A 68,914-nucleotide genomic window follows, 5' to 3' on the forward strand; every position below is an offset into this window, starting at 1 on the left:
CTCAGGGAAGCCCGCGTGTCCCCAGTGCTTGAGGATCAGGAGCAGTTTGTGAATCCAAGTCCTTGTACCCTTACCTCCTCCAGACTCCTGCGGATGTCACCCAGCATGGAAAGGACATCTTGAGTGGGCACCACCCCTGGGAGGAGAATCACTGTCATCAGCACGGCCATTACCCCTGTGGCCTCTGCATGGATCCCTAGACCTAGAGCCCGTCTTGGGACAAGGCCCGAGCCACTTCAACCCAACTTCCTGGCTGTAGTTGTACCCAGATCCCCAGGGCGCATGCGCGTGCCATATGTGCACACACGCACCAGAAGCGCAGGAACGCGCACACCGCACACATGCGTACAGCTCTCCTATGCGCGCCTTCCATCATATTGCCTTAGTGGATGACCAGGTACCAGGTGTGGCACGGGATGGCCACCTCTGCAGCTCCTCCACGCCCCTCTTTCCCACGCACCGCTAAGTCCCCACCTGTGCTGGAACCACACCTGGTTCCCTGCGCCCTGCTCCTGGTCCTTCCTCCGCCTTTGCCCCAGAGCCCAAGCCCGTCAGGCACCTGGGGCCTCAGCCAGGAAGCCCTGCAGTCGCGGAGATCCAGTTCCAAGGCCCGGTCTGCGCGCCCCCTGGCGAGGTCTGCGAAGCTCGGCGCAGGCCCCCGCCCGGCCGCCCTCGCTCACCCTGCTCGCCCACCAGCGCCATCAGAAGGTGCTGCTCCTTCTCGCTGGGCTTGCTCAGGGAGATGTGCCAGTCCCCGTGGCGGCCGCTGCGGTGGCGGGGTAGCACCTCCTCCACCAGGGCCAGGAGCTGGAGCCCTCGGTGCCGCCGGAACACCTCCTACGGGGTCAGAGCGCCCGGTGCTCAGCGGACGGCGGAGCCTCCGCGCCAGGGCCGGCCCCCACCCCACCCTTTGCTCAGCGGCCTCAGGCTGAGAAGGCCCCTCGGGCTCCTCTGATCAGCTCTGGGGACCGGCTGTGAGTCAGCCTGGCTGCCCGGTGGGATGGGGCTCCCGCCACTCTGGTCTCTGTAGGTGAAGAAGGCACGGGCGCCTCTGGACTCCCAGGGGAGCTGGGCGGACAGGTGACGGTCCGCAGCCTGGGTTCCTAGAGCACAAAGGAGCATGGGAAGCTGCGCCTGGTGCCTGTGTGGAAGTCTGGGGTTGGGGAGGGTACAGAGCAGGGCAGGGGATGTGACCAGGCCACGACACAGCCCCTGGAAGAGGGGGACTCAGTCTCGTCTGGCCGCCAGTGCAGAAGTTCGCCCAACAGCCACCCAAAATCCCCTCTGTCACTGCAGAGATCTGGCCCTACTGTGGCCAATGACAAAAGCCATGTGCGTGCTCTTATTATGGTGGTGTCCAGCAGGCCCCAGGAACTGGGCCAGGATGGAATGTGCTGGACCTTCGGACTCCTTCCGGTCCTGTTCAGATGCTCCTGACCACATATCTGCATCATGACGTCTTTCCAAATGGAAACAAGAGTCCGGTCCTAGACAGGCACGCAGTGGAGGGGCCCAGAGCCTGCCCCCCGGAGCACAGCCACCAAGTCACAGCTGGGAAGAGACCTTGCTTTGGTCCTAGGGCCCAGGACTCCCCAAACTCCCCTCCAGCAGCCCTCCCCTTCCTGGTCGGGCAAAGCTGCTAGATCCCCTGTTCCCAGCCTCCACTGTTCCCAGCCTCTGGAGAAGACGCCTCCCTCCGGCCGCTTGGCCCTCCCTTGGGTGCCGTGCTACAGAGCACACAGCCAGGACCACGGGGAGGCAAGAGCCAGGCACTTGGCCACCCTGAAGTGGCCCTGCCACTCCTGGTCTCTTTCCTGCTATAGCCCAAGCTGTTCCCTGCTTGTCCTTCCAACCTTAAGGTCACTGAAGGTGACGAAAGTGCTGGATCTCAACGTTGGCCAACTCAGTGACCTCACAGGCAACAACTCAGTTCTAAACATGGGGACCCAGAGCCAGCTCCCCAGGACTAAGAAAGCCCTCAGGTGCAGTTGCTGTCATCCCAGTGGCTTGGGAGGCTGAGGCAGGAGGATCGCAAGTTGGAGGCCAGCCTCAGCCACTTAGCAAGGCCCTAAGCAACTCAGTGAGACCCTGTCTCTAAATAAAATATAAAAAGGGCTGGGGAGGTGGCTCAGGGGTTAGACCCCTTAGAAAGTTTAAAATGCAATCTCGTTTCCTTTCCCCCTCTCCTCTCTCCTTCCCTCCCTCCTGTCCCCAGTCTGGTGTTGGGTTGCTGTTTTGTTTCGGGTTGAGGGTGCTGGGTCATCCTTGGGTCGGGCTGGCCAGCCTTCCCTGCCCCTCTGCCCGGGTCCTCCCTCCGGTCCTCCCGGCAGGCCCAGCCGCGCTCCGCACTCACACAGTCTATGTTCTCGGTCATGTTCAGAATGATGTAGTTCTTCCCGGCCAGGTTGCTCCAGTCCTTGCAGATGACCTGCAGCGGGAAACGACAAGGGTGGCCGGATAAGGGAGGCGGTGGGGACTGAGCCAAGGTCTCTGCGCCTTCCGGGAAGCTGGAAGATGCGGCTGCTGCGGGTCTGGGGAGCCAGGTGGGACGGATGACCTCAACAAGGTGACATGCTGAGGGTCCTGCCAAGACCACAGACCCGGTGTCTTCAGGGACCAAGCAGAGAGAAGGCCAGGCAGGACACCCAGAGCGGGGAACTGTCCAGGGGGCCAGGCTGTGAGCAACCTGTCAGGGACTCTCGGGCAGGCTGCTTTGTCCTGTTCTGGGGGTCACGGGCACATCCTGTTGGGGTGTGGGTGTCCCCAGAAGCCCCCGTGGAGACAGTGCAGGAAGGTTCAGAGGAGACACGATCGGGTCCTGAGAGCCTCAACCCGGTCAGTGCCTGGCTCCCTGGGGGATCCGCTGGGGGCACCTGGAGGCAGGTGGTGTGGTGAGGAGGTGGCACTGGGGCCTGGCTCTGGGGACACGTGTGCCTCTGGGAGTGGAGTCTCTCTCTGCCTCCTGGTCCCCAGGGGAGCTGCTTCCCTGCACCACACTCTTCCTCCATGATGTTCAGCCTCCCCTCAGGCCCGAGGAACGGAGCCGGCCGTCTGTGGACTGAGCCCTCTGCCACCGTGAGCCCCAAATCCACTCCTCCTCCTCTACAGCTGTGCTGGTGGGTCCTTTAGTCAGAGCGGCGACAAAGCTAAGACAGACCCCTTTCCTTCCCTTGGGGTCTGCGGGCATGAGCACGGTGTGTGTGCGCATGCGCGTTTGGCTGTTGGAAAGGCGTGTCAATCACCTGCTGAGCTTCTCGTCCCAGCAATAGAGAAGGCTGGGGTGGCAGCGGTGGCCCCTGAACTGATGCAAACCAGGAGGGGCCACTGAGCTTCTCCAGAGGTCTTTGCGCTCAAGTGCGGCTGGGCCGTGAGGTGCGCGACCTTCTGACCACTTTCTTGGGGCTCCTTGTGATGTCCCCGTCCCGCCCCGTCCCGCCCCGCCCTGGGGAGGCCTGGACGAGGGTGCCCCCCTCACCTGTGTGGAATCCCAGGGGGTCCTGGAGGGAGCGGCGGCCACCGGGCCCTCCTGCGGCTGCTGGCTGGGAACGTCGTGCCCCAGGGTGGCAGAGGGAGAGGTTGGCTCCGCGTCTTGGGAGGCGGGTGGGAACGAGGCTGAGGTCCTGGGGTCAAGGCGCCCCCCGCCTGGGGCTCCGGTGGGAGGGGATGCAGCCAGGGATGGCAGGTCCCCTGGCCTGGTCGCCAGCCCGGGGGCTCCTACAGTGGCCTCTTGGCTGGGTTCTGGAGGGACCTCAAACTCCACCCCGAGTCCGGCAGCTGGTAGCATGGTGGCCCCCGCCTCCTGGCTGGGCAAGTCCCGATCCCCCAGGGTCACGGTGCTGGGGGTGACAGACGGCGGGGACGGGCTGGGCTCGGCACTGCTCTCGGCCTCCACGCCTGAAGACGCCTGGTCCCCAGAGTCCTCGGGCCTGTGTCTGCTGGGCCCTGGACTCTGGCTGCTGCTGCTGGGAGGAAAGTCGCCAGCCTGCGTGGTGGCCTCTTCCTGGGAGCCGCTCACAGGCAGCTCCTCCTCCTCCTCCTCCTCCTTCTCCACCTCCTCCTTCTCCCGCTCCTCCTGCTCCTCCTCCTCCTGCTCCTCCTCCTCCTCCTCCTCTTCCTCCTCCTCCTCCAGGGGCACGTGCCAGGGAGGCTCCACCAGATTCATTTTAGGCAAGGGCGAGGGGAGGTTTGGGAGCTCCTGAGCCTGCTCGGCGTCTTCCAGGGGACCCGACTTCTCGCTCAAGTCTGGGAAGACGTAGTCTAAAGACAGAAGGAAAGGTTCGCGCGCTTGTTCAGCTGCTGACTGGGCCGCACTTAGTGGTGGCAAGGACTACAATCCACTGACGGGACAGGGAGGCATCGGACTCTTGGCCACGTGGGGGAGAGTAGGAAATGAGGTCAGGGAGGAGGCGGGTCAGCCTGTAGAGGAACTCGGGATTTGGTACCTGGGATTGAACCCAGGGGCGCTTCACCACTGAGCCGCATCCTCAGCCCTTTTATTTTTTATTTAGAGACAGGGCCCCGCTGAGTAGCCAAGGCTGGCCTCCACCTTGCGATCCTCCTGCCTCAGCCTCCCAGCCCGCTGGGATGACAGGTGTGCGCCACCGCACCCGGCTGATTCTGATTTTCATTGGTGGTTATCCTGAAGAGGCCTGGGGTTCATTGCAAAGCCAGGTAGCCTGATCTCTAGAAGGTGTCCTGACTGCTCTGCTTCAAAATCCGATTCCTAGAAATAGCAGGGCACCCAAAATCCCTTCTCCCACCAACAGTGACTGGAGGACCTAGAGAGCTGTAGAAGCCTCTGGCCTCAGTCCCTGGCCTCTCTGGTCCTCCTCACATCTTTTCTACATGACAGGAAGAGAGAAGCGTTTAAGTACAAAGGCCATGATCCGCGTGTCTCAGGTCCTCACACCTCGCTGGGGATCCACCAAGAAGATCCCAGAGCAGCTCAGTGGCAAGGACGTCAGAGAACCTCTCCTGGCAGGTCACTGTGAGTGTCTTGTTGGAATCCCCAGGTGAAGAAAACACGTGTCATAAAAATAACGAAGAAAATGTACATCAAACCATTAATGGCTATCATTGAAATGTGCCGTATACAACACTCCAACCTTTCACCATATGTATTCCTGTGTTCATTAAATTTGGGGTACAGATGTGTATTATTTTTATTATCCTAAAGGAAACCATGAAGAGCCAGGTCCCTCCAGGCATGGTGATGCATACCTGTCATCCCAGTGGCTCGGGAGGCTGAGGCAGGAGGATCACAAGTTGGAGGCCAGCCTCAGCCACTTAGCAAGACCCCATCTCTAAGTAAAATATAAAAAGGGCTGGGGAGGTGGCTCAGTGATGAAGCACCCCTGGGCTCAATCCCAGGTACAGAGAGAGAGAGAGAGAGAGAGAGAGAGAGAGAGAGGAGGCATACACCTATAAGCCCAACAACTTGTGAGGCTGAGGCAGGAGGATGGAAAGTTCGAGGCCAGCCTCAGCAACTTAGGGAAGCTGTCATAAACCTGTCTTAAAATAAATAAAAAAAAAAAAAAAGGATGGGGATGTAACTCAGGGGTAACGGCCCCAGTAGCAGTACCCACCCCCAAAGCGTAAGAGGGAAAAGGAACCCTTAGCAGGCAAGTTGGAGATGAAGGAGGAGGAAATTGGCACCGGGAGAAGAGAAACAGAGGAGAGAGGTGGAGACGCGGAGCCTGAGAGAGGGCGAGATCCAGAGGGAGAAGGAAGACAGGGGACACGCCAGGTCCACCCAGCTCTTTAAGATTCCCGAGTAGGTTCCAGAGGCTGCAGGCAGGGGACGTGGACACCAGAGCAGCTCCTGGGATGTGTGGCCAAACCCCCAGCGCCTGCCCGTGACCGAGGCACACCTGCAGCCCCAAGCTGGACAAGCATGCTGCGCAGACGCCCAGGGACGGCTAAAGCCAGTTCGAGGCCAGACTCAGCCACTTAGCCGAGGGGCTGCAGAGACAGCGCCCCTCCAGGCAGAGGCTCCGGTTGGGCTCGGCGTGGAAGGGCAAGGGATGCCCGGGCAGTGGGTGAACCCACGAAGCCCCGGGCCACCCCGATTGCAGGCGGCCGCCCTGGTCCCGGGGCTCAGCGTCTGGGAACCGCACGGTGCGGTTACCGCGCCCCCTGGCGGCTGAGACTGGAAACGCTCCCTTCCCCACCGTTCTGACCTTCAAACCCCCAGAGGCTGGGACTTTACTGGTTACGTGGGGTCATGTGATCGGAGACCCTCGCCCCCTTTTTAACTAAGGGGGCTCAGAAAGGGGAGCATGCTGGCTCTCAGTCTTACTGCTATGGCTTTGACTTAGGGTCAGAGTCACATCCTGGTCATTTAGTCCAACACTGCCCCTTGGCTTGGGACTGCCAGGGAGAAGCACTAGCACCATCTTTTCCTGCTCCATCTGCATCTCTGTGGCCACCGCCAAGATGGCTGAGGCTGGGCCTGAGTCGCAGAGTGGTTGCTTCAGACTTCTATTGGCAGCCGTTGGAAATCTGGGTCCCCTCACCTCAGGAAAGGGCCTGGCCTCCGTGCACAGAGGGTGTGTACCCAGCCCTCGACGGTGTGATGGCTGTTATGAAGGCCACCTAGTGCTGGGCATGGCGGGCGCACGCCTGAAATTCCAGGGGCTCGGGAGGCTAAGGCAGGAGGATCGCAAGTTGGAGGCCAGCCTCAACAACTTAGCAGACTGTGTCTCAAAATACTAAATAAAGAGAGCTGAGGACATAGCTCAACGGTAAAGTGCCCCAGGGTTCAAGTCACAGTACCGAAAAAAAAAAAAAAAAAAAAAAAAAAAAAAGGCAAGAATTGTTCCAGATCAATAACAAAAATCTCACTATTATCTTGCACCAATAAAAAAAATTTTTAAAGGATTTGTCTTGGCCTCTTTAGAGAGGCATGTCTGTGTTGTGAGCTTTTTTTCTTATTCCTCCCTATTTTCTTAAACCTAACTGTGATGGTTTACAATGTAAGCCTATTTCTTTGATCTAGTAAGAAAGGACCGCCTGCTAAGCATTCCTCTAAAGGAGAAAAAAAAAATCTACATATTCCCTTAGGAGCCTCTAATCGAGCTGATTTTATCACCTTTTTCCTTTGTCACTGTGACAAAAAAAGACCTAACGAGAACAATTAGAGGAGGCAGTTTATTCTGGCTCTCAGCTTCCGAGGTGCAGTCCATGGTTGCCGACTCCACAGTTCTGGGCCTGAGATGAGGCAGAACATCATGGTGGAAGGGCTGGTGGAGGGAAGCTGCTCAGGATGTGGCACCAGGAAGCAGAGAGAGCTCTGCTCACCCTCTGTGAAAACTTGGGATTTTCTATGGTTTTGTTTTGTTGGTACTGGGAATTGAGCCTGGGGGTTACTCAACCACTGAGCCACCTCCCCAGCCCTTTTTATATGTTTTTTAGAGACAGGGTCTCACTGAGTTGCTGAGGGCCTCGAAAGGTGCTGAGGCTGGCCTCCACCTTGCGATCCTCCTTCCTCAGCCTCCCAGGTTGCTGGGATGACAGGTGTGTGTCACTGTACCCAGCAATCCTTCACGGTTTTGAGAGTGGCTACAAGAGAGTAAGTACACAACCAATGTTTGCTGAATGCATCAATGAAGACTGAACAATATTTGCTAACTTGAAGGTAACGGATGCAGAAAGCAGAGCGGGTTTTCTTGGTACAGGTGGCTTATTTTAGTCCAGTGTGGCAGATATCAATGGCTCAGACAGACCCAGCACGGCTCTGTGGAGCTTCAGATCTCGCCAGACGGCTTGCTCCTCTAGGCTTTTTTCTTTCTTTCTTTTCATCTCACTATGGTACTTTTTAAAAAATTTTCTTTTCTGGTGCCAAGGGTTGAACCCAGGGGCTCTTAACCCCTGAGCCCCATCCCCAGCCCTTTTTACATTTTATTTAGAGACAGGGTCTCACTGAGTTGCTTAGGCCTTGCTAAGTGGCTGAGGCTGGCCTCCACCTTGCGATCCTCCTGACTCAGCCTCCCAAGCTGCTGGGATGACAGGCGTATGCAACTGTGCCCAGCAATGCTGGCTTTTGTTCCCTAATTATATCATGTTCCATTTTTTCCCCTCATTCTGGTTGTGTACAGGGTCTCCTTGCCCAAGTTATCAAGGGCGTAACGGCCTTCCTTCCTGTCTTCCAGGGTAGCCATCAACTCAGAGATGACCTTTGGCATCAGTTGAAATATTAATGACCTGACTCGTCTGGTCAAGACGGGGAATTGGAAGAGGCACCGTGGGGCCAGAGACCTTGAATGGTCACTTTAAACGTCCTTTTAGGTTAATGTCAAATTGCTCAAAATTGTCCCCTGAGTGCAACTCCGGGGCCAGTTATTCAACCAAGCGTTAATGCAAAAACACTTGAAAGTCAGAATAGATTTGTAGGAAGCAGAGGAGCACGGGAAGACCTCTGCAGTATATTTAAAACTACTTCTTAATGGCCAAACTCAGTTGTCATCAAAGAGATACAAATTAAGGGATGCAGCTCAGTGGTGCAGCGCTTGCCTGGCATGTGTGAGGCCCTGGGTTCCATTCCCAGCACTGAAAAAGAACAAAAAAAAAGAAGTAAAAATTTAAAAATATATGCTCAGCCAGGTGCCGTGGTGCACACCTGTAATCCCAGCAGCTTGGGAGGCTGAGGCAGGAGGATCAGGAGTTGGAGGCCAGCCTCTGCAACTTAGCGAGTCCCTCAGCAACTCAGCGAGACCCTGTCTCTAAATAAAATAGAAAAGGGCTGGGGAGGTGGCTCAGGGGTTGAGCAGCCCTGGGTTCAATCCCTGGGACCAGGAAAAAAAAAAAAAAAAATGTCAAGCATTCAGAAAATAGAATTTCACCTCTGCCCCAAGGCAGCAATTTAAAAGGGCTCAGGATGGTGTGGTTTTTAAGGATTCCTATCAGAGCACAGATCACATAATGGAAGCCTGAATCAATCCAGCCTCCACACTCCAAGAAATGACAAAATGGCAAGTCCCTCTAGCCCTGGATATGTCCTCCCTAACTCTGAGGTTGCAGACATGCGTTTGTGGGCTTGGGACGACGCTGTTAAGTGAACCGGTGAGATGTGTATACTGCCGTCATCGTTTTTGGTAAAAGTCTGTTTTATAGGTATTTCCCATAAGGGAAAAGAAACCCACAAAGATACACACACGCACATCCCCCAATAACGTTAACATTCGCTGACTCTGGGCGATGGGATTATGGGTGATTTTTATTTTCTTCTCTTATTTGCATAAAAAAAAATTTGGTACTGAGAACTGAACCCAGGGGTGCTTAACCCCTGAGCCACATCCCCAGCCCTTTTTCTATTTTATTTAGAGACAGGGTCTCGCTGAGTTGCTTAGGGCCTTGCTAAGTGCTGAGGCTGGCCTCCACCTTGCCATCCTCCTGCCTCAGCCTCCCATTCTGCTGGGATGCACTACCATGCCTGGTTGCATTTGCAATTTTTTTATCAGCTGCTGTGTGTTACTAGCATAAAACAAAAACTGCAGGCCTTTCTTTTTCCCCAGTGTCTAGGTGGAAGTGCTTCCTTTTATGCTCCTGTCACCTGGTTCTGCAGGTATCAGCCCACCCCTCTCAGTGACTGTCCCCAGTAAGTGTACAACGACCCATATAGCTGCAAATCATTCCTCAGCAGATACAATCGACAAGGGTCTGCTGTGCAGAATCCACTTCAGGTCCCAGCAGACAGCTGTCTTGATGATCTGGTTTCTCGAAACTTCATTACAGAGCATGATAATTAAATAGTCTAGCACGAACCATTTCATATAGAGGAAGGGGTAGCTGATCGTGAAATAGAAATCTCAGATTTGGGACTTAGCTCTGGCTCTTATTAACTGTGTGATTTAGTGCCACCTTAAAAATCTCTCTAACCCAGTTTCCAGGATTTAATTCATTGGGCTGCCATGAACTTAAAATAAAGAAACTACATCAAAATGATGTGCAAGCCGGTTACAGTAGCACACGCCTGTCATCCCAGTGGCTCAGGAGGCTGAGGCAGGAGGATCGCAAGTTGGAGGCCAGCCTCAGCCACTTAGTGAGGCCCTAAGCAACTCAGTGAGACCCTGTCTCTAAATATAATATAAAAAGGGTTGGGGACGTGGCTCAGGGGTTAAGCAGCCCTGAATTGAATAAATATGCGGAGGAGGAGGAGGAGAAGGGGAGGAAGAAGAACAAGAAAGAAAAAGCAGCTGTCACTGTTGACCAAGCAGAAACTCCACCAGCTCTTCCCATGGACCCCAGGGATCATCGCTGTGGAGCGGAAGAATGTCATGAGCTGTTCATTTACCAACAACAAATTAGAAGTGAGCAGTGTCACAAGGGCCTCGTGACAGTCAGATAGACCGGGCTGCCTCTTGCACGTACCATTCCCTTGGCAGGAAGCCACCGAGGTATGACTGCCCAGGAGATGCTGACCCCTAAGCTGTGTGAGCCTGGCAAAGGCCTTACCCTCCCCTGGCCTCCATCTCAGTTTGTCAAGCAAAGATAAAAAGTGCTGCCTTGTTGATCTCCCAGGGAGGTCGTCAGAACAAAATGAGCTCAGCGAAGAGAAAGTTCTATGATAGCACAGCAATGAGCCGGGAACAGGAACTTTGGGGCGGGGGGCCTTGTAGGCAGTTCCTAGGTCATTAGGGTCAGGCCCAAACAAAAGGGGCCTCCTGATCTTGGACTGGAAGCTCCAGAATTGTGAGGTAACTAAACCTTTTCTCTTTATAAGCAACTGCCTCAGGTATTTTGTTATAGTAAAGGAAAGCTGATGAATACATTTTTTTCCAGTGAAGATTCAATAAGAACTTATACCTCCTAACATAGTGCCTGGCACGTGTTAGCTCACGGTAGATGTCATACTTAGTGACAGGGAGTGGATCTGAGATGGATCCATCTGTCGCATGGTTTCCAGTAGTTACTGTTCTTGCTGAAAGTTGATTTTGATGTTTGGACGTCACTCTGTGTCAGGATGGTACTTTGACAAACTCACTCTGCTCGCTGCCTGGACTCCCCAGCTCACCTGCCCAACAGAACCCGCTCCAGTGGTGCGCTCGTCTGGTGGGGCTGAAGGCCACACCCCTTGAGCTAGGCCTTGGGTACACCTGCAGCCACTGAGCAGCAGGGAATGGAGAAGAGCTTCCAGGCAGAAGGGATGACAGGAAGAGGCCTGAGCCGCCGCTAGATGCTGCTGTCCTAAAGTCAGCTCTTGACTGATCAGCTCATCTCTGCTAAGCCGGAAGGATAACAGGCTGATCGGATGAACGAGTCAGACCCGTGCTGGGGAGGGAAAGGAGAAGGCCAGGGAGGAAGGCCAGGAGGCAGACTGTCTTGAGGACCTTCTGCTGTGTGGAACCTTCGCCTTCATTCTGTGGGGGCTGGGGTTCAGCCAGGTGTGTGTTGGTATAAAAAGTGGGAGCTGGCCAGGCGAGGTGGCGTACACCTGTCCTCCCAGCAGCTCGGGAGGCTGAGGCGGGAGGATTGGGAGTTCAAAGCCAGCCTCAGCAATGGCGAGGCCCTAAGCCACTCAGTGAGATCCTGTCTCCAAATAAAACACAAAATCAGGCTGGGGGTGGGGCTCAGGGGCCCTGGGTTCAAGCCCCAGTATCCCCACCACCTGCAAGAAAAAAAAAAGGGACCTGGATAAGCCCATGGGAGACCCACAGGTGCAAAGCGAGGGAAGGCTTCAGAGCGCCCCCCTGTGGCCTCAGCAGGAAGTCCAAGGCACAACTGCCTGTCTTAGGCTAGACATTCAGACCCAAGAGAGAATTGCTTAATACAAGGAAAAAGAGCCATTCCCTTTTAAATGGTGGGAGGAAAGGTATAGGAATGAATGAATTCCATGTGGCAATAAGTCACCTAAATGGGAGAATGCAATGAGATCCTATCTTACACCATTTGTCAAAATAAATTATGGCTAGATTAAATAAATAAGGAAAGAAGGAAAAAGAAAGAGAAAGGGAAGGAAGAGAAGAGAAGAAAAGAGAAAAGAAAAGAACAGGTGGGGGGAGAAAGGAGCATATATTTCAGGGAAGGAAAGGCTTCCCTAAACATAAAGCAAAGAAAAACATGCAAAAATGTTTTAAAATGTTTTGAAAGGAAGATAGTGTCAACCTTAAAAGAAAAGTGTGTCAAATGTTACCACAATAAAAATGGAAGCAACTGCCACACGCCTCTCATCCCAGGGGCTCCGGAGGCTGAGGCAGGAGGACTGCAAGTTGGAGGCCAGCCTCGGTCACTTAGTGAGGCCCTAAGCAACTGAGTGAGACCCTGTCTCTAAATAAAATAGAAAAAGGGCTGGGGATGTGGCTTAGTGGTCAAGTGCCCCTGGGTTCAATGTCAAAAAAAAAAAAAAAAAAAGGAGAAAGCAGTTGACAAACGGTTTCTATATATGCCAAAGAAAAGTGAGCGTTCTTTTTATGTGAAGATGTGTACAATAAAAAATTTAGAAAAAAAGAAGAGTAAAAATAGCAGCCGTTGACAGAGCAAGCCCTCGCTGCAGGCCAAGCACCGTGCCAGGGCTGACCGTGCGCTCATGCACGGGAGTGCAGCACCCTGGGGTCGGGACTGCCCTTACACCCATTTCAGAGACGACCCAGCTGAGGCTGGGGCTGCAGTTCTTGCCGAAAATCATGCTGCCGCTAGGTGGCAGTGCTGGGACTCGGGAAGCGGCCGGCCTCCAAAGCCTGTTCTCTTAATTACGCAAGGCTTCATTCAAATCAAAGACCCCGAGACGGTCATTGTATGCCTGTATCTACATATGTCTGCACCTAGAATATATATACATTATACAAAGATTATATATCATATGTAATATTGATTATCTATTACGGACATACAGAATAGTCAGAATATATATTTGGAAGATGTGTATAGGAAGCTCCAAATATATATATTCCATAGAGACTGTATACTCTTTTTCTTTTTTGGTGGGGGTAGTGGGGATTAAACCCAGGGTTCAGTCCCCAGTCCCTTTTATATTTTATTTTGAGACAGGGAGCAAAGGTGTAGTGGCACATGCCCGTCATCCCAGAGACTCGGGAGGCTGAGGCAGGAGGATAACAAGTTGGAGGCCAGCCTCAGCAACTTAGCGAGGCCCTGAGCAACTCAGCGAGACCCTGTCTCTAAATAAAATATAAAAAGGGCTGGGTAGGTGGCTCAGTGGGTAAGCAGCCCTGGGTTCAATCCCTGTACCAAAAAAAAAAGGGTTGGGGGTGCACAGAATAGGGCCTCACTAAATACACGTGCTTAGGATGAAAGAGGCACAAGCTCGCAGGTCTTGGCCTTGAAGTCCAGGTGGACGGCGGGCGGTAACACTGGGGCTGGAGGACGTGAGCCCGGCAGGGGCGGGTCCCAGCGGGGCGGCCTGGGGGACGCTCTGCGCATGCGCTACCTGCGGCGGGTCCCAGGTCCAGGCTGGAGTCGTTGAGCGCCTCCTCCTCCCAGAAGTACTGCGGCGGCTGCAGGATCCGGGACTCCTCGCTCTCCTCACTGGGGAAGCCGGAGCCAGGGGCGCCCAGGCCAGCTCCCAGGCCCATGGACTCACTGGGCTCCTCGGCGTCCAGCGGCTCCAGGCCCGTGGGCAGCAGGAGGTCCAGCAGGGAGGTGGAGGTGAGGCCCTCGGGGCCAGGCTCATCGGTCCCAGCTGCACACGCACCCAGGGACACTCCTGTGCAGACATAAAAGCCAGACGTTAGGACAGGGCAAGGGCGGCCCTGGGCTCTCGGCCCCTGAGCCACAATCCCAGCCGTTTTTATATTTTATTTAGAGACAGGGTCTCGCTGAGTTGCTTAGCCCTTCACTTTTGCTGAGGCTGGCCTCCAACTCGCGATCCTCCGGTCCCAGCCTCCTGAGCCGTTGGGATTAGACACTGTCTCCAACCACAAAGAAGAAGTCAAGGGCAGGGACTTGGATGACACCTCTTAACACGCAGGGGCTGCAAGGGGAATCTAAGAGGCCACCTTCATTTCAAAAAAGTCACAACTGCTCAGACCTCCATGTGGCGGGGGCTAAGGGAAGATAGAGGGAGATGGTTAGGGGACAGTGAGGACTCAATAGACTCGGCACCCTCTGGGCATGAGCTTATTCAGAGAGTGTCTCTGAGCTGGGTGCCGTGGTACACACCTGTCATCCCAGCAGGTCCAGAGGTCGAGGCAGGAGGATTGCAAGGTGGAGGCCAGCCTCAACCACTTAGCCCTAAGCGACTCAGCGAGATCCTGTCTCTAAATAAAATATAAAAATGGCTGGGGATGGGGCTCAGGGGTTGAGCACCCCTGGGATCAATGTCTGGAACCAAAAGGAAAATATCCCTATTTGTCAATTAATGATTACTTGCTATTGGTCTCCAGGAAAGTTGCTTAAGACCCTCAGGTGAGGTCTCAGTTTCCTCACCTGAAAGATGAGGAAGACAGGTGAAAGGACCTCCACCCACATTCCTTAACAAGACTAATATGTAGCGATGCCAAGGGAGTCTGCGTGTCTACCTCCTGCTCTGCCCTGGATGTACACTGTGACCTCGCTTGACTGAGTGCATGGAAAATTTTTGTGATGATCATAATAAAAATCAGATCTCAGCCAGACGCAGTGGCACACGCCTGTCATCCCAGTGGTTCAGGAGGCTGAGGAAGGAGGATCACAAGTCGGAGGCCGGCCTCAGTCACTGAGTAAGCACCTAGGCAACTCGGGGAGACCCTGTCTCTAAATAAAATAGAAAAAGGTGGTAAAGCTCCCTTGGGTTCAATCCCTGGCACAAAAAATAAAAAATAAATCTACTATTATTGGGGTCATGTGCTAAATGCTTTGCAAATGGTATCTGCATTGTAACCTCTACAGCCGCCTCATGGGGTCCTAAGCTGGTTGCAAGCTAAGACGGTGACAGGCCCCAAAAGACAGAGCACTTGAGACTGTTCTATCAGAAACAAGGCGTGTCGCGGGCAGGGGTCTCTGCGGCTGCGCGCTTGTCAGATAACAGGGCACCAAGAAGGTGGCCTGACCGGAGCCGATGGAGGAAAGAGCATTCAGGAGGGGACAGGGGACAGAGAGCTTGGTGCTGGGAAAGCCGCTTTCTACGCGGTCTGCTCTGCTGAGCGACCTTGGAACACCGCCCCCAGGCTTCAGGGCCTCAGCTGTCACTAAGGGCTGCGTCCCACCCCGAGAGAAGCACAGAATGAGGGGGTGCCCAGGAGGGGTGTGAGAACTGTCCTGCGAAGCACCGAGGCTTCTACACATGGGGGTCATTATCCTGTGTAAAGAGCAGAGACCTGGGAAGGGCCTGTGCACCCAGGCGCACGCCTGTCCTCCCAGAGACTCGGGAGGCTGAGGCAGGAGGATCGAAAGTTGGAGGCCAGCCTCAGCAACTTAGCAAGGCCCTAACTAACTCAGCGAGACCCTGTCTCTAAATAAAAAATATAAAGGGCTGGGGAGGTGGCTCAGTGAGTAAGCACCCCTGGGTTCAATTTTCAGTACTGAAATAATAATTAATAATAGTAATAATAATAATAATTCATGGGCCTAACTCTGAGCTTTAGAAGGTCAACTCATAACTACAGGGCGGGCCCACGGTGAGGCTGGGCAGGTGGGACTCGATGGAGCCGCTGGCTGGGAGGAACCCCCACAGGAGAGAGCTCTCTGCTTCCTGCTCTCCTGGACTCCACACTGGAGGTCAAGGCGCGGCCTGCAGGCGGCCTGGCTCCAGGAAGCTGAAGCCCCCACCTGTGTCCGCATAACCGACGCACCTGCCGAAACACTATGGTGATCAATGTGGGGGTCACCTTCCTTGAAGTTCCCTTCTGTTCCCAGGAACGGACGGTAGGATGGTTTAGATGTGAGGGGTCCCCCAAAAGTTCATGTGTGAGACAGTGCGAGAATGTTCAGAGGAGAAGTGATTCAATTGAGAGGTGTAAACGAATCAGTGGGTTAATCCACTGATACGGGTTAACTGGGTGGTGACCGTAGGCAGGCAGGAAGTAGGTCACTAGGAACTTGCCTTTGGGGTGTGTATTTTGCCTCTGCTGGGGAGAGTCCTCCCTGCTTCCTGGTGGCGCGTCCTGAGCTGCTTTCCTCCCCCACACCCTTCCGCCATGACGTTCAGCCTCACCTCAGGCCCAGAACTATGGAGTCAGCTGACTACAGAATGAACCTCTGAAACCATGAGACCCCCAAAAACGTTCCCTCTCCTAAGCTGTTTTTGTCACATCTTTTGATCACAGTGATGAAAAAGCTGAGTAAAACAGATGAATTAAGGATCTCGGATTCTTTCTAGCCCAGAGCTTTCCACGACCCTTCCACTCAAATTTGCTCAACGTCATTGGAAGAACCTAAGATATCCACCCATCCTATCCATGTATCCATCCACCCACCCATCCATCCATCATTCATTCATCTATCCGTCCATCCGTGTGTCTATCCATCCATCAATCACTCATTCACCCATCAGCCATCCATCTGTCCATCCACCCACCTATCAATCTATCCACCTATCCATCCACCCACCCATCCATCATCCATCCATCCATCCATCCATCCATCTACCTATCCATCCACCCATCCATCCATCCATCCATCCATCCATCCACCTATTCATCCACCCACCCATCCATCATCCATCCATCCATCCATCCATCCATCCATCTACCTATCCATCCATCCACCCATCCATCCATCCATCCACACACCCATCCATCCACCCACTCGTCCATCATCCATCCATCTATCCGTCTATCCATCCATCCATCCATCCATCCATCTACCTATTCATCCATCCATCCAGCCGTCTATCCATCCACCCATCCACCCATCCACCCATCCAGAGCCCTAAAAGCCACAGAGTCACAGCACTGTACTCACATGCTCAGGACACTGAAAAAGAGAAGAAAAGATGCTGGGGATGTTCCCTAGTTTCAATGCAACCAGGGAACGCTCCATCGACTGGTTTCTTCCGCTCAAAGGGGCGTGCCTCCTACATGCCCACATTTTCCACAAAAGCAAAGCAGTCAAGATCGCAGAAGCAGAGGCACGCAGACTTGGAGGCGGCTTCGGAAATATTACAATCCTCCAGGACGTTACAGGAGTTGTTTTAGCGGCACCCCCCAAAAATTCCTCCCTGCGCTCGCGCCTCCTCCAGACCTCCCTCCAGAGCAGCGGTTGCATGAATCACCTGCGGCTCTTGATTCCGTATGCATGTGCCAGGCTGCTGGTCCGCAGACCGCACTTTGAGTAACAAAGCTCAGAGAAATCTAAAATGCAAATCAGGCCCCCACCATCCCGTCACCAAGACAACGCAGCCAGATGCTTTAAAGTGGCAGAGACTGACACCCGGTACCTCCCTCCACTCTGCTGTGTCCCCCCCCCCCTCCCTGCTCATACTCTGTGGGGCAGGCAAACTGAGCTTCTAGCAATTTCCAGGACCAGACAGTCTCTGGTGCCCTCTGGGGCTTGGTACATGCTATTCCTCCTGCCTGAGCTTCAGCTGCCCCCCATCCTTCTTCCTCCTGCCCCCAGACTCAGCTCCTGAGCGTCCTTCTCTGGCTGCTGCTCTCGGTGAGGTACCGCTCCTTTCCACGCAGCATGCTGAACAGTTGTCTCAACAAATCCTAACAATCCATCAGATGACTTCCCTTGTTCGTGGTGAGCCTGTGGACAATCTGTCCCTTGGCACTTCGACCTTGGAATTCCAGTTCCTGGCACACAATAGAGCTAAGTAAATAAATAAGAAATAGGTCCAGCCCGGCATGGTGGCCATGTCTGTCATCCCAGTAGCTCGGGAGGCTGAGGCAGGAGGATCGCAAATTGGAGGCCAGCCTCAGCAACTTAGCGAGGCACTAAGCAACTCAGTGAGACCCTGTCTCTAAATAAAACAGAAATTGGGGCTCAGTGGTTAAGTACTCCTGAATTCAGTCTCCAGCACTGGAAAAAAAATTAATTGAAAACAATGAAGGATCAAACATGAGTTGCCTCCTCAAATCTCCGAGTTGTCTCTCTCAGATCTCAACTGAAGCATGGTAGAGAAGAAGCTGCTTCCATTTAGGCTTTGGTGTGGCTACCCAGAAGCACCTGCAACTCCCGAAAATTGGCCCTGCCCTGACCAGGTAAGTGTGACCAGAGGAACCCTGTTTACTACGACTCAGGTGAGATCCTCCATTCTCTGACCCTCTCTCTGCCAGTCAAGCAGACAAGTCACAGACTCTCTGTAACATCTCTCCCTTCCTCTCTTTGTCTTCCTCTCTGAATGGTCTGTGATAGGAATTATTATTATTATTTATTTTTTTGCAGTATTGGCAGTTAAACCCAGGGATGCTCTACCACTGAGCTCCATCCCCAGCCCTCTTTTATTTGGGGTCAGGATCTTGCTAAGTTGCTGAGGCTGGCCTCAAACTTGTGATCCTCCTGTCTCAGCCTCCCAAGTCACTGGAATTACCAGCATGCACCACAGCATCTAGGTAGTGTGGTAGGAATTAACAAGGTACTTTGAAAACATGCTGAAAAAAAGGAACCTGGTATTTTCCTGGTCTTTTATCCCTTCTCCAGTAAACAGTTCCATTGTCTTGAAGTTATTTTTTCCTACAATGACTGTTTTGTCTGTATATAGACCTTGATATTTTCAAAAGCGTTGACAATGGGTAATTATTTAGGTGCTTACTAGAGGATACTTCTTTTCAAACTTGTGTACCATGAGATGACAATAGCAACTAAGAACTAGCCATTCTGTCTGTGATTACTTTTGTGCTTAATAATTAATCTGTCTTGCCCGGCACAGTGACACACGCCTGTGATCCCAGCAGTTTGGGAGGCTGAGGCAGGAGGATCGCAAGGTGGAGGCCAGCCTCAGCAACTGAGTGAGGCCCTAAGCAACTCAGCGAGACCCTGTGTCTAAATAAAATAGAAAAAGGGCTGGGATGTGGCTCTGGGGTTCAGTGCCCCTGGGTTCAGTCCCTGGTATCAAAATAATAATAATAATTAATCTGCCTTCATTGAAACCCCATCTGACTTAAAATTTCAGAATTACACTTTTTGCATGACTGGGTTTTTTCCCTTCTAGCACCTATAGCACTCCATCATTGCCAACAGAGAGGGCGAGAGAAGAAAGCACTTGTGCAGAAACAGAGGATTAGCCTCCAAGAAAATCTGACCCAAACTCAGAAAAAGAGGCCGATAAGACAAGCTGACAACTTAGAGGCGGAAAAAACAATATGTTGTGTCTCGCTTCTCCAAATGAGCTCCCCGCCACCTTCTGATCCAAACCCTGTCTGATTTCCACCCGTCGGCGACACCCCCAGCTCTCCATGATTGGCAGCTTTGAAATCCAGAATTTCCCAAATCCTTGGCACACGCCAGCCTGGGAGGTACCCGGCAGCATCTGTCATACGGCCCCCACAGCCTCGAGTGTCAGCCACAACAGAGATGGTCTGGCACTTACAGCCCGCCCCACACGCACACCTACACTCCTGTGTGTGCGCGCGCCTCTCCGAAACCACGCTGGAGGGTCCCTGGAGGGATTCCACACGAAGGTGTGCAAGAAAGAGGCTCACGGCTAGAACACGCGTGCCCAGCAAGCACGGAGGTAAAGCCATTAAACCCATCCATCATGAAGAGGCCACACGGGACAGGAGGAGGAAGGCAGATTTTTATTTTTATTTTTTGGTCCCAGGGATTGAACCCAGGGGCGCTTAACCACTGAGCCCTATCCCCAGCCTTTTTTATATTTTATTTAGAGACAGGGTCTCGCTGAGTTGCTGTGGGTCTCGCTAAGTGGCTGAGGCTGGCTTTGAACTCGCCATCCTCCTGCCTCAGCCTCCCCAGCCGCTGGGATGACAGGTGTCTGCCACCACGCCCAGAGAAGGGCAGCTTTTAGTCACTAATCCACAGCTAGTTGCTATGGATTGGAGCAGTTAGAGCCAGGCTTAGGTCCCAACAGACTTTGTTGGCCAGCCCTGTATGATTGTCACACAAAGAAACAGCAGACTTTCTTCCAAAGAGGATTTAAGGTGGGCAGGATTTAAGGATTAAGGGAGGTTTGAGGTTGTCTGACACAGACAGCAATGGACATTTTATTTTCTGTGTGGAGAAAAGGTACCTTCACTGAACAGAGCCTTCCCCAGGGTGCGCATAGGGGCATAAGAGGCCTCTTTGTCCTCCTGGCCATCTTGGCTGGGGTTCTGTCATTGGGAGTCCCTAGGTAATGGCCTGTCTCATTGTCACATCAAGCAAAGACTGTTCCTGCCCTCATGCATACACCGCGGCACATAGCTCTTTCAATCACACACATCTGTACCTGATGTGCTGTTTCTTTGTGGGTTCCCTGGGTGCGAACTGTCTGGTAGCCAGTGTCCTGTGCCTATGGCGAGGTTCCCAAGCACACATTATACTAATGTTTTCCTTTTTTTTTTTTGGTACTAGGGAGTGAATCCAGGGGCTCTTAAACGCTGAGCTACATCCCCAGTCTCTTTAAATATTTTATTTAGAGACAGGGCCTCCCTAAGTTGCTTAGGGCCTTGCTAACTTGCTGAGGCTGGCCTCCCACTACCATCCTCCTGCCTCAGCCTCCAGAACCACTGGGATTACAGGGCGTGCCACTGCGCCTGGCACTAATGTGTTATTCTCATGTGCCCACTGGACCTGAAATTACCCAGGGCTATCGCATGAGCCCTGGCCCCACGCACACACTCATTCCAGTACCTCTGCACCACCAACATTCACACCTTAACGTGGGCTCAGAACGCGGTCCCCCTCGCCTGTGCTGAGGCAAGGAGAAGCTGTTCAGCCCCGTCCTTATCTGACCCACCTTTGTAGACCGCTCTTCTCCCTCTCCCCATCTCTGTAGCGACAGCGGGCCTCCTGAGCTGTCACGCCGCTGCTGCCCAGCCCCTTACACACACATCCACACCCCTCAGCCCCATGTCTGCCTCCTGGTGGCACAAACGTACCCATTTCCCGCCTCCCTGTCACGCACCCCGCCACACACACACATCCCTGCGCCCCTGTGAAGCTGCTGAATGGGAACCACGCATCGGAGTCTCACACACATCCCTTGAGTGGCAGCTGCGTAGGAGCTATCCAGCGATGTCACTGTCACAGAAACCTGCCCGCGGCGAGCGTATCCACCCCCATTTTTGGGGGGGAGATCCTAATAAAGTCACCCCGCACGGTCGAGCGGGGACACACATCCACTACGACGCACGCTGCTTCCAGCCCCCGGCCGCGCAGCCGTGGGCAGCTCCCTCCCACCTCCAGGCATCCCCGGCCCCCGCGCCCGAGGCCCCGGGGACCGTTCCGGGCGGCCTCTGCACCCCGGGCGGCTGTCACCCGACGCGCGTGCACACGCCCCTGCGCCCGGCGGGGCCGCAGCCCGCGCACCTGTCACCTGGCCGGCGCGGGCTGCGGCGCGAGTCCCGGATTCCCGCGCGGCCGCGCCACCCGCGGGCGCTCCTCCTGCCAGGGTCCGGGCAGGGGCGGGACCGGGCCCCGTGCGTGTCACCGCGCGCCGCACGCACGCCCCCGCCGGGCCGCGTCTCGGGGGTCGGCTCGGCGCGCTGGCCGGCGCCCGCCGTGGCCGCCCACGGCCTCCCCCGGGCGCGGGGCGCGGCAGCCCGGCCGGGACACGCGCGCCTTTGTTGGCGGCCCGGGGAGCTGTCCAGCACGGCGCGCCCGCCGCCCGCCCGCCGGCCCCGGCCGCCGCGCACTCACCCCCGGCCAGCAGCAGCAGCAGCGGCGGCAGCAGCAGCGGCGGCAGCCGGGCGGCCCGCAGCAGCCGGCCCATGGTGCAGCCGTCGCCGCCCGCAGCCGCAGCGGCGCGGCGCCCGGGCCCGCGTCAGGGACCGCGCTGGCGGCGGCGGCGGCGCGCGCATCGCCCCATTGGCCCGCGCGGCTGTCACTCAGGCCCGGCCCCGCCCGGCCGCGTGCCGCGGGCGCGCCCCCCGCGGAGACGAGGCGGGCGCGCGGGCGGACGCCCCCTCCGCAGCGCCCCCGCGCCTGGCGGGCCAATCAGCGCCCGGGAGGCTTCGCGGGGCGGGGCCGAGCCGCCCGGAGTCCGGGCCTCGCACCTCGCGCCTGACAGCTGGGCGGGCACCGAGGTCCTGTCACCCACCGGCCCCCGGGGAAGGGTCAGCTGCGTCCAGAGACGCCGAGACTGATGACGACGTGGAGGTGACTGCTCATTCCAGGCTGTCGGAGACGCGGGGTCTGCAAAGGCTTCTCAGGGTGCTTGGGTTGGAGGGCCCAGAAGGTCAAGGAGCGAGCAAAGGACCGGACTTAGAACCCAGAGGTCTAGTTTGCTTCTTTTTCTGGGGAGAGGGGCGCCGAGGATTGAACCCAGGATCACTCGACCCTTGAGCCACTTCCCCAGCCCAATTTTGTATTTAGAGACAGGGTCTCATCGAGTTGCTTAGAGCCTCACTTTTGTTGAGCCTGGCCTCCAATTCGTGATCCTCCTGCCTCAGTCTCCGGAGCCCCTGGGATGACAGGAGTGCACCACCGCGCCCGGCGTCTAGTTTGCTTCTTTACTTCCAATGGGCTCCCAGATCTTGAGCATCTCTCTTCTCACCTGTAGACCCAGGTAAGAAGAGAGATGCTCTGAGTCGCATCTGTCTGTGGGAGCTGCTTCTTCGCTAACTCGTTTTCTGGCAAGAATTGCGGTGGTAAATAAAATAGATACTGTCCTTGTCTTCACAGTTCAGGGTAGTGAGAAGACAGACTGGAAAAACCCAGCGCCATGTGACATATAATTACCATTGTAAGTAAGGTGTGTTAAGACATAAAGGGCTATTCTGAGACAGCGTAGAGGGGGAATTGAACTTGAGCATCATTGACAAGGATGAGAGCGCCTTAGGTGGGGGGTTGCATTTGGGAGGGAACATTCTAGACAGAAAAGCCCTTTGGTGATTCTCAAGTTAGAAAGGAGCCCAGTCTCTTTTGAAGAACAGAGAAAAGAATCCACTCTTTTAGACTTACTGCAGCCTAAAAATCTCCAGCCACCATTATTTTGTGGAACTTTACTTTATATATAGTAAGTTAGGAGAACTTTTTTTTTTTTTTTTGGTACCCTGGTTTGAACTCAGGAGCGCTTAACCCCTAAGACACACTCCCAGCCCTTTTTATATTTTATTTAGAGACAGGGTCTCACTGAGTTGCTTTGGGCCCTGCTAAATTGCTGAGGCTGGCCTCCACCTCGCTATCCTCCTGCCTCAGCCTCCGTAGCCACTGGGATGACAGGTGTGCACCACACCTGACTGGCCACTTCTTTAAAATAACAAATTATCATGTTGAATATGTTTTTGCAAACTATGTTCTCAACCCGCTTTGGGTATATTATTGGAGAGAATCTCACAGGACTCTTCTGGGCTAAATCCTAGTAGAAATAGGATTTACGGGGAGGGGTCTAGAGAAGAAGTGGGTTTCAAAAAAAGGTACCTGAGCATAATGTAGCACCACAGGAGAGCAGGTGACGTGTATTTTCTGAGTATCACGAGTAGGAGGGGGACAGGAGGCAGAGATGACATCTGGGTTATTCTGTACTAAGTAGACCCTCAGATTATACACGAGTGGTCTAAAGACATAATGAAAAGCAGTAACTTTTATAAAATGACAATTTTTGGGGTGAAGACTCGCTTGTTTAATCACATAACTCTATCACTTCATTGAACCTGTGGGAGACTTCACCTCCATGGCCCATGTTATTTGATGGATACTGGGTAGGTAGGTGAAGATCTGGTAATACAAGATCTTGGATGTCAGGATGAGAAGTCTGGACTTTACCCATAAGAAATTCATGTTTTGAGCTGGGCCACCTGTCATCCCAGCAGCTCAGGAGGCTGGGGCAGGAAGATCCCAAATTGGAGGCCAGCCTCAGCAACTCAGCAAAGTGCTAAGCAACTCTAAATAAAATAGAAAAAGGGCTGAGGATGTGGCTCAGGGGTTCAGCATGCCTGGGTTCAATCTCTAGTACCGAAAAAGAAAAAATAAATAAAATAAAAAGAAGAAAAAAAGAATTGAGGCCCACAGTTATAGGTTTTATTCACCTTTATTAAAAATCTGAACTACAGAAAGAAAGTATGATGTACAAAACAATGGAAAAAAATGACAAAGGAGGAAAATCTGGTTAATTAACAGATTGGACAGAAGGGTGTTCGGCCACCTAGCACACCCCAGGCCCCTACAAGGGCCAACCCTGGTGGCGACACAAGGTACCACAGGTACCTGAGCACTTGGGAAAGAAACACCCGTAAAAATGTCCACTCAGGTGAGTGAAGCAGAAAGTGAAGGCCGAGGAATAAATACGAGCTTTCCAAGTCCAGAGACCTCGGATGAAGCCAGACGCCCCGCTGCAAACCCCGGGCCTAATGTACTGAGTCCCTCCGGGGTTTGGTGTCAGGCCCACAAAGCACAGAGTGACCGAGCGTTCCGTCTGATTTCCCAGAACAGAGGAGCAGGGCGTCTCTGCGGGTGGCCCAGGGCCTCAGAACTGCTGCAAGATCAATTTCCGCTTCAGATCGTGGCTGAACTTATTCATCCTGAAAAGCTCGCTGTCATAAAATGCAGAGAGGTTGTGGATGTTGATCTGTCTGGCCTACAGGGGAGAAAGGTCAAGTGTGTGAGTGAGGGGAACGCGGGGGTCGCTGGGATGCTTCAAGTCTGAGCGCCAGCTGGGCTGGGTGGAGCCTGGAATCCCAGAGGCTTGGGAGGCTGAGGCAGGAGGATTGCAAGTTGGAGGCCAGCCTCCACAATTTAGGGAGACCATGATTCTAAATAAAAAAATAAAAGGGCTGGGGATGTGGCTTAATCACTATTAAGCACCCCTGGGTTCAATCCTCAGCACCAAAATAAATAAATAAATAAATAAATAAATAAATCTGAGCCCTGCCAGTTGCAGTGTGAACCTGTACAAGTGACTCAATCCTTTGTCACCTGTCTCCGTGACACACCTCATGTGCCTGTTACCAAGAGGAGGCACGCAGACCTGTGCTGGGCAAAGCAGGAGATAAATGCGTGTCACCCAAGGCCCAGCCACTTGTCAATCATCCTGATTGACAGCTCCCCAGGTGGCAAGCCCCAGTCCCTACCTCGCAAGAGAGCCCATACCTTGTCCACCAAGTCCTTCTCAGGCACTTCAATAGTGTCCTGCTGGGCACCAAAGCGGTTGCGTTGATACGTCACCTGCTCTGCCACCAACTGCTTCAGTATGAAGAGCAACAGTTCGTTGTTATCCCGCCGGAATGAAAGATAGCGGGCAAAGGTCTGCAGGAGGAAAGCAAAGGTCAGACCCCATCCATCTGTCACTTCTGTCCCGCGTCCTTCACCGCTGCAGCCAGGTGAGGCGCCCGGCCACCCCGAGGTGGGACGCCCAACCTGCCAGTCCCGTGCTCTGGTCTTTGGAGACAATCTTGCTCAGTTTCTTAGGGTCTCACTAAGTTGCTGAGGCTGGCCTCGACCTTACCATCCTCCTGCCTCAGCCTCCCCAGGCACTATGGTTACAGGGCAGCCCAGAGGCCCCAGCGGCGCATGTGCGGCCTGCTTTACAAAGCTGGGTGGGCGTGCCGGGGCGGGACCACGCCCACCTTCCGCATGCTGCGCATGACGCTGAACTTCTGCGTGTCGATGAAGCTCTCCAGCATCACGCGGATGGCCATGTTGACGTCGTCCTCGATCACGTAGTCCCGCAGGTGGATGCGCGCGTGGGCCTCCGCCATGCGGATCATGGACTCTATGTGCCGCACCGTGATGGGGATGCTGCCTGTCGCCTGCAGGGGAAGGGGACCAGGCCTCCCTCAGGCACCAGGACCAAGAAGAGGCACGCTTGGAGGCCACACCGCCAGGGCAGGTATCTAAGCACGGGGGACAGCTGGACATGACCAAGCTGCCCGATGAACTCACGTGCCAACGTCCAGCGCATGTTGACGCTCATGGCTTGTCATTAATGTTTAGTACCCGGGATTGAACTCGGGGGTCCTTAACCACTGAGCCACACCCCCAGCCCTTTTTCTATTTTATTTAGAGACAGGGTCTCGCTCAGTTGCTGAGGGTCTCACTAAGTGGCTGAGGCTGGCTTCCACCTTGCCATCCTCCTGCCTCAGCCTCCCGAGCTGCTGGGATGACAGGCCTACACACAGCAGGATTCTGTATTCTAAATGAAATCAGAATGACTTCTGGACGTGAAAAAAGACTCAGGGGATTAGGCTGGACCACAACCCACGCCCATGGCCTTGAAAATCTTGCTGTGTTATGGATGAACCCAAAGCAGTTCAGTCCGTGTGTCTTCTGTGGGTGAGACTGACATGAAGCCAACGCGGGACTTAATCAGTGGCCCCCGAGCCGGGACAGACGTACAAATGTGTGCTTAAATCTCTTTTGTCACAAATGGTTTAAGTACAGAAGCATTTTATTATTTATGGATCGCCATATTAAAGCTGGAACCCCAGGGCCTTAGTACATGCTAGACAATTTCTCCGCCACTGCAGGTCACTGTGGCGTTCAACAGTATTCCTAGCAGCTTGGGAGGCTGAGGCAGGAGGATCGCAAGGTGGAGGCCAGCCTCAGCTACTTAGCGAGACCCTGAGCAACTGAGCGAGACCCTGTCTCTAAATAAAATATAAAAAGGGCTGGGGAGGTGGCTCAGTGGGTAAGTGTCCTTGGGACCAAAACAAGAACAACAAAACCAACCAACCAACCTCCTCTACCACTGAGCTACCCCGGGCTGCCTGACCACCTCCTGTGCCCAGGTACAAGCTGGCCCAGTGCTTCCTCTTCTGCAGCCCCAGCCGAGCCCCCTCCTCTCACCATGGACTCCTTCCGCAGGTCGCTGTACATCTTGGCCACCTTGTCCTGGTCCATCTGGTTCAGCTTCGGGTGGACCTTCTCCTTGGCGTAGATGATGTACTTCTTCAGGACCTCCTGGGGCAGGGGCTCCACGCCGTATGTGTTGGGCACGGCCGGCTCTGAGGCGCTGCCGTTGGTCGCTCCCTCCTCCTTGTTGCTGGGGTGGTGCCTCACGTGGCTGCCCACCACAAAGCGGGCCAGCATCTCATCCTAAGGCACCAGGGGCAGGCCATGAGCGCCGGTGGGTGGAGAACCTTCTGCCCATCACTTCTTCTGGGTACCCAGGATTGAACCCAGGGGTGCTGAACACTGAGCCACCTCTGCAGCCCTTTTTAGATTTTATTTAGAGACAGGGTCTCAGAGTTGCTGAGGCTGGCCTCCACCTTGCGATCCTCCTGCCTCAGCCTCCCGAGTTGCTGGGATGATAGGCGCCACCATACCTATCCCCGGATATATTTTTACATTATCTCCATGCCAGGCAGTTTCCAGGGCCCAGAACACAAAGGCAACCTGACAAAGCCCTCACAGAGCTCAGTGCCTAGTGAGGAGAGAGAAGCTAAACACGTGATAAAAAAATTAACTGCAAATGGGGCACGGTGGCATACGCCTATGGTCCCAGCTACGCAGAAGCGTTCAGGACATGGAGGCTGGCCTGGCCAACACTTCAAGTCTCCTTGTCAAAACTAAAATAGATGATGCTGGTGTCCGCCTGTCATCCCAGCAACTTGGGGAGGCTGAGGCAGGAGGATCGCAAGGTGGAGGCCAGCCTCAGCCACTTAGCAAGGCCCTGAGCAACTCAGTGAGACGCTGTCTCTAAATACAATATAAAAAGGGCCGGGATGTGGCTCAGGGGTTAAGCAGCCCTGGACCAAAAAAGAAAAAGAAAATCACATGTACAAAAGAAAACTAGGTCACAGAGAAAGTGCTCTCTGAAAGGCATGTGAGAGTCACAGGGCAGAGTGGGAAGAAAATCCCAGGAGGAAAGAGCACATTCAATCCTGGTCTGGTCAGGAGCACAGAAAGCAGGTGGTTGCAGGGAAGAAAGGATGGAGGAGGTGGCTGGAGAGACAGACGGTCAGGGAGGACCCAGGGCAGCCTGCGGGGCCTGGCTGGGGCAGGGAGGACCGTGGAGTCCCCTCTGAGGACCGGTGTGATCTGATTGGTGGTTCCAATGGCAGGCTGGTCTCTGGGCAGGAGAGGGAAAGGCGCGGACCTACCCAGAAGCCGCAGCCCCCGGGTCAGAGCGACCAATGGGGAAGGACAGGGCAGGAGAGGGCAGGAGGGGGCAGGAGGGGGCAGGAGGGGGCAGGAGGGGGCAGGAGGGGGCAGGACGGGGCAGGAGGGGGCAGGACGGGGCAGGAGGGGGCAGGAGGGGGCAGGACGGGGCAGGAGGGGGCAGGAGGGGGGCAGGAGGGGGCAGGAGGGGGCAGGACGGGGCAGGACGGGGCAGGAGGGGGGCAGGACGGGGCAGGAGGGGGCAGGAGGGGGCAGGACGGGGCAGGAGGGGGCAGGAGGGGGCAGGACGGGGCAGGAGGGGGCAGGAGGGGGCAGGACGGGGCAGGACGGGGCAGGAGGGGGCAGGAGGGGGCAGGAGGGGGCAGGAGGGGGCAGGACGGGGCAGGAGGGGGCAGGAGGGGGCAGGAGGGGGCAGGAGGGGGATCCAGGACGAGTTCTGGCCCACAGGCCACGCCCGGGCTGCCCCACCCCTGGGCAGGCACGCAGTGTGGCCACAGCGCCACGCAATGCCCCCGGAGCGACGGCACGGAAGCGGGGGACGTGGGCTGTACCTGCACCGGGTCCACGGTGTCCCTGACCACGCACAGGACGTCGAAGCGGGAGATGATGGGCTCCGTGAGGTCCACGTTCTCCGAGAAGGTCAGCGAGGGGTCGTAGCGCCCCCCTGGAACGCCAGGGAACGGCCGTCAGGCTGCGGGCGCCGCCATCCTGAGCCACGGCGGAGCGGCGTAGGATCACCCGAGGGGGAAGGACGCAGATGGCTGCCCGGTGCCTGCCATCTGTCCCGGGCAGGAGACGGCGTAGGGATTCCCCGGAGCAGTGCCCCAAATAGCCCACAGTGACTCAGGAAGGACGCAGCAGAGCAGGACGGGAGAGACGGGTGGGGTGCGGAGGCCCACGCCGGTCAGCCCAGCGGCTCGGGAGGCTGAGGCAGGAGGATGCAATTTGGAGGCCAGCCTCAGCCCCTCGTGTCTGAGCCCGGCAGCCGCGGTGCCTGGCGTACCTATGGGGTTGGCGGCGGCGATGACGGTGCAGCGGGCCTGCAGGGAGGTGACGATGCCCGCCTTGGAGATGGAGATGCTCTGCTGCTCCATGGCCTCGTGGATGCTGGTCCTGTCCTGGTCGTTCATCTGCGGGGAGTCGCAGGCCCCAGGTCGCGACCCCTCGCCCCAGGGACACGCTCCCAAGTCCCCCCCGATGCAACGGCCCGGGGACCCACCTTGTCGAACTCGTCGATGAGACACACGCCTCGGTCCGCCAGGACCAGGGCCCCGGCCTCCAAGGTCCACTCCCTGCTGACCGGATGCCGCTGGACGTAGGCCGTGAGGCCCACGGCAGAGGCTCCCTGGCCGGTGGTGAAGATGGCCCGGCTGGACACCTTCTCGATGTACTTGAGGAACTGAGACTTGGCTGTGCCGGGGTCCCCACACAAGAGCACGTTGATGTCACCTCGCACCTTGTGTTTCCCGCCTGGAGGAGGAGACGGGGTTGGACGGGCGCGTGAGGGTCACGGGACAGGCCTCGACCGCCCCCGCAGCCTGCTCATCCGCAGGTCTTTCCAGATACTGTTTTTGGTGACCTGGGGAGGGGACAAGGGCCTCACAGAAGCTAGGCAAGTGCTCCACCTTGAGCCACCTCCCCAGCCCTTTCTATATTTTATTTAGAGACAGGGTCTCGCTGAGTTGTTTAGGGCCTCGCTAAGTGGCTGAGGCTGGCCTCCACCTTGCGATCCTCCTGCCTCAGCCTCCTGAGTTGCTGAGATGACACGCGTGTGCCCTCATGCAAACCTGAGCTATCCCACAGGAAGGGGAAAAATGGGAAATGACTTCAATCTTCCCCGGAAGAGGGAACGCTCAATCAACCATCTGGACTCATAAAACAATGAACTTGCTTTGTCTGCATGGATAGGCCAGACATGCTGCAGAACGGGAGAAGGGCCAGTGGATCTATTAGAGGGCACCAGGCGAGCAGAGGGAATCTGTGTGTGCAAACATAAACGTGTGCACATGTGCTCACCCTGGGCATGCTGGGTGAGCTTAGCGAGCGGCCACATGGGTCCGGGACAGGCACACCTCTCTGATCAAAGCAATGATCCAATGGCGGAGACCCGGGTGGAAAAGGACAGAGCAGGTACAATCCCAGGGTGACTCCTCACACACATACACACTCGTATGTTCGTTTTGGGATTCAATCTTGCTTTTTAGGGGGGGAAAAAAAAGCCACCCAGAAACACAAAAAACATTTTAAAAAGAAGAGAAAAGAAAGAAGTCAAGGGCAGAGGCCCACGCCTATCATACCACTGGCTTGGGAGGCTGAGGCAGGAGGATCTCAAATTGGAGGCCAGCCTCAGCAACTCAGCAAGGTCCTAAGCAACCTAGTGAGACCCTGTCTCTAAATAAAATATAAAAAATGCTGGGGAGGTGGCTCAGTGGCTAAGCACCCCTGGGCTCGATCACAGAAGTGGGCACCACTGAATGAAGGACAGATAGCAGGCACCTCACAGCCAGGGCTGTGGGTCAGCCTCTACCCACGCCAACAGGCCACATCCTGCCTAGCCGTGTTTAACACAGCCTTTCTCTCCAGAATCGCGGACTGTGAAAACACAAGAGCGCTGTCTCGTTCATCACACGGAACGTTGGTTCCCAAAGGAGAGGGTTATTAAAATCCCCGCTAGGTCAACGGGGCGTGGAACCTGGGGGTGCTCACCTGGGTTCTTGGGCTCCCCTCCGAACAGAGCCAGAGCCAGGCCTCTCTTGATGTCCTCGTGGCCGTAGATGGAAGGGGCGATGCTGGCAAAGATCTGGGGAAAGGGAGACGGCGCCATGGCAACAGGAACCCAGGACAGACTAGGGTCGCCCATCTGCTCTGCCTCCGAATGGCGGGGTGCCCGGTTCAAAGCACCAGCCCCGGCGGCCAAAATCCCATCAGCCCTGCCCTGGCTCCGGCCCTGGTCTTTAGCTGGTTTTTTCCCTAAGAGGCACAGAAATTGAAAGCTCAGAAAAACTTTGATCTCACCCCTTCATTCCATCCTACCTCGGAAAGGATTTTCCCAAGGTCACAGAGCAAGAGAGGAGAGGAGACAGGAGCAGGGCTTGGGAGTCAGAGGACCGCGGGGCAGGAGCCCAGGGGGCCTGTCACGGTGCCGGGGTCACCCCGAGCCTCAGTACCCGTGAAAGGAAAAGAGCCATCACCTTGATGTGGAAACGGAGCTGGTAAAGCCCAGCTCACAGCAGGGTGAGCTCAGGATCAGACAGTTCCCACCATGCCCAGCTCCTGGCCAGGCCAGGCCAGGATGCTAAACATGGCACAGCTGGGAGATGGGTCACCAGGAGGCCATGTGCTGACAATCAGCAAGTCACTGGGACGTGTCCCCTGATGAGATGCAAAGTCTGGATAAGTTTTAGAGACAGAACTAGAGACAGTAAAGACGTTGCTTGTTTGTCAGAGGCTAACTACCGGCATCCCTCGTAAGGTTCACTTTTTGTTTTTGTTTTGTTTATTTGGGGTACCAGGGTGCTTCACCAACTGAACCACATCCCCAGCCTTAATATTTTATCTTTTTTTTTTTTTGAGGCAGGGTCTTGCTTAGGACCTAAGTTGCTGAGGCTGGCCTCCAAGTTCAGATCCTCCTGCCTCAGCCTCCCAAACCACTGGGATTACAGGTGTGTCCCACCACGCCTAACCATGCGGTTTTATTCTCCACCTGGACAGCCCCCTGCACTGCCGGGTTCTGCAACAGCACGACCACATCCCCAGACCTCCTTCCTTTGGGGACACACTAAGGAACTCAAACAGTCGCGAGGCCCCTGGCAGGGAGGATGGGGGTGGTTTTGATACTAAAGCTGGACTATCAGCCCTGAAAGAGAGGGAAGGCCCATCCCAACTGGTCTGGATCTTGCCACGTCCTCTGTGCATGACCAAATTCATGCAGATTAGCTGGGCTTGGTGCACGCCTGTAATCCCAGCGGCTCAGGAGGCTGAGGCAGGAGGATCGCAAGTTGGAGGCCAGCCTCAGCAACTCAGCAAGGTCCTGAGCGACTCAGTGAGACCCTGTCTCCAAATAAAATACAAAAAAGGGCTGGGGATGTGGCTCAGGGGTGAAGCGTCCCTGAGTTCAATGTCTGGTACGCCCCCCCCAAATTAAAACCCTGTGCCAGGCCCTGTGCCTAATCAAGTGCCCCCCTAGAACTCACAAGAGCCAAATAAGCTCATGACCTGTTGTAAGAGGCGGGAGGAGAGGCAGAGCTGGAACAAGCACCCTGGAGACCCTGCACTTTCCCACGCAATGACTATCACTGTGGGCACCGTAGTTCACTCCTTGAGCCTCAGTTTACTCGTCAAGGAAACGGGCACAGCAGAAACCAACAGCAGAGGATTTCTGTGGCTGGTATCTGGAAATGAGGCCACGTGGCTATTCAGCGATTCTCATTACACCCTCCCTCGGTGAGGGGGATGCCACGCATGGTCCTGCCCGCACGGAGACGGCCAGTCCTTGAGATCTCACCCAGCCCGTGTCTCCTCCCAGGATGAGGTAATGTCTCTGCAGGACAGAGCAGCCGGCCAGCTCTCTGCTTGCTATGCAGGACAGATGCCCCAAGCCCTGTCTCTCTTCCACAAAGCAACCACTGCAGCCAGATGGCCGCCCCGCGGGACTGGAGGGCACCGAAGCCAACCTGCAAACACCCACGCTGCCCATCGGGCCCTGTGCTGCTGGCCAAGGCCTCACAGGTCGATCTCTGGGAATTAAATCCCAGATCTGCCAGGGAAGAGCATCACTGTCCACGAATCATCTCATCTAATCCTAATGGGATTCTGGTTTCCTTCCAGTCGAAAAACGAGGGTCACTGCCGAGCTGCCCTGTGACTTGGGAGGCCGAGGCAGGAGGACCACAAGTTGGAGGCCAGCCTCCACAATTTAGCGAGGGCCTGAGCAACTCAGCGAGACCCTGTCTCTAAATAAAATATAAAAAGGGCTGGGGAGGTGGCTCAGTGGGTAAGCAGCCCTGGGTTCATCCTTGGTACTTTTTAAAAAAAAGGGTGTGTAGCCCTCGAGTTCGATCCCCAGGACTTCCCCAAAGATCTGCCCCACATGCACACAAAATTCAAGAAGCGGATCAGAAGGAGAGAGGAAGAAGGAAACAGGAAAGAGGAGCGAGCCTGAGAACCGGGGGCTGCGTGGGGCGGGAAGGAACGTGACCAGAAAAGCGACGCACAGGCTTCAGGAGACTCCCCGAGACAATGCCAAGTGTCTCTGTCTCTGCTGAGATGCTAACAGGGCTGCACCCAAGGGGAACCCGGGCATATGGAAGTTCTACTGCCGATCCCCCCGCTTGATGCCAAAGCTCCTGAAGGCGCTCTGATCCCAACCCGGCCCTACGCAGCGACTCTTTTCCACCCTGCCCCACGTCCACCTGCCTTCTCCCCAATCTGCTGGTCCTTGGAGAGGCTGGTGATCATCTTCACGTCCTCATCCGTCAGCTCCCCGACGGCCACCTTGTTGTCCTTCTTGGCCACGTGGTTCGCCAGGATGACAGTGGCAAAGACGGGGAAGCCGTGGGCGGTGTTGAGGGAGCCATCGTAGTTGTTGTGGTAGATGCCGGTCAGCTCCTGGGGACCACAGGAGACAGGACCAACTCACCAGACTGAAACCTCTGAAGCCAAGAGCCAAAGTAAACCTTCCTTCCTTATAAGTCGATTACCTCAGTTCTTTTGTCACAGCAACGGAAAGCTGACAAACCCATAAAACCATCAGGAACAGGAAAAGTTCTCTGCCCCAAGGATTCAGGAACTCATCTCAGTCCAAGCATCCCTCCTACCAATGACCGCTGACCCCAGGAGGCAGGCGGCTCACACAACTCCCTCTGGACCTGGCTCCCTCCCAGGGCACACCGGGCCACTCACTATCTCGTCTCCTGGCTTGCAGCTGTCCACCAGGTCAGCAAGGAGAATGGCGTCCTTGGAGCGGGGCAGCCGGCCAGCCGCCACTTTGCCTGGACTCTCCTGAATTCGGATGCGCTGGTAGTTCTGGTAAATGGTCTGCAAGGGACAAATGGAAAGTCGTGGGGGGTCTTTCTTGCCCCAGCCAAGACCTGACCATCCTGGAAGCATCCCTATCGCCGGAACTTGACCACAGCCCACAAGGAGGGAGAACAGGCAGCTTAACCATTCCTCTCTCCAGAGCAGGAAACGGAACATCAAAGACAGCAAGCAACGAGCCCACTGGGGTCCAGGGCGTTGGTGGATGGACCCGCAGGGCCACCGTCCCCGGGAATGCCCTGGTAACGGCTGTACACCTCAGCTGTGCGAGTACGGCTGGCGTCAGGCTACTTGGGCTCACATTCTGGCTCTGTGACCTAAGCTGTGTGATCTTGGACAAGTGACTCCCTCTCTCTGGCCCTTCACAGCAGAATGTTATAACTGAACCTCATCGTGGGGATCAAATCAAATCACTCATTTGGTGCTATCAAGTCTAATGTCCATTATTTTATTTACCATCAAGAAAAGAGACACATGCTCTAAGTTGGATCTTGAACGTCCCCTGCCCATGACACTATTGGCAGGTAGCAGAACCTTTGAGAGGCGGGGCCTGTTGGAAGGTCTTAGATCTTCAGGACCATGCCCACCTGGGGCCCGTGGGACATTGGTCTCTGTTTCTCTTTGGTATCCCTGCTGAGAGGAGCAGCTTGCTCCAACACACACGCACTCACACACAAACCCGCATCATGAAGTCCTACCTCACCACAGGCCCCAAAGTGACAGAACCAACCAGCCATAAAATGATAAACTTTCAGCCCCAACAAACCTTTCCTCATTATAACTTGGTTATCTCTGGTATTTTGTTACAGTAACAGAAAGCTGACAATGAACAAGACAGTTATCTCTGGGATTTTGTTACAGTAACAGAGAGCAGAGAATGAAAAAAGAGTGTTCAAAGCACACGATTTGGACTAAAATTTCTGCTTGAGCTCTAATCCTCTAGAACTCTTGGCTGGGTGGTCTCTCAGACAGTTACTTCTCTGAACACCTACTTCTTCCTCAGGAAAATTAAACCAATAACAGTACATGCCCACCACCTGATAAGATACCTAGATTTGTTTCCGGTTCCTAAGGATGCAGGGCCTGAACCTGCTCCTGAGCAAGGAACTCAGAGGAAAGCAGAGCCCGTGTGGACTGAGGGAAGCCAGGCGGGCCAAAAGAGATCTCTGGGCAAAGATAGCTCTGCTGAGCTCCAGCCGGCAGGGTGCCAGCCCAGAGCGTGACAGACTTGGGACTTTTCCCCAGTTGGCCTTTGGCTCTGGGGTATCACAGGCAAAGTTCTGGAACCTTCCAGAAACTTCCAGGTCAGATGACTCCAGCTTGGACAACTTGTAGGAACTGCAGAACAGTGAGAAGTGAGTAGCCAGACCCCACAGCAGTCAGGCAGGGAAGGGGAGCTGGACCCCCACAGAGGAAATGTCAAGGACCCCCACCTTCCAGATGAGGAGTTTAGGCACGTGACACGCCTGAGTTGGTGAAAGTCAGGGACGTGAGCAGGGTCTCCTGCAACGTCTGAGGTGGGTATAACCCCATGGGCCCCAGGAGCCAGGCAAGCACCAGAAACAAGTTAAAAGGAAGTCCAGATGGAACTGCAGATGCCCCACGTGAGTGACAGAGACTGGAAAACACGTGCCCTGAAGAAGTCACCAGGGGCCAGGTGCAGGGGTGCACGCCTGTCATCCCAGAAGCTTGGGAGGCCGAGATAGGAGGACGGTGAGTTGGAGGCCAGCCTCAGCAATTTGGCAAGGCCCTGAGCAACTCAGGGAGACCCTGTCTCTAAATAAAATATAAAAAGGGCTGGGGAGGTGGCTCAGTGGGTAAGCACCCCTGGGGTTAATCCTTGGGACCAAAAAAAAAAAAAACCTGGATGTTTTAACATGACCACCTGATTTTAAAATACTGGTTCGCACTCTTACAAACAGGATGTGGGCAGACCCAGGTCCTCTCACCTCTTCCATGTTGACCTCAAAGGGCCCGGCTGACTGGCACTCGGGGCAGGAGCCTGGCTTCACCTCCTGGTTCTGGGACTGACAGAAGGGCCCCAGGACGAAGCTGCACTTGTTGCAGTTGTACTTGACCATGCTGAGCTGCGGCAGCACGCCTGTGCAGCTGGTCACCACCCCGCTGGTGCGGATGAGCTGGTTCAAGTGCAGCTGCCTGGCGAGAGGAGGGCAGGTCAGAGGCCGGGACGCCGACCCGGAAAGCGGGGCTCAGTCTGCACCCCGACAGGATCTATCGCACCACGGACCTGTGTGCCAGAACGTGCCTGGGGCCAGGACCCCGCCCTCAGCTCCGGCTCCGCCCCCAGCCCCTGCCACACCCCCTCCAGCTCCTGCCATGCCCCACCCCCCAGGTCCTGCCCCGCCCCGCCTGCAGCTCCTGCCACGCCCCCAGCTCCTGCCCCGCCCCACTCCCAGCTCCTGCCCCGCCCCGCCCCCAGCTCCTGCCCCGCCCCACCCCACCCTGCCCCGCCCTGCCCCCAGCTCCTGCAGTCAGGACTGACCTGACCCCAGGGTCCCCCTCCCTCGGCTCACCGCAGGGAACGCAGCTCCTCCACCAGCGGCAGATGGGAGATGCGGACGTGGATGTGGCTGGCGATCCGGTCATACTTGGGGTACATGGCCAGCACCACTTCAAGGGCAGCCTCGTCGAAGATCTGCAGCAGCTCCGCAGGCGCCTCCGGCAGGAAGTAGGCCAGGACGTGCTCCCGGGCAGCCAGGTCCTCGTAGTTGACCACCAGGCTCTCCCTGTTCTCTACAGGTAGGACAGGAGTCGCTGAGCAGGGTGCCTGGCCCACTCGGAGCCGGAAAGCCCACCTGGACCTCAGTCCAGGTGTGACCTGGGTAAGTGACACATATCCCGCCTGTCAACTCCCCACACCACCGAAGGGGCGTGTCCCACCAAGGTCAAAGCTGCCAAGGAGACTAAATTAGACAGGAACAGTGCACACAGGGTCGGAAACTCAGAACGCCTTCAGGGGTTAGGAAGGAATCAGTGGGAAAACTGTCAAGAACAAGAGCAAGAGCAGAGCCGGGCGCCTGGAATCCCAGCACCTCGGGAGGCCGAGGCAGGAGGATTCCAAGTTGGAGGCCAGCCTCTGAAACTTAGCAAGGCCCCAGCAACTCAGTGAGACCCTGTCTCTAAATAAAATACAAAAAATGGCTGAGGATGTGGCTCAATGGTTAAGTGCCCCTGGGTTCAATCCTGGTACCAAAAGAGAAAAGGAAAATATATAATTGTCATAATTATTGTGCCACTTATATGTTTGATAAATATACCAATTTTTTAAGATACATTTTTTAGTTGTAGGTGGAGACAATACCTTTATTTCATTTTTATTTGGTGCTGAACCCAAGGCCTCACACATGCTAGGTGAGGACACTACCACTGAGCCACAACCCCAGGCCAAATATACTACCTTTAAGTGTACATGTTTATAAAATGCTTGTGTAAAAACATATATGCATATGTTGCCAGGCGAAGTGGCACACGCCTATAATCCAGCCGCTCAGGAGGCTGAGGCAGGAGGATTGAAAGTTGGAGGCCAGCCTCAGCAAAAGTGAGGCCCTAAGCAACTCCATGAGAGTGGACACCCAGTATTTCGTGTGTCGCTCTGAAAGCCAGCCGTCTTGGGCTTGGGGCCCAGCTCTTCCCAGCTCTGGACGCCTTGCCCAAGTCCCCTGCACGGCCCCTGGGGTCAGCGAGACGCCTAAGGAGCCGCACCTTTGCACATGTCACTGATGCGCTCCTTGAAGACGTTGTGGCCGTGGCCGTCCACGTGGGTGCGCAGGAAGTTCTTGAAGCGGTGGTGGATCTCCAGCCGCGGGCCGGCCATGCTCACCCACTCGCGCACCGAGTGGCCCTTGAGGTCCTCCAGGTTCTCGATGCTCTCGATCATCTCCTCGTCCTCCTCCCCGTCCTCCGTGGCGCGCTCCACCTGGCGCCGCTTGCGCGCGGGGCGCTCCTCGTCCTCTTCATCGCTGTCTGCGGAGGCCAGGGACAGCAGTGCAGGGAGCCTGGCCCGCACCTTCCCCCCACTTCCCCAGTCTCCGCCCAGCCCCTCCAGTTGATGGATAGCCGGACCTACCGTACAGCAGCCCCCGGCGCATGCGCCCCAGGCCCCGGCCCGCCTCCCGGTCTCGCTGCCGCATGACCCGCTCTGCTGCTTCCCTCTGACTGGCGGTCAGCTCCTCCACGTCCTCGTCATCCAGAGCCAATCCCTCCGTCTCGTAGGCGTCCAGCTCTGGGATGGCACGGTAGTCTCTGAGAGAGCCCCCAAATAGAAATGGTTAGTCCCCCCAAAACCCCATCCAAGACCTGGGGCTGCTCCCTGAGGCTCAGGAGCCCTGAAAAACAAGCTCAAAACAGGTTTCCAGCAGAGCCAGGTAACGCATGCCTATAATCTCAGCACTAGGGAGGCTGAGACAGGAGGATCACAAGTTGGAGGCCAGCCTCTGAAACTTAGCAAGGCCCTGAGCAACTCAGCGAGACCCTGTCTCTAAATAAAATATTAAAAGGGCTGGGGATGTGGCTCAGGGGTTAAGCACCCCTGAGTTTACTCCCCAGTAACAACAAAAAAATATTAGAGACCCCCTGGATCCCTAGAGGTACACATCTAAGAGCTGGGCTCACCCAGGTCTTAGGGTCCAGTCCTGTGACTCATGACCCTCTCTCTTCCTCCCTCCAGACCCTGGACCAGGCTGCTGTGAAAGGCAAGGATGCCATCAGATGCGACTCTTGCCCAGCACCCAAAGTTGGGCCACCAGAACGCAATGGACTCTGTGTAAAGCTGTCTGTGAAGCCCAGAGCCTAGGAATGAACACACCTCTCCATGCCATCTCCAATAAGCTCTTCTCCATCCTCTTCTTCCTCCACGGGTCCCTCGGTGCCTAGCAGCCCCTCAGACTCATCCTCAAAGGGAGGAAGGTCACGGCCAGGGCTGGAGGTGAGGGTATCTGTCCTCCGGGAGCTGCGTCCAGGGCTGGAGGTGAGGGGATCATTACCTCTCCCACGCCGGGCAGGACTGGACGCCATGGAGAAGGACTCAGATGATTCCTGCAAAGGAAGATGCACACCTAGTTGACAGATGAGGACAACTTAGTTTTGTTATTATTGTAAAGAGGGCTGCCTTCCGTGTGCTTCTCCACCAGGGTCTGTCCCGAAACACACCAAACCCCTTACAACATCAGGACCTTTGCACTTGCTGTTCCCCCTGCCTGAAATGCTCTCGACTGAGCAAAAGGCTTTTCAACACTGGGAATTCTGGGTCACAACCTCAAACACTGCAGATCACTACTGTTACTTTAAAATAAAAATAACAGATTATGTTGTCTATTTCCTGTTTATCGTCTCTTTCTTCCGCTTAAACCGGCATCTGAACACTTGAGCACCTGCCTAACACCAGGTACAGAGACAGGAAATGGGATCCAACAGCGGCCCCAGCAGATGAAGTCCAGACCTGACAAGATTGGTAACCGAATGTAAACAAAGCAAAGGAACAAGAAAAAAAAAATTACATTAAGAAGTGCACACCTGTCATTCCAGCGACTTGGGAGGCTGAGGCAGGAGGATCGCAAGTTGAAGGCCAAGCCTCAACAACTTGGCAAGGCACTCGGTAACTTAGGGAAATCTTGTCTTAATACAACAAAGGGCTAGGAGGTGGTGGCTCAGTGGTTAAGCGCTGTGGGGTTCAATGCCACATAACAAAAAAAAAACAAAAAGTACAGGAAGCTGGGGGACCTCCCTTAACTTGTGCACGCCCAGCCTGGCGTACAGATGGCGCCCAAAAACGTGACATGGGGGAACAAATGCAAAGGGCCAGGAAGGTCGGGCTAGGGGTGCCGGCGCCCCCAGCAAGATGGGGGCGCGGGAGTCCCCAGGTGGAATCGAACAGTGCGCGCCCCGTTAACCGTGCGGGTCTCGCCAAGGACAGCAAAACTCCGCCGCCCAGCAGAGTTGGAGTCTCAACCTCCCCCAAGTCCCCACCCCGGGTCCGACCAGAGAAAGACGAGCACGCAGCCTCCGCCTGCCCGGCCCGGCGCTCGCACACCCCAGCCACCCCCGCCGGTGTCCCCTTGCGCCCCGAAACCGCGCGCTCACCGCCATCGCAGCGCCGTGCTCCGCTCCGCCACTCCAGCCACAACCAGGTTTCGCGCGAAAAGTGGCTCACGTGACCTGCCCAAGCCCGGGAAGCGCCGAAGAAACATGACGTCAAGACGCAGGCGTCCATTTGCGTCAGGGGGCGGGCCTGAGGGCCGTCCCGCCTGAGGCCCCGCCCACACGGGCCGAGACCCGCCCCTCCGTCCCCGGAGCCTGGTTTTCTTTCTGGCTCTTTGCTGCCCTCTACAGCTGACGTGTGGAACTGGAGCTGCCGCTGGGGTCTTGGAGGACCCGCCTCACCGACTTAGCTGCGTGATCTTTGTCAAGGCCATTCTACAGACCAGGCAACTGAGACCCAGAGCCTTGTGGAATGAGGAGGGCTTCCTATCTTAGGAGCGGACGGGTACGACTTCTCCAAAAGCTCTAAGGCTCCATACTTGAAGTACCCCAAATAACTCTGATTGTGTAGGAAGCTCATCTGATAGTCTAATCTGAGTCATCCTCACCCAAAGATATAAGGAGAATTTCCAGATAGAAACAATGGCATGTGCGAAGCTGTCCAGACCCGGGCCTGGTGAGGATGTGGAAGCCAGTCCTTAGATCTGGTTAACAGGTTGTGGTGCCCTGGTTAACAGGTTGTGGTGCCCGGGAAGGGACAAGATAGGAGATCGGAGAGCTCAGATCACAAAAGATCTGGAGGTCTTCCTGGGGAGTTTGAGCTGGGTGCAAAAGAGAGTCACTTAAAGATTTATTTATTTATTTATTTGGTACCCAGATTGAACCCAGGAGTGCTTAAACCTTGAGCCACATCCCCAGCCCTTTTTATATTTTATTTAGAGACAGGGTCTCGCTGAGTCGCTTAGGGCCTTGCTAAGTTGCTGAGGCTGGCCTCCAACGTGCAATCCTCCTGCCTCAGCCTCCTGAGCCGCTAGGACAAGTCACCAATTCTTCATAGGGTTTATCTTCTACCCTCTGGAGTAATATCTCAAAGTCCCCATTCACTAGTCACTTCTCACTCATCTAACCTGATTAGCCCAAAGTCATTGTACTTATCCAGGCTGATCAGTAAACCACAGCAATGCTCAGAAAAATGTCCAGGTGGCTAAGCCCCTGTCAGACAATTTGATAGCAAAGGGAGGTAGTCACCATGGACCTGGGGCAAGACCACATAGGCAGACATCATCCATTTCTCTGAATGCAAATGATTTCTGATAGGGACAGGAAAGGGGTGTGGTCAGATGGAAGGCCACACCACAAGTATCTGAGGCCACCAAGATGATCAGTCAGCAATGACACAGTACAGCAACTGCAACTGAGTCTGCTCCATTGGGTTTGCAGCATTCATTACTGTTCCTTGTGTTCTTTTAAGGACAGACACGTGAATTAAATCAGGCCCACTCACTTGTAAACCACAGAAAAACAGACAGGGTAATAGAAGTGACCAGGAGTATGTGAGGAGAGAGATTATCCATCCTCTTGTGGTGGGGGCCAACCCCCCCATGTGACTGAGGTTGTCCAGAGTGGCACTGAGACAGGTCCAGTGTTGTGTGCCTTTCATCCCAGCAGCTTGGGAGGCTGAGGCAGGAGGATTGCAAGTTGGAGGCCAGCCTCAGCAACTTACCAACTCAGTGAGACCCTATCTCTAAATAAAATATAGAAAGGGCTGGGGATGTGGCTCAGTGGTTAAGCACCCCTGGGTTCAATTGATCCCTGGCCCAAAAAATTAAAAAAATTTAAAAAACAGACGGTATTCTTAAAAGGTTTAAAGAGAAAAATAAGATAGAGGCTAGTCATTAGATCTCATCACTGATGCTTCAAGATGCTGCCTTCCTGGCAGTGGTAAGATGGTCGCATCCTGCCCCCTGGAGGCTGGAGAGGGCTTAGGTCTTGATTTTGCCGTTCCATGTGAGCGGGAGAGATGTACATTCTCATCAGGAACTTTAGGAACTGTTGGTGGTTCCCCAAAGCCCATTGCGGCTGTGGCCATTAGTGATCCAGAAGGCAGGTGTAGCCTCGCCTCTCTGACACAGGCAGAGACTGAAACGGACTATGGACAACTGACCGTGGTCCAAACGGGAAAAGTTCCACATGATCCCAAGGTGTTCCCTCTCCATCTCAAGGGAGATGCCCCACGGTGTGTACTTTGGGGTGAACTGTAATAAGAGGGCACCTGCCCCCTGCACCTGGTGCTGAATCAGCCTCAGGATGCTTCAGGGACTACACTCTGAGCCTTATGACACCGTCGCTGTACCAGAGGAGCCGGGCACCATCTGGGATATAGGCTGAGCAGCTGCTTCACAAGTTTCAAGGAAGCCATCCATGGGGGGATGGGACAAGGAGCCAGCCAGGCAGGGGAACAGACGTGAAGACCCAGAGGGAGACTCCAGCTTGTTCTATCCATGGGACAGACAGAAAGGGAGACAGGTATGGTTTGAGAGGAGGTGGGTGGGAGACAGGGCTCAGAGGCAGGTTAATCCATATTCGCAGAACCGCCCTTAAAGAGCCATCTGGGCAGGGCGCGATGGCACATGCCTGTCGTTCCAGCAGTCTGGGAGGCTGAGGCAGGAGGATCGTAAGTTGGAGGCCAGCCTCAGTCACTTAGTGAGGCCCTGAGCAACTCAGTGAGAACCTGTCTCTAAATAAAATATAAAAAGGGCTGGGGGTGTGGCTCAGGGATTAAGGGCCCCTGGGTTCAATCCCTGGGACCAAAAAGGGAACAAAAAGAAAGAAGTTAGAGATGGGGGAAGGGCAGCTCAAAATTTGGCGTCCTGGCTTTGCCACTTCCTAGTTGTGTGGATTTTGAGCAAGTTTGTAAATCCCTCTCCGTCTCAGTTTCCTCCCTGCGGGGTTGTTAGGAGGAGTGGCTGAAAACCCTGGAGGTGCCCAATAAATGCCAGTACGCTTTGATGGTGGACGTCCGGGCGGCGTGCCACGCTGGTGGAAATGCGTGGTGCTGAGGGAGGGTTTTCCTACCCTTCCTTCCGCGCGCAGGTGACCAGAGGTCACCACTGCCCGGCGCCCGGGGCGGTGGCACGCGAGGGGGCGTTCCCTGGAGGCTCCGCCCTGGACTGTCCGGTCGCCACCCAGGCTGGGAGGGGCGGCGCGGGTGGCAGCGATCTGGTCTGTTGACAGCTGCTGACAGCTGGAAGCCGCGGTGGGGAAGGAGGCGGAGCGTCTTCAGCTCTCCAACCCGCGGTTCTGCACCGCTTTCCGGGGGAAACCCAGCTACCTGTCCCCAGAGCAACTTCTCATCCCGGCGGCGCCTTCCTGCTGTCTCTTTAAGAGGTCTGCGGATCGCCCCGCCTCTTCGAGATCTGATTGGTCTCTTCCGCTCGTTTCGGTAAGAGGTCTATTCCTATAGGCTACCGAGGGCCGGCGGGGGCGGGCCTCAATGTTTCAAGTAGGGACCGTGGATGTTTTTGCAGTTTCCAATGGGCGAAAAAGACGGTCCGGCCTTCTGGGTCGCCGCTGCTGGGAAGGTCTCTCCGGTGTCCTCGGGGCTGGCGGGCCCTGCGCGCTGGTGACGTCTCTCCTACCTCGTCCACCCCCGGTTTCCGTGGAACCGGCCTCCGAGGCTCTTGCGCGACGCTCCCCGGCCGCTGCCGCCTCCCCCGGGCGCTGAAGGCCGGAGTCCCGGGGCCTGAGCCGGGTCCGCGCTCCCGGCGACGGTGGATGGGCGGCCCGGGCGGTCAGGCCTGAGCGCTGCCCGGGGTTCTCAGGTGAGAAGGCGACCCTCCTCCCACCTCCTGCCACATCCAGAGGGGGCGCCCTGTCCCCTGCCGCGGCGGGAAGTCCCCCCCTCTTCCTGTGGGGACAGGGGCCCACCTGTCCCCGCGCAGGTCCCCGCGCAGGTCCCCTTCCCGCTCGGGGCGCAGCTCGCAGGTCAGCTCTGGGGAAGTTGGGGGGCCCGGGCTTGCAGCAGGAGGGCGGGGGAATGGGGGTCCCACGGGGGGCGGCGACGGGGCGGGGACAGGCAGGGGACAGCGGACGGGGCCTGGGCTGCCAGCCCGACCCCGCGACCTGGAGCCGCGCAGGAAGGGCCCCGGCGTCCCTGTGCGCAAACGGGGCGACAGGGCCTGTCTGCCAAGGGGCCAGCGCTGCCCATGAGTTGAGTCTGGGCAGAGGGACACCTGGCGGGCCGAGGGACTGCAGCCCCAATGGGCCGAGGGAAGGGAGGCCAGTGGCGGGAGTGTCGCAGGCTGAGTTTGCCCCTCATCTCCACAGTGAGGGGCGACTGTGGGGTCCCCGCCTCTCCCAGTCCCCAGCTGTCACTAGTTCATGTCCCGACGTTTTATTGAGAACTTACTTTGTGCCAGCTCTGCTCTAGGGGACCGGGTCACGACTAGGGCCACTTTGACCTTCCCCCCCACTACTTTGGTACCTGGGATTGAACCCGGGGTGCTCAACCCCTGAGCCACATCCCAGCCCTTTTTATATTTTATTCAGAGACAGGGTCTTGCTACCATGGTGAGGCTGGCCTCCAACTCCCTGCCCTCCTGCCTCAGCCTCCCGAGATGCTGGGATTTACAGGCGTGCACAACCGCGCCTGGCTAAAGTTTTAAATTGTGAGACAGGATCTTACTGAGTTGCCCGGGCTGGGCTTGGACTTGAGATCCTCCTACCTTAGCCTCCCCGGTCACTCTGCCCTACTTAAGGCCACTTTGAAAGGAGGTCAAGTCCTGTAAAGAAAACACAGGTGAGCCAGCCACGAGAGATCGTTAAGGAGGTTTCTCAAAGGAAGTAATGACAGGGCTGAGACCTGGACGCTGAGACCAGGCTAGAGACAAGGGAGCACACAGGCCCCAGGTAGGAATAAGTTTTGCCTGTCTGGAGACCAGGATGAGAACCAGCGGCTAACGAGTGGAGGGGAGAGGCCGAGAGAAGGCAGGGGAGAGGCCACTGGCCTTGGAGGCTGAGGAAAGAGGCCCAGGCCTTTCCTTCCTCCTGGCAACTCCTTCCTGCGCTGTTGGCAAGGCGACCTTTGTAGGACAATGTCCACGTTCTCCACCATTCCCCAGGCTGAAGGATATCTGAGGACTGACTGACTTGGCCTCTATCCCAAGGAGCCTTCCCCAACCCCGTTTTGGTTGCACGGTTTAAAAACACAATAACAGCAGGCACAGTGGCATGTGCCTGTCATCCCAGTGGCTCAGGAGGCTGAGGCAGGAGGATTGCAAGTGGAGGCCAGCCTCAGCCACTTAGTGAGGCCCTACGCAACTCAGTGAGACCCTGTCTCTAAATAAAATAGAAAAAGGGCTGGGGGTGTGGCTCAGGGGTTAGAGCACCCCTGGGTTCAATCCCTGGTACCAAAATACCAAAATAATAATAATAATAATAATAATAATAACAACAACAGCATAATAACCCAGGAGGACTGGGAAGCACCGTGCGGAGATTGTAGTGCCTCTCTTCTGCTCAGGGGTTTCCTATCCAGTAGCTCTGGGGCAGGTGGGGTCAGTCCCATTGCCAGGTGAGATTTTCGAAGGGAGAAGCACAGAGAGGGTAAGGTCCGTGTTGGGGAGGGCCCAGCAGGTCCCACGCTACATGCTGACAACCATGACCGGAGGGCTGGCCACAGAAGGTGGGATGGAGGGGAGGCCTCTGGAATGTTAAGGAGGCTTCCCAGATGGAAGAAAGTCTGTCCCAGTTTCTCTGGTCCTTTAAGGTTTGGTGTTGGCCCAGGGCATCCTGCCTCCCAGAATTCCCCACCCTCGCACCACCAATCTGGACCCCACGCCTTCCCCCCACCTTCCTTCCTGAGCCACCTTCCCGGTACCGGGGATTGAACCCAGGTGCGCTTACCCACTGAGCCACCTCCCCAGCCCTTTTTATATTTTATTTAGAGACAGGGTCTCGCTGGGTTGCTCAGGGCCTCACTAAGTGGCTGAGGCTGGCCTCCAACTTGCCATCCTCCTGCCTCAGCCTCCTGAGCTGCTGGGATGACAGTATGCCACCATACTCAGCTGTATTTTTTTTTTAAATTCACAACTCATCATTTTAGTAGCTTTGACACATAATGGTGATTCTGATATGGCCCACGGCTTCATAACTCCAAGTGTGGCCACCGGTAGAGGCACAGTTCTAATGACCACATTGTTACTAGGGGACTGGGTGTAGGAAGAGCAACTGACAACCTCTGCTTTAGGCTCCATAGCAACAGGGGCTTCAAAAGGGACCCCCAAACCCACATTCAGAATCCTTTCTCCTTTTTTCCTGCAAGCTTCACCCCTGGTAAGAAAAGCAGCCATTTATTTTTATGTGTGTGGCAGTTGTAGACATTTACAGATCTGTGTTATTATCCCTATGACACTCAGAGAGGGGAAGTGACTCACCCCAGGTCACACAGCAAGCACGTGGCAGAGCCAGAAGTACAACCCAGGTCAACCCAACTCCATAACCTATGATAGCTGGAAGTTTCTCAGTGGTCCATGAGGAACTATGTGGAAAAGGGAATTCCTTTGGTTTGATGAGAATCTACTTCCTGGTATGGACAGCAAAAGTCTCAGGGCAGATTCTCATTGGCCAGTGAGATGGAGCACTCTGATTGGCCAGATTTACATCACATGCACATTCCCTGGAGTCCTGAAGGGGTGGAGTCAGGCCGACCTAAACCCATAGACAGCAGTGGGGGGTGGGTTTTTAAAACAGTAAAGAGACCCCTTGTTGGGTGACTCTCCACTCTGAATACACTGCTACCTCTAGTTAAGCCCCTGTCTTCTCTCACCCTGAGTGTTAAAGTAGGTACTAATGGTCTCCCTCTCTCCACTCTTCTCCCACTTCAGCCCATTCTCCATGGCAGCCAGAGTAATGGGCAGCCGCACAAATTGGGGCCCCTGTCACCTCCCTTTCTAACACCCTTCTCTTGCAGTTAGAATGAAATCACCTTGCATGTGGGCATGCTGCTTCATCTGACCTGGCCCTGCTAAGGTTGCCTCTCCAACCACCTTGACCTATTTTTTGCCCTTTCACCAAGTGTCTCTACCTCAGGCCCTTTGCACCTGCTCTTCTTTCCCTAGAACGTTGTTGATTTTTTTTTTTAACCGTAACTTTTTTTTTTAATAGCTTTGTTTTATTTATTTATTTTTATGTGGTGCTGAGGCTCAAAACCAGTGCCTCACATGCTAGGCAAGCGCTCTACCACTGAACCACAACCCCAGCCCGCTAGAATGTTCTTTATCCAGATGGTTTTCTAAGACTGTCTCCTCCATTATTTAGATCTCAGTTCAGATGTCACCTTGTCTGACCACCCACTCCAAAGCAATACCTCTTTTTATTCTTTGGGATTCGGGCTTAGTTGTTGAAACAAGGTCAAGATAATTATTTGTTGCCTAACAGTCTGTGTAAGCAGTCTAGGACATGCATGGAGGGACACAAATTCTTACTGATTGCTTCCTTATCTTCAAATAACATGGTTTTTAGCTTGTGATCTGAATACATGGTTTCTTTCTCATGATCTAAAGTGTCTGCTCTTGCTCCTGCCATCACACCCATATTGGAGCCAATGGGAAGGGTCAAGCGCACAACCTAAGGCTGAGAAACCTCTTTCCATTCATGCCTCAGTGTGTAAAACTCAGCCAGGTGCAAAGGAAGCTGGGGAAAGTAGCCATTGTTCTGGAAGCCACTGATGAGTTAGAATCCATGGGTTCTACTCCTCAAGAAAAGGTAGACGTCAGGGGACCCCGACATCCTCTGGTGTGTTTCCCACCATCCTGTCCTGCTCTGCCGTCTTCTTCTCTTCTTAGCGCTTCCCTCTAAGAGAAATTTGCTTTTAAAATATGGGGTGGTGGCCATATTGTCCTCTCCTCTGTCTGGATGCTTCCCCCCCATCAGCCTGGACATTGCTGTTCTGTACTCGTTCTGAAGATGGGGACACAATCCCAGAGCTAGTGAGTGACCTGTGGGAGAGAAGGAAGTAGAGGCCCGAGCCCCATGTCATAGCTCCCTGGGCTGGTCCTTGCTAAAGAGAGACCCAAGTCCTTCATATCGCTGGAACAAATTTGGGGGAGGGTACTGGGGATTGAACTCAGGGCACTTGACCTCTGAGTCACTCCCGCACCCTATTTTGTAATTTAGAGACAGAGTTTTGCTGAGTTGCTTAGGGCCTCACTCAGTTGCTGAGGCTGGCCTCCAACTTGCGATCCTCCTGCCTCAGCCTCCTGAGCTGCTGGTATGACAGGCGAGCCCCGCTGCGCCTGGTGGGCCTCAGGATTTAGAGGGTGGTGCTAAGTCGCTCCTATTACTGTGCCCAGAGATGCTCAAAAAATGGGCGTGACTTTGTTCTTGCTTGGGAAGGAGGTCATAAGGTAGAGTCTGAGACAGGAGGCTGGGCCTCTGCCCGGAAGCCCCATACCCGACTCCCACCCAGCCAACTCGGGGCTGGCTCTCGCGGGAGGGGTGAGGACCCTCTACGGAGCCCCCCTGGGATCTGTTTTCCCCTGGGAGCCCGAGACTGCAGCGGCCCAGGTCACGTGGCCCTCGCTGCTGCTGAGCATCCGGCCTTTCGCTCCTGCAGGGCGGCTGCGGGCAAGATGTACACGCTGGAAGGCGCCAACGAGAGCACAGCGTCGCCGCCACCGCTGGCCCCCAACATCAGCGTGCCCCACCGCTGCCTGCTGCTGCTGTACCAGGACATCGGCGCCTCCCGGTGGGCGCGCCGTCCGCCGGGTCTTTTTGCGGGGGAGGGGTGCAGCGTGGGGAGGGGGGACGCACAAGCGCACCCTTGAGCCAGCTTCTGTCCCCATCTGTTAGGGTCCGGTACTGGGACCTCTTGCTGCTCGTCCCCAATGTGCTCTTCTTCATCTTCCTGCTCTGGAAACTTCCATTTGCTCGGGCCAAGATCCGCGTCACCTCCAGCCCCATTTTTATCACCTTCTACATCCTGGTGAGTTGACTCCCACGGGTGACAGAAAACCCAACTCCCATGGGCTGCAGCCAAAAGGGGAATTGGCTACCCGCCCCTGGAATAAAAGGTCAGCTTCAGGTGTGGCTGGATCCAGGGGATGACAGGATGTCAGCAGGACAGGACTCCCTCTCTCTCTGCTGGCCGTATTTCAGACAAGTTCTCCCCACGATGACAAAGATGGTCAAGAGCAGCTTGGAGCTAATGTCCCGCCTCTACCAGTTCCATCAGAGGACACTTCTTTCCTAGTGGTCCCAGGGCAGGACGGCCTGGCCTGTCCTCTGATTGGTGCACCCTGAGCCAGACACCATAGTAGTAAGGAAAGGGGCACTTGGGAGCTGAGAGGGCAGAGTCAGCTCCGCCAGAGCATGCTGACTGAGGAAGGCGCATGGTCCCTGAAAGAAAATTGGAGAACTGGCAGTAGAGTGCAGGGCATGCTGGGTAGGGAAAATACATCCATAGTAGTCTCCATCCACCTGTCCATCCATCCATTCTGTGAAAATTCTTTGAAGCGGATTTCTTTCTTTTCTTTTTTCTTTTTTCTTTTTTGGGTCCCAGGGATTGAACCCAGGGGTGCTTAACCACTGAGCCACCTCCCCAGCCCTTTTTATTTTTAATTTAGAGACAGGGTCTCCCTAAGTTGCTCAGGGCCTTGCTAAGTTGCAGAGGCTGGCCTCCAACTTGCGATCCTCCTGCCTCAGCCTCCCTAGTTGCTGGGATGACAGGCATGTACCACCGTGCCTTGCTGGAAGAAGACTCATGCTAGAGGAAGAGTCAGACCCCAGGCAGACAGAAGGGACAGGTGCCTGGCATTTCTGTGAAACCTGCTGGGCTGGCAGCTTAGCTTGAGTCCTCTGTGTCCTCTTTCCCCCAGTTCCCCACGTCTCCAAATTAAAAACCACAAGTAGAATAATTCTGATGGCAAATATGTACTTAGCCCTTCCCAGGTGCCAAGCATACTTCTGCCACTTATATTAAGCCATGTAATGTCACCAGCAATCAACAACAGCAGGTGCTATTTTTACCCCACATTATGGATGGGAATACAGGCACAGCTGGGCGCAGGGGCACATGCCGGTCATCCCAGCGGCTCAGGAGGCTGAGGCAGGAGGACCACAATTGGAGGCCAGCCTCAGCAACTTAGCGAGGCCCTGAGCAACTCAGTGAGACCCTGTCTCTAAAAAAAAATAAAAAGGGCTGGGGATGTGGCTCAGTGGTTAAGCACCGCTGGGTTCCATCCCCAGTATCAAAAAAAAAAAAAAAAAAAAAAAAAAAAAAAGACGAAGAAAGAAAAGAAATAGGCTCTTAGGTGCAGTCACTTGCCTGAGGTCACAGATCGGGAAAGCAGTGAAGCTGGGATCAGAGCCCAGCCTGTCTGGGTCCACTTTGCTCCCCCTGCTGAGCCCTCAGGTGCAAGGCAGGAAATCAGGGCCTCAGATGGGAGGACCAGGCTGAGGCCGGCAGCAGTGGAAGGTCTCCATGTCTCTGAGCCTCACCTCCTGGAGGCCGCTCCCAGCCTCCCTGCCTCCCATGCCTGACTTGTGTTTTCCCACCCATCCTTCCATCCTTGAGGTCTCAGAGGTTCCTGTAGCCTCGGGTGGGCTTTCTGTCCCAGCCATGGCCTGACGCTACTTCCCCACACCCTCTCTCCCCCACCAGGTGTTCGTGGTGGCCCTCGTGGGCATCGCCCGGGCTGTGGTGTCAATGACAGTGAGCACCTCGGATGCTGCGACTGTTGCCGACAAGGTGTGGCTGGGCCCACTCACGGGGAAACGCCCGGGGAGGGCCCAGCCTGGGGGCCGTGGGGCACCAAGCCCTGCAGCCTGACGCGGCTCACTCTGTCCAGATCCTGTGGGAGATCACCCGCTTCTTCCTGCTGGCCATCGAGCTAAGCGTGGTCATCCTGGGCCTCGCTTTTGGTGCGTGTGAGGCTGGGGCTCTGGGGCCTTGGGCCTGAACCTCCCCTTGTTCCTCACCCTGACACCATAACCTGGGCCGGCTTGCACGGACTGACCAGAACGTTCCTTCCAGGTCACCTGGAGAGCAAATCAAGTATCAAGCGGGTATTGGCCATCACCACCGTGTTGTCGCTAGCCTACTCTGTCACCCAGGTAAGAGGTGGGGACAGGAGGGCTGGGCCGCCCCTGCTCCTGGGCCTGACTCGGGTTCTGAATGTTGGTCAGGTCTAGCGGCCTCAGACTGTGCTACGGGTCTCAGATAAGTTGTCCATTGTCAAGGAAAATTCTGGGGCCTCCCGTGTTCTGACCCAGTAGGACCGGGTGGTGGGACACAGGAAGGCTCAGGACCTGCCAACTTAATAAGTAGCCTAGAAGGAAACGCAGATGTGCAGACCACCCTGAGAAGCAGGTACCGGGGGTCTCCTTGGCCTGTGGACAGGAGTGCACCTTATGTATCTCTGCCACCCCACAGGACAGGTCCCCAGGTCAGGCCGTGCTGGGTGCTAAAGTGGGCGGGGCAGGATGCTGCTAGGGCGCAGGCTGAGGCAGGTGACTGAGAGCCAGCTGGGAGGGACAGCTTTGGGGCCATGCATCAGGGGAAGACTGCAGGAGGGACTTCCCAGGTAGTCGCAGCCTCTGAGACCTTCTCCCCTCTTGTCTGTCCTGCAGGGGACCCTGGAGATCCTGTACCCTGATTCCCATCTCTCTGCTGAGGACTTCAACATCTACGGCCATGGTGGCCGCCAGTTCTGGCTGGTCAGCTCCTGCTTCTTCTTCTTGGTGAGGCCCGGGTTGGCACGGCCTGCCCCAGCCCCGGGCCAGGCGGGGTACTGGATGCCTTGGTTGGCATCAGGGTCTGGGCCCCGGGCACCCTCCTCAGCCCCGCTGTCTCTGCAGGTCTACTCTCTGGTCGTGGTCCTCCCCAAGACCCCGCTGAAGGAGCGCATCTCCCTGCCCTGTGAGCAACTGGCAGGCGACTCTGGGACAGGGCCGGGACAAGGGCTGGGGTTCGTCGGGCCATTCTGGCCTAGAGCCGGGGAATCCTGGGTGGGGGCTGGGGACCCAGGGCTGGAGGGGTGGGAGAGGCCGAGCCCGGGCTGGCAGGGCAGGACCTCAGGACCCCACTGCTTGCCCCCCAGCGCGGAGGAGCTTCTACGTGTACGCGGGCATCCTGGCGCTGCTCAACCTGGTGCAAGGGCTGGGGAGCGCGCTGCTGTGCGCCAACATCATCCAGGGCCTCTGGTACGCATGCGTGGGCCGGGCGTTGGGAAAGGGGCCTGACCCGGAGTAGGGGCGGGGCCTGGCCAGAGTGAGGGCGTGGCACGGCTGAGTGGGGGCGTGGTCTGGCTCAGGGTGGGGGTGTGGCCTGGTCAGGGTGAGGGTGTGGCAGGGCTGGGTGGAGGCGTGGTCTGCCCCATGTGGGCGTAGCCTGGTCACGGTGAGGGCGTGGCCAAGCAGCCCTGGCAGACTGGGTGGGGTGGGGTCTGCAGCGCTGCCATTCCCTCCCCACTCCAGCTGTGTGGACGCCACCACCTTCCTCTACTTCAGCTTCTTCGCGCCGCTCATCTACGTGGCTTTCCTCAGGGGCTTCTTCGGGTGAGTCCGGCTGGGACAGACCCGGCCTCGCTGCCCACCCCCGTCCGCCCTAAGGCTCCAGAGCCACGGGTGCCCCCACGCGGTGGCCAGTGAGACGGCGCCTTTTGTGTACTGTGCATGCGCGGGCTGGTGCATGCGCGCTGATACCCGGCAAGGCTGAACGGGCGTGTGTGTGCGCATGCGCGTAGACGTGCACCCCGCGCAAACTCTCGGCATGTGCGCGTGTACACAAATGCCTACAGACTGAAGAGTCAGTGAACAGGGACGTGTACACTTTCCCCTGGGAGGGGGAGTGGCTGTGCATACTGTCCTGTGTTGCTATCTTGCACTCAGTAATATGTCCACTCATTCATGAAGCTCTCACTGAGCACCTACTATGTGCCGGACGTTGCTGTAGCCAGTAGACGCCCCAGGGATCAGCAGATGTAAAGCCCTGCTCCCTCTAAGGCTTTACTTAGAAATTTACTTGGAAATTCTACTCCAAAGGAGGACGGGGGGCGGGGCTAATACACAGTGGGTCTGAGTATGTGACATGCAGCCACTGTCCCTAAGGGTGTCCCGAGGAGTGTCCTTGGCTGTCTGAAGCCTGGAATTAGGATGCAACCCCTTTGATATGTTGGGAGTTTCTTGCAGCCTGGGAAGGGGCGTGGCCAAAGTGGGCGTGATCAGGGTGGGCGTGGCCTGGGTGGATCGAGGGGCGGGGCCTGAGAGGGGAGGCGAGTAGGCCTGATGGATTGCTGCCCCAGCTCTGATCTGCACCCCAGTTTCTCCCTGGCTTCTTTCCGTAAGTGGGGGCAGCACCCTCCCCCTCCCAGAGCCATCCTGAGGACTGAGCCAGCAGGAAGGGCAGGGTGGGCAGTTATAGGAGCTGCAGGGGTCACGGAAGCAGGCCCAGAGCACCCAGCCTACATTTCCCAGCACTGGGGGGGGGGGGGGGGGGGCGGCACTGGTGACGGCTCGCTATGAACTTGTTCATCTTCCACGAAGGGGCCATGTAGCCATTTCCAGGAGGAAGCCCCTTGCCCAAACTGTTGTAATGCAGGGGGTGGTGGGAGGGCAAGTTTTAAAATAAGTCCTCTGCCCAGCACAGTGGCGCACACCCGCACTGATCCCGGCGACTCAGGAGGCTGAGGCAGGAGGATCAAAAGTTGGAGGCCAGCCTCAGCAGTTTAGGGAGGCCCTCAGCAACTTTGAGAGACCCTATCTCAAAATTTAAAATTTTTAAAAAGGGCTGGTATGTGGCTCAGTGGTTAAGCGCCCCTGGGTTCAATCCCTGGTACCCCCCCCCCCAAAAAAAGTGTTGTTCATTCTAGAGGCCAGGCGGGGGCGTTAGGCGCTGTTGGAGCGTAACCTCCATATCCGGGCCTCTCTGCCAGGAGGGAAGGCTTCTCTGGCCCCCACGCTGACGCTCCCCTGCCCCTCTCTCCCATCCACCAGCTCAGAGCCCAAGATCCTCTTCTCCTATAAGTGCCAAGTGGATGAGACGGAGGAACCCGACATGCACCTGCCCCAGCCCTACGCCGTGGCCCGGCGGGACGGCGTGGAGGCCGCGGGGGCCACAGGAGCCGCGGCCGCCTCTTACTCCAGCACGCAGTTCGACTCGGCCGGCGTGGCCTACCTGGATGACGTCGCCTCCATGCCCTGCCACGCCGGCAGCATCAACAGCACCGACAGCGATCGCTGGAAGGCCATCAACGCCTGAGTGCGGCCACCCTCGCCCAAGAGCCTGCGGGGACCCTTGAGGACAGGTGGGACAGGAGGCCAGCGGCCCAGACTCCCAGGTGGAGCTGCTGCAGGTTTGTGGGCGAGGCCTGCACCCCTGGAGTCTGGAGGCCTCTTCCTGTCCCTGGGTCACCCATGCTCCAGCCGGGGACCCCACGCCCTTTCCGTCGCTCTCGCCCTGCTCAGCAGTATGGCCCAGACTGGTCTTCCACGGCCGAAGCCTCATTGCACAGGATGGCTGCTGCCCACCGCCCCTCACTCCCCATGTCCGCAGCCGCAGGTCTCCTCCAAGCGCACGGCGCGGGACCAGCTGCGGCGTGTATATTTTCTTGATTTATTTTTTAATAAAAAGGAAAAGAGCAGAAAATGTTGATGTGGAGGTTTTACAGAAATGCTGCAGCCCAGATCCTCTGGGCAGCGTGAGAGGCAGGAAAGGGGCGGGAGACTCAGGGTTTCTCTTGGTTCAACCAAAGCACCAGCCACCCAGGCCCCGAGGGGCACAGAATTGGTGCCAGCCATCCCTATCCTGGGCACCTGTTTGATTGAAGGAAACAGACACAGACAAAGAACAGCCATTTCTGGGAGCTGAGTACCCCAGGCCACGTCAGCACAGGGTTTGATTTGTACCTACAGGTCCCATCCTGCCTCTGTCCCTTAATGCTGTCACCTTGGGCCAGCCACTTCTGCTCAGTTTGTTTTTTCATCTATACAATGGGGAGACCTATCTCGTAGGAATTTTGTAAATATTAAAAAAAATAGTGTGGCACATGCCTGTCATCCCAGTGACTTGGGAGGTTGAGGCAGGAGGATCGCAAATTGGAGGCCAGCCTCAGCAACTTTGTGAGACCCACCAGACATGGAGGCTCACGCCTGTCATTCAGCAGCTCAGGAGGCTGAGGCAGGAGGATTGCAAGTTGGAGGCCAGCCTCAGCCACTTAGCAAGGCCCTAAGCTACTCAGCGAGACCCCGTCTCTAAATAAAATAGAAAAAGGGCTGGGGAGGTGGCTCAGTGGCTAAGCACCCCGGGGTTCAGTCCCTGGTACCAAACAACCAACAAACAACAAAAAACCGGAGTAGCTGCCAGTCGGGTATTCCCGTTGTCAGAGAGGAGCCTGCCTGAGTCACATGACTCAGAGCTTAGAGGAGGTCTCAGCCCACAGCTGTCCCTGTGGCTCTGGAAGACGTGAAGGGCATACCCGCTCCAACATAGCTTGTAACCATGGGATCTCTGTATTAAATCCCCAGGATCTGGAGGCTAGAGGGCTTCCGGCAGGTCTGGACAGGGACCAGGGCCACATCACGGCCATTGAGCTGGGCTCCTGGGTGGCCAGGGGGTCCACAAGGCTGCTAGCATGTCCTGGAGGGTTTCTTCCAAGGGGCGCTCTTTGCTGGGGCTTTGCGGCTTGCATAGGAGTCTGCAAAAGCAAGCTTGTAACCGACTAGCAGGTCGCGTGTTGGGGGCCAGGTTGGGGGGACCTGATAGTCAGTTCCCCAACTGGGTTCAATGCCAAAATGCTCGGTTCCCCTGTTTGGGAGTGTAAATGCTCCCTGGCTCGGCTGCTTCCCCAGACACGAGAGCTTGGTGATCATTCTAGGCTGATCTGCAGCAGCCGAATGCATGTGGATACACGGCCATTTAGAAACCAGTCCCCCGAGAACGGACTTTTGTTTTTGATAAGAGTTTGCAACAAAGAACAAGGCAACTCCCCAAATCCTTGCATTTAGTAATTTCTGCAAAAGGAATTCCTGGAACACCTGGTCTTCATTCCTTTGAATTAGCCTTATTAGTCTCCTGCAGGGACTAATGATTATCTTCCAACATGTCGTCTTCTTTCTGTCTCTTGTAATAGAATCTCTGAGTTTTAGCTGTCTACACAGCTACCTGGAATAAAGACGACGCTTTCTGCCCTTCCTGGAAGGTGGATGTGGCCTCGCGACTAAGATTTGGCCAATGGGAAGTAAATTTCCCGCTGCTTGGGATGTGGTTGTAATGGCTGGAGCTGCAGCAGCTATCTTGAACCATAGGGGAATCTTGGGAACAGAAACCTCTTGTGGTAGTGCAAAAAGATAGAGGAGCCCATGTCCCTGACATCTGTTACAGCCCCGGACAGTCTACCTTCACGTGACTTTTGGAACATATGAGAGAGATTAATGGCTATCTTGTTTAAGATACTTGGGATTTTTTTCTTATAGTTGAACCTATGAAGCCAACACAGCACACCCATTCAAAGAGGTGGTTCCTCATTGAGGAAAACCCTCACTGAGCCTCCGTGCTCTGCCAACTGGTACCAGTCTGTTGATGTGGCAGCACCATCATCATTAGAGACAGACATTGTTTCTTTTAGAGTATCCTTAGTGCATGACCACCTACTGAGTTTGCCTCTTGATCCAAGATGGCTGCAGGAGATGCAGTCATCACATCTGCATTCCAAGAAGCAAGAAGCACACCCTCAACTGAGACTGCATGCTATTCCCATTTGGGCACAGGCTCGTGTGACTTGGGGAGCAGGGAATGGGCTGTGAGAGCACAGGCTGATTTTAAGGCAGGAGCTGAGACATTGAGAAAATACTGTCATCCTCCGCTATCATTTATTAACTGTCTCCTACTCCCCGTGCCCCGCTGCCTTCTGGGATGTCCACTGACAGGCTGTCAGCCTAAACTGAAAGGGCCCAGACCTGGGGGAGTAAAGCAGCTCCAGGGCCTGGGGGCGCTAGCACATCTGTCCCCCTGTGGCCGCGGAAGGAGTAGCCAGCCAGGACCCGTCTCTGGTGACGCCCAGGTCCCTGCCTGCGTCTGCCTCCTGGGCATGGAACCGAGCGTCCCTGAGTCCTTCGGCAGGTGAGAACGCAGCCCTGAGGGTCCCCTCCGCCTCCCGGGGGCGGGAGAGTGAGAGGCGACATCGCAGCCCAGGGAGGCACCGGGTTGAGCCGTCTCTGATTTTCTGCCTTTCCTGAGACTTGGAAGTGGATTTGGGAGCCGGGAGGGGGCCAGGTACCTGCTCAGCCCCCGTGTCACATCAGGAGTGGAACGTCTCTTGGTTCTTCTCATGACCCCGCAGCAGCTTGGCCTCCCAGACGAGACCCACCCTCCCTGGAGGCCAGAAGTACACACAAAGTCTGCCCAAAGGCTGCGTGTCCAGAGCATTCCAGAATGCTCTGCATCGGGATTCAGACCCCACTCTGGGCAGGGGCAAACACAAGATCCTTCTGGATTTCTCAAGATTGCAGTTTCTACAAAGATCTGTCCTGTGCCCGACCCAGGGTGGCCCACACCTGTCATCCCAGCAGCTCTGGAGGCTGAGGCAGGAGGATCACAAATTGGAGGCCAGCCTCAGCAACTTAGCGAGGTCCTGAGCAACTCAGCGAGACCCTGTCTCTAAATAAAAGATAAAAAGGGCTGGGGTGTGGCTCTGTGGTTAAGCACCCCTGGGTTCAATCCCTGGTACCAAAAAAAAAAAAAAAAACTACTTTCACGGTATAATTATCAGAACTGTCATTATTAATAGTCATTAATTAAACACCACTAATAATAGTTATTATTCATTATTAGCATAATTAATCACAGCGTGGGGTATGAAACTAGATGGTGGGTTCTGCAGACAGGTGAAGACAGGCAGGTGTTTCTTGGGGGGTCCTGGGGCTTGAACCCAGGAACGCTGAGCCACCGAGCCACATCCCCAGACAGGCCTGTGTCTACTGGTTAGGGTGGGCGGGGACACAACGGCCGCACAGTAGCATGGGGAGCACCCAGTGTGAGTGACGTGCTTCCTCAGTGCTAATGTGCCCACTTTCCAGATGGGAAAACTGACGGGCCGGGAGCTGACAGGTCCCAACATCCGCAGGCTGGGATCCCAGCCCGGCCGGTGCGGCTGCAGGCGCAGACTGCAGTACACCGTCCCCACCAGCAGAGGCCGCTGGGCTCCCTCCCTCCCTCCCTCCCTTCCTTCCTTCCTTCCTTCCTTCCTTCCTTCCTTCCTTCCTTCCTTCCTTCCTTCCTTCCCTCTCTCTCTTTTTTCTTTCTTTCTTTCTTTCTTTCTTCCTTTCTTTCTTTCTTTCTTTCTTTCTTTCTTTCTTTCTTTCTTTCTTTCTTTCTTTCTTTCTTTCTTTCTTTCTTTTTTCCTTCCTTCCTTCCTTCCTTCCTTCCTTCCTTTCTTTCTTCCTTCCTTTAGTTTATGTGTCCTCCTTAGCTCTCCATGACAACAGGGTGCACTCTGACACGTCACACACACATGGAATATGACTCCCCATCCTTGTGGTGGGACCGGACACGGCGTTTCCCTGGTCGTGTGTCCATATGTGAACACACAGTTCTGTCCCCTTTATTCCACTGTCTTTTCCATTCCCACCCCCTTCCCTCCCGTTCATCCCCCTTTGTCTCATCCAGTGAACTTCTCTCCTCCCCCTTGTTGTGAATTAGCACCCACACATCAGAGAGAACATTCGGCCTTTGGTTCTTTGGCATTGGTTTATCTCACTTAGCATGAGAGTCTCCAGCTCCATCCATTTACCCGCAAATGCCATCATTTCATTCTTCTTCATGGCTGAGTAATATTCCACTGTCTATATGTGTATCTATACCACATTTTCTTCATCCATCTGTTGAAGGGCATCTAGGTTGGTCCCACAATCTAGCTATTGTGAGTTGAACTGCTATATATAGAATGGATGTGGCTGTGTCACTGTTGTATGCTGATTTTAAGTCCTTTGGGTATAAACCGAGGAGTGGGACAGCTGGGTCAAATGGTGGGTCCATTCCAGGTTTTCTGAGGCATCTCCGTCCTGCTTTCCCGAGTGGCTGCCCCAGTCTGCAGTTCCGCCGGCCTGGACGGGTGGACCTTCCCCCGCATCCTCGTCCCCATTCATCATTACTTGCGTCCTTGGTAATGGCCATTCTGCCTGGAGGGAGGTGGACTCTCAGGGTGGTTTGAGTTTGCATTTCTCTGTCGCTGGAGATGTGCACCCTTTGCTCATATCTTTGCTGACCATTCTGCTCCTTCTGCGAAGTGTCTCTTCGGTGCCTTTGCCCACTTATTGATTGGGTCATTTCCTTTTTCCGCCCTCCATTTCTCAGCGGGCTTCTCTTGGGGTGCCAGGCTGCCTGGGGTGGGGGGAACCGGCTGTGTAATTGCACAGCAGACCAGGAGGCCAGCAGTGGCCGCCTGAGCGTGACCAGCGTTTTATTTCCCATCTCGTCTGCTGACAGTGGCTCGGCTGAACGCTTCCGGCGGATCCAGATCCAATAACCCGCGGTGGAGCCTGTTTAAATCCGGCTCCCGTGGAGATCTCGCTGGGTGCTCCGAGGCCCTAGGACACCAGAGCCCAGTGACCTCGCGGGCAGAGCGGGCCTGACTCAGGGTGGAAAAAGAGAGACACTGTCCTCCCAGACTTGAGGACCCCGCTGCCCCCACTCCTCTGACCTTCCAGAAGGTTCCAGATCTTTCCCTCTCACCCCAGTTCCAGAGACTAACCTTTATCACCAGCACGGAGGGAGATGTCCTGGGGGCTTGCACGGTGTTTGTGGAATCAGCTCAGAAGTTAAATGTCAGATTTCACACACGACCGGATTTTCTGGTTCTAGAAACCCCCCCTCAGCCAACAAAACCCCCCCAAAAGAACAAGCATAAAGTCACAACAACAAACAGTTTACAAGCCCCAGGCTGGGGCTCCCCTGAGCTCAGTCCTGACAGGTCCTCTTGGCCTGTGTGGACCATTCCCAGTGCCAAAAAAAAGTCACACAAGATACCCCAATATGGGTCTTGGAGCCACATCACATTCCACAGGACGTGACCATAGGGACCAAAGTCCAGGCATCTTAAAGGCACTTGGTACAAATAACCTTTTGTTTTTGGTCCCAGGATTGAACCCAAGGGTGCTTAACCACTGAGCCCTTTTTATATTTTATTTAGAGACAGGGTCTCACTGAGTTGTTTAGGGCCTTGCTAAGTGGCTGAGGCTGGCCTCCACTTTGCGATCCTCCTGCCTCAGCCTCCCCAGCTGCTCCCGGCACAAATAACCTTTCTAAGGCTACTATTACACTAATAAAAAATAGAACAAGATTTTATATTTCCACATCCGTCTCCATACTGAAGAGGAAGGGAAAAATATGTATATATAACAAGTTACGTTCACCACTTGGTTGGAGCCAGCCTTGTGATTTGACAAGCGCCTGTTTCTACAGTTGTAGGAAAAGCCACAACTTTTTTTTTCCCTTCTTTTTTATCTTGCCAAGGATTCTTTCACCCGCAGTAAGAAAGGCTTAGCGTTTTCGAGGATAAATGCTGAAATTTCATTTAGTGGTACCAAGGGGTGAGAGAGATAGAGGAGAAGAGAGAGAGGGATTGAAAATAAGAAAGGCAGCCAACTGCGGTGATCTCAGTGGCTGGGGAGGCTGAGGCAGGAGGATCAAAAGTTGGAGGCCAGCCTCAGCCACTTATCACGGCCCTGAGCAACTCAGCGAGACCCTGTCTCTAAATAAAATATAACAAGGGCTGGGATGTGGCTCAGTGGTTAAGCACCCCCATGCTCGATCCTTGGTACCAAAATATATATATGTATATTTCCATTATTTGCATATTTCCTATTTGAAAGCCTGAATTAAAAATTAACAATAAGAAGGCAAAGACACGGTTAGGTAATCACATCAGCCGGGACATCCGAATAGGTTAGCAAAACCCACGACCCCGCACCCTCCCACCCATGTTTCCAGGGTGCTTCTCCCTCCTCCCGTCCAAGTCTTTCGGTGGTTGGGCTTCACGGGGGGCAGCTGGGAATGGTGCAGGCCACACGGGGGCAGCTGGGAACAGTGGCGATTCATGCTTTTAATTCCCTCTGTCTGACTGAAATGCCAATTTTCTGCTAGGCTGGCTGGGCGGCTGTAGAATCGCTTCTGTTAACAAACCGAACCAAAGAGCTGAGCAATTAGATAATTAAACTGTTTTAAATTGAATTTGGAGCCCTGATATATCTCTGGGACCATAGCCTCCTGGCCTTCACCTCTGCCCTGTGTGGCGGATGGGAGAGGAGAGGAGCTTTTAAAGGGCAGGGGCGGGGAGTGGGGGGTGGCTGGGCGCGGTGACGCACGCCTATCATCCCAGCGACTCGGGAGGCTGAGGCAGGAGGATCGCGAGTTGGAGGCCAGCCTCAGCCACTTAGCAAGACCCTCAGCAACTCAGCAAGACCCTGTCTCTAAATAAAAAATAAAAAGGGCTGGGGAGGTGCCTCAGTGGTTAGCACCCCTGGGTTCAATTCCCGGTAAAGAAAAGACAAGACAAGAGGCAGGAGGGGAGGGAAAGAAAACCAGTAAAGTTTCTTCAGGGCTCAGAGGTGGCCTTTCCCAGTGAATTTTTTGGGGAGGGTGATCATTCCAGAGATATTCCACGCATAAGGAATTTTTCTTCTTCCTTTTCCCACCCAAATTATAGCGTTCTATATATACTCTTCTTCATTTGGCTTCTTTCCTTCTTCCTCATCAGAGACACATACACTGATTTCCAATTTTTAAATTTCTGAATAGAAAATATGTTCTCAAGCAGACTGAAAAATGACAATGATATATATATTTTTAAAAAAAATCTCTCTCCTGCCTACTGCTGCCAAATCAGTGGCCCAGACAGGTAATTGGACTGATTTATTACAGATCCTTTTACTGTTTCTTGACACAAACCCATTCAAATTGGCATTCTTTGTTTTGTTTTTTTTTCCTCTCTTTTTTTTTTTTACCAGGGATTGAACCCAGGGGTGCTTAACCCCTGAGCCACATCCCAGCCCTTTTTATATTTTATTTTGTGACAGGGTCTCACTGAGTTGCTCAGTGTCTTGTGAAATTGCTGAGGCTGGCCTCCAACTTGCAATCCTCCTGCCTCAGCCTCCCTAGTCACTGGGATGACAGGCATGTGCCACTGTGCCTGGCCAAATAGGTTTTCTTATTTTCCTATACCACCCTGTTCAAAGACCTTATACTATACACCTGATTCTGCACATTATTATTATTATTATTTTTTTTTTTCTGATATTGAGGATTGAACCCAGGGACCTTCTACCACTGGGCCACATCTCCAGCCCTTCTTACTTTTTATTTTCAGACCAGGTCTCATTAAGTTGCTGAGACTGAACTTGAACTTCCATCTCTTATCTTTAGCCTCTGAGTAGTTGGAATTGCATGTAGGTGAGTGTCACCATGCTTGGGACCTTGTTCTCTCTCTCTCTCTCTCTCTCTCTCTCTCTCTTTCTTTCTGATCATTGAACCCAGGGGCATTTAACCCCCAAGCCCCATCCCCAGCCCTTTTTATTTTTCATTTTAAGACAGGGTCTCGCTGAGTTGCTGAGGCTGGCCTCCAACCTGCAATCCTCCTGCCTCGGCCTCCCTAGCCGCTAGGATGACAGGCATGCACATCCGGCTTATTATTATTATTTTTTCTTTTAACATCTACTGGCAGGTAGATTTTTCCATAGTATCCTTACTGCCTTCAGCTCCGTGATATTCCACAGTGTCCAAAGCAGCTCGTCAGCCATTGGTTTCCAGCATCTCCACTCCTACAAATAGCAGCAGTACCTCCTCCCGGGTAACTGAGAAAACACGGCATTTTGTGGTGCCCGCGAAGTCCTCAGGACCCCTGCTCAGGGCGCCGGGTGCGGGCTCACAGCTTCAGCTCTTGAAGGGTGCTCTCCCCCTCTTCCTCAGCAACCGGAAAGGGACCCGTTCCCCACGGCATGGCCCACACATACCGAGTGAGCAAGGCTGGAACGCTTTGCCATTCTGATAGGCGAGCAATGGTCTAGCAGGGTGGCTAATTTGCAGTTCTCTTATCCTGCGTGACGCTGGGCGTTTGCATTTGCTTGTGTTTTCTCATTTGGTTAAATTCTTTTTCTTTTTTGTGCTAGACTTGTGACGAGTTGCAAATCTTCCCCACTTTGTCGTTTGTCTTTTAACCTTGTTTTACTCTTGCTTTAAGTGCATTTAAAATTTTAAGATAGTGAAGGCGCGGTGGCGCACGCCCGTCATCCCGGCAGCTCTGGAGGCTGAGGCAGGAGGATGGCAAGTTGGAGGCCAGCCTCAGCCACTTAGTGAGGCCCTCAGCAACTCAGTGAGACCCTGTCTCTAAATAAAATATAAAAAAGAACCGGGGATGTGGCTCTGTGGTTGAGCACACCTGGATTCTATTCCAGTTACCCAAAAATAATGATAAAAATTTTAAACAGTTTCTTGGATTCTTTTCTTTTTTCTTTTCTTTTCTTTGGTACCAGGGATTGAACCCAGGGGTGCTTAACCACTGAACCACATCTTCACCCTTTTTGGTGTTTATTTAGAGACAAGGTCTCTTCAAATTGCTTGGGCCTTGTTAAGTTGCTGAGGCTGGCCTCGGATTTTTGATCCTCCTGCCTCAGCCTCCCTAATTGCTGGGATTATGGTCCTGCACGACACGGGGTAGGGCATTTTTTAATAGGGCTAAAATTTAACATTTGGAGGGTCTCACTTCTTCAGAAACCGTCTTCCTTACGTGCCACATCCTTAATGTGACTTTGTTTCATTCTCGTGCTGAAAAGGAAATAGTTGAAAAAGGCCGGGGGGCTGAGGCAGGAGGATCGCGAGTTCAAAGCCAGCCTCAGCAAAAGCGAGGCCCTCAGCAACTCAGTGAGACCCTGTCTCTAAATCAAATGCAAAATAGGGCTGGGGACGTGGCTCAGTGGTCGAGTGCCCCTGAGATGGATCCCAGGTACCCCTCCCCTCCCCCTAAAAAAAGAAAAAGGCAGCGCTATCCTAACGTGATCTAGAAGTTGCTAGAAATTTCTGCACACCTTTCTGCTGAACTTGTTAAGGTTGTCAGGCCAGGTAGGGGATGTGATGATCCCTGTTTTACATATTAGGACGCCGAAGCTCGCAAGGTCGTGCATCCTGCTGGCCTGCGTGGACAGCGCTGCGGGACGTGCCTGGCTTCGGGTCTGGATGACCTTGACTGCGTCCCACTGTGGAGTGCGATGCAGAGAAGGGAGGGGCGGCCCACGGTCATGGGGCGAGTACCTGGATGATCAGGGACTGAGCCTGGGTTCCCCGGGCGTCCCTGACGTCCTGCGCCCACCGCCTGGGGTCCGGGGAGTCTGGGGCGTCGCCACCTCCCGCCTTGTGCAACCCGGGGGCCCCCAGCGCAGAGGGTGCGCGGCGGCGATGCTCGTGCAATGCTCCGCGCGGCCACTAGAGGGCGGTGCGGCACCGGGTACCGCGCGCTCCGCGGCCACCGGCGTAGGGGAGGGGACGCCCTGGCGCCGAGGTCCCTCTCGGTTGTGCGCTCGGCGGGCGTGGCCGCGCGCTCTGCCGCTGAGCCTCGGACGTGGCGGAGCTCTGAGCTGTGCCCACACCGCCTTGCTTACCCCCGATCTCTTCCCCAGACCCCAGCCCATGCCCCAGCCCCACAACTCCCTGATGTCCCCTCCCCAAGATCCCACCTTAGGGGTCCTCCCCAAGGATCCCCGCCGGTGCTCCCACTGCTGGACCCAGCCCGTGTTCCATCCGTGTTAATTCTTCCCATGTTCCCGCCCTGACTTTCCAGCTCCTGTCCTGTCTCCAGCCCGGGGACATGTGTCCCAACCCCAGACTTTTTTTTTTTTTTTTTTTGGTACTGGGGATTGAACCCAGGGGCTCTAAGCCACTGAGCCACATCCCAGCCCTTTTAATTTTTTATTTAGAGACAGGCTTTCGCTCAATTGCTGAGGCTGGTCTCCAATTTGCAATCCTCCTACCTCAGCCTCCCTAGCCGCTGGGTTGACAGGCGTGCGCCATGGCGCCCGGCCCCACCCCTTACTGGTAACACAGCTGCCGGTGTCCCTCTGTTCCCAGCTCGCCTCCATGCCACTCCCCGGAGCCCCTAGAGTCTCTCTCCTGCTTCATTTTCTTACCTGGAACCCTCTTGAGGGTTCCACTGAACCTGCCCACTGACCTCTTTGTGAAATGGAAAGTCCACCTCTGCGCTTCACGTCCAACCCTCCCGGGGGCTCCTGTCACCTTAAAATAGAATCCCAGCGCCTTGTGCCCTGCAGGCCGGCTGACATCGCCTTGGGCTGCTCCCCTGCGCTGCGCTCCGAGCTCACGAGTCTGGCACACCGACCTTGCCCAGCCCGCAAAGGATCAAGGTTGGAATTGCCTCTGGCCAATCCATACTGCAACCTCTGCGTGTGGAGTGGTGGGGGCCTGGTAAGCCCTCTCCATCCTTCCTGATGGCCCCTGCTCACTCAGATCTCTCTCCCTGGATGCAAAGTGGCTCCCTGGGTCGTTCCTGGGTGGTGGGCACCCCCACCTGCCCCCACTTTGAAGTGTCCCTTGGACTAAATATAATAGGAGTGACCTCCATCTAGACCCCGCGTGGCCCAGGGAAGTGAGCACCTGATGAGGTGCAACCATCTGCTGGCTCAAGACCAGGTCAGTCTTGAGCCCCTGGGGAGAGTCAGCTGGGTCAACTCCTAGCTGCCTGCTCTTGTGTTTAATGAGCACTTAGTATATGCTAAGTGCTTCTTTTGAATCGTTTTATGGAATCTCATCATAACCCCATGGATTATATCTCCATTTTTATGAGTAAAGACATCCAGTCTCAGAGAGGTTAAGTCACCGGTCTGAAGTCACACAGCCAGAAATGGAGGAGGCTGAGTTTGAATTCTGAGACAGGCCCCCTCTCTCCTGGGACCATCCCCGAGGTGAGAAGCCTCTAAGAGGGTCACAATGATCTTGTGAAGGAACAGATAGGGAAACTGAGGTCTCATGCCCAAGTCTGACAGCTAAATGTATTTCTTTAGATCCCATCTCTAGAAGGTCCCCAGGAGTGACGCATAGGGTGATCCTGAGTCCCCTCTGGCCTCTGTCCCCATGTGGGTTGACTCTCTGTTGATTATTCAAGAGATGCTGAAAAGCCAAAAATAAAATAATAAATCTTTTGCATGGAATCTCCTATTTCAAAGTGTAGGCAACTGATTCAAAAATTTAAAGCTATGTAGATAAAATGGAATACTTCTCTCAGCTGGACTGAGAGGGAACGACAGGCCTCGGCCCAAATCCGGCTCTGCTCCTAATCACTTAGCTTTGGAGACCTGCACTTTCTAAGCTTCCTGTTCCTGACCTATTAAATGAGAATAACAATTGGAAAATATGGTGAGCTGATAATAATCATAATGAGAAATTCCTATTTCTAGCCGGGGCATGGCTGAGCATGCCTGTCTTCCCAGTGACTTGGGAGGCTGAGGCAGGAGGATCGCAAACTGAAGGCCAGCCTCAGCAACTTGTCGCAAATAAATGAATAAATATACTGCTTGGATGATGGGCATCATCAGCACCTGGCAGAGCAGAGGACCATAAACTCAGACAGATGGCATGGATGGGTCACTTCTACACCCCTGGACACAAAAAGCCAATTCTTCTTTGTACAGGGACAGAGAACCTGCTGAAATTCCTGACCTCCTTCCCCCCATCCACTCCCTCCCATGTCTTTACCACTCAGTGGTCCTTAAATAACTCCTCACGCTCAAGCACCCTGCCCTGGTCCTGGACACTGGTCCATCTTGGCATTTGGGTTAGCTTAAGTCACCTCAAAGAAGCATCTCCAGCCTCAAGATTTTCTTTCTTTCTTTTTTTGTTTGGGTACCAGTGATTGAACCCAGGGGTGCTTAACCACTGAGTCACATCCCCAGCCCTTTTTATATTTTATTTAGAGACAGAGTCTTCGCTGAGTTGCTCAGGGCCTTGCTAAGTTGCTGAGGCTGGCCTCCAACTTGTGATCCTCCTGCCTCAGCCTCCGGAACCGCTGGGATGACAGGCGTGCGCCACTGCGCCAGGCTCCTCCTCATCGTTTTCTGTGGCTCCACCCCTTTAACTCTGTGGTCAGCACAGAGCATTGAATCCCTCCCTGCCTGCTACTTGGCACTTCATTTGGTCATCCCAGGGTCCCTCAGTGTCCTTGTTAGCAGGGTAGGTTCTCCGTGAATGGATGGATGGGTGGATGGGTGGATAAGTTGGCTGGGGATGGAGGCTGTTCTTCCCCAGGGATCCAATTAGTAGAAAGTCCCCGAGTGCCATTAACAAAGCAACCGGCTGCGGCGGCTCAGCGGCCGTCTAGACCCCTGCAGGCAGCAGAGTCCATCTGGAGCTTTGTTTGAAGATGCTGAAATTGGACCACTCCGCCGCTCCCTCAGCAGACACGCCCCTCCCGGGGCTGCAGGCCAGGGAGGCACCGGGAAGCGTGGACTTAGGACTGGCTGACCCTCGCTGACAGGTCCTGGGGTCCAGTCTTTCCATGAAGGCTCAGAGAGGGCTAGGGTCTTGTCCAAGGTCACACAGGTCTGAATGAACGTAGGGGCACGATGGGGGTCGAGGTGCAAGCAACCACAGGAACCTCTGTCTTCTTCAGGGCGTGACAGATCGTGCCTTCCTCCTGCGCTGACCTAGCACGGGTCCCGTCTCCCCATCCCAGCCTCAGCCCCTCCCTGGGCTCTCTGAGGGCCTGCAGCCCACAATCCACACAACCACCAGGGGGCGGCATCTTAAACCAAATGCCACGGCTTAGAATTCTTTCGCGGCTGCTCAGTGGCCTTGGGACAAAGTCCACGCCTCCACCCAGCTGTTCCAGGCCTTTCAGGACCTGCAGCCTCATGGACCAAACCCCCCTCCCTATTGCATGCGCTCCTGCTGGTTCTTCCTAGCACACCTGCTGGTCCCAGTCACATCTTCCAAATGCCCCTGGACTGGATTCATGTCACCCTCTTTATATTTTTTATATTTTGATTGAACCCAGGGACACTTACTCACTGAGCCACATCCCCAGTCCTTTGTAATTTTTTATTTAGAGACAGGGTCTCGCTAAGTTGCTGAGGCTGGCCTCTAACTTGTGATCCTCCTGCCTCAGCCTCCTGAGCTGCTGAGATTTCAGACGTGCTTGGCATGTGTTGCCATCTTGAGCAACAACCCCCCGACCCTCCCTCAATGTCTCAGATTGGTCAGGGGCGGTCTCAGTCCCTCTGCTCTGCTCTGGTATCCTGAGAGTCCTGCCCACAGCTAGGTAGTGTTTTGGGCTGATGGATTGCAACGTTGAAGACCAATGACCTGAATTTCAGAGCTGCTCATTCCTCTATTGTAGGGATGAAGCCAATCTATTTCTTTATCACTGCATCTTAAATTTTACCCTTATAGTTAACGCTGCAGTTGACACCTTCATTTCTATCCCCTGTCCCCTGCCAAAGAAAGGAATAAATGAATGCATGGGGAAGTTCTGCACCATTTGCAAGCTTATAACCCTGGGGGGTCCCCTCAGTCTCCTCCTTCATCCTTTCACCCCACATCTGATCTGCAAACAAATGCTTCTAGCTGGCATGGTGGTGCACATCTATAATCCCAGCAGCTGGGGAGGCTGAGGCAGGAGGATTGCAAGTTGCTGAGGCTGGCCTCCAACTTGCAATCCTCCTGCCTCAGCCTCTGCAGCTGTTGGGATTACAGGCGTGTGCCCCCAAGCCAAGCAACTGATGCTTACTGTATGGACCAATCAATGGCAGATGAGGCAGATGGGGTCTCCAGCTGCCTGCTTCCTGCTTGTGTGGGTGGAAAC

General features: G+C 55.0%; 3 protein-coding genes across 3 annotated transcripts in view; 1 reads left to right on the forward strand and 2 right to left on the reverse strand.

The window, feature by feature from the left end:
• Podxl2 (podocalyxin like 2) overlaps positions 1 to 21,793 on the reverse strand; it is a 24,618-nt gene extending 2,825 nt beyond the window's left edge. Inside the window, exons 1-6 of the mRNA XM_047534497.1 lie at positions 21,670 to 21,793; positions 13,382 to 13,657; positions 3,476 to 4,257; positions 2,354 to 2,428; positions 681 to 837; positions 75 to 136 (exon numbers count right to left, since the gene is read on the reverse strand). Coding sequence (XP_047390453.1) covers positions 75 to 136; positions 681 to 837; positions 2,354 to 2,428; positions 3,476 to 4,257; positions 13,382 to 13,657; positions 21,670 to 21,742 — 1,425 coding nt within the window. The 5' untranslated portion in view covers positions 21,743 to 21,793. The remainder of the gene's footprint in view (positions 1 to 74; positions 137 to 680; positions 838 to 2,353; positions 2,429 to 3,475; positions 4,258 to 13,381; positions 13,658 to 21,669) is intronic.
• Positions 21,794 to 24,343: 2,550 nt separating this feature from the next.
• Positions 24,344 to 40,222, reverse strand: Mcm2 (minichromosome maintenance complex component 2). The gene is made up of 16 exons (XM_047534765.1): positions 40,164 to 40,222; positions 38,890 to 39,119; positions 38,152 to 38,327; positions 37,788 to 38,048; positions 36,599 to 36,818; positions 36,014 to 36,221; positions 33,930 to 34,064; positions 33,444 to 33,635; positions 30,736 to 30,829; positions 29,249 to 29,499; positions 29,033 to 29,159; positions 28,581 to 28,693; positions 26,755 to 27,003; positions 25,536 to 25,718; positions 25,060 to 25,215; positions 24,344 to 24,547 (listed from the first exon to the last, which is right to left on the reverse strand). Exons 1-16 carry the CDS (start codon positions 40,167 to 40,169, stop codon positions 24,437 to 24,439), a joined length of 2,712 nt encoding a protein of 903 aa, XP_047390721.1. The 5' UTR covers positions 40,170 to 40,222; the 3' UTR covers positions 24,344 to 24,436.
• A 3,039-nt stretch (positions 40,223 to 43,261) lies between these two features.
• Positions 43,262 to 54,705, forward strand: Tpra1 (transmembrane protein adipocyte associated 1). The gene is made up of 12 exons (XM_047534761.1): positions 43,262 to 43,503; positions 43,589 to 43,882; positions 48,676 to 48,807; positions 48,912 to 49,044; positions 50,722 to 50,808; positions 50,909 to 50,981; positions 51,094 to 51,173; positions 51,690 to 51,800; positions 51,918 to 51,978; positions 52,160 to 52,262; positions 52,536 to 52,616; positions 54,054 to 54,705. Exons 3-12 carry the CDS (start codon positions 48,692 to 48,694, stop codon positions 54,316 to 54,318), a joined length of 1,110 nt encoding a protein of 369 aa, XP_047390717.1. The 5' UTR covers positions 43,262 to 43,503; positions 43,589 to 43,882; positions 48,676 to 48,691; the 3' UTR covers positions 54,319 to 54,705.
• The last annotated feature ends 14,209 nt before the right edge of the window (positions 54,706 to 68,914 follow it).

Source organism: Sciurus carolinensis, chromosome 19, assembly GCF_902686445.1.
Source record: "Sciurus carolinensis chromosome 19, mSciCar1.2, whole genome shotgun sequence".
Classification (NCBI taxonomy): Eukaryota; Metazoa; Chordata; class Mammalia; order Rodentia; family Sciuridae; genus Sciurus; species Sciurus carolinensis.

What these genes read in the sequence shown, in the direction of transcription:
- Mcm2 (XM_047534765.1), bottom strand. An exon ending in CATCAGTGACATGTGCAAAG is followed by an intron (nt 36,819 to 37,787) that starts GTGCGGCTCCTT and finishes TCCTACCTGTAG; the next exon opens with AGAACAGGGAGAGCCTGGTG. An exon ending in ACCTGCGGAAGGAGTCCATG is followed by an intron (nt 25,719 to 26,754) that starts GTGAGAGGAGGG and finishes CTTCCCCTGCAG; the next exon opens with GCGACAGGCAGCATCCCCAT.
- Tpra1 (XM_047534761.1), top strand. Translation starts at nt 48,692, where the DNA reads ATGTACACGCTGGAAGGCGCCAACGAGAGCACAGCGTCGCCGCCACCG. An exon ending in TTATCACCTTCTACATCCTG is followed by an intron (nt 49,045 to 50,721) that starts GTGAGTTGACTC and finishes CTCCCCCACCAG; the next exon opens with GTGTTCGTGGTGGCCCTCGT. An exon ending in TAGCCTACTCTGTCACCCAG is followed by an intron (nt 51,174 to 51,689) that starts GTAAGAGGTGGG and finishes TCTGTCCTGCAG; the next exon opens with GGGACCCTGGAGATCCTGTA.